Raw genomic sequence first — 61,563 nt, 5'->3', positions numbered from 1 at the left:
CCCTGAGAGCAGCGCGTAATACACTAAAATAAAAGGGATTTGAATCTATTGAGTACTCCTGCCCTGAGAGCAGCGCAAAATACACTAAAATAACAGTGATTTGAATCTATTGAGTACTCCTGCCCTGAGAGCAGCGCGTAATACACTAAAATAACTGTGATTTGAATCTATTCAGAACTCCTGCCCTGAGAGCAGCGCGTAATACACTAAAATAACAGTGATTTGAATCTATTGAGTACTCCTGCCCTGAGAGCAGCGCGTAATACACTAAAAATAACAGTGATTTGAATCTATTGAGTACTCCTGCCCTGAGAGCAGCGCGTAATACACTAAAATAACTGTGATTTGAATCTATTGAGTACTCCTGCCCTGAGAGCAGCGCGTAATACACTAAAATAAAAGTGATTTGAATCTATTGAGTACTCCTGCCCTGAGAGCAGCGCAAAATACACTAAAATAACAGTGATTTGAATCTATTGAGTACTCCTGCCCTGAGAGCAGCGCGTAATACACTAAAATAACTGTGATTTGAATCTATTGAGTACTCCTGCCCTGAGAGCAGCGCGTAATACACTAAAATAAAAGTGATTCGAATCTATTGAGTAGTCCTGCCCTGAGAGCAGCGTGTAATACACTAAAAATAACAGTGATTTGAATCTATTGAGTACTCCTGCCCTGAGAGCAGCGCGTAATACACTAAAAATAAAAGTGATTTGAATCTATTGAGTACTCCTGCCCTGAGAGCAGCGCGTAATACACTAAAATAAAAGTGATTTGAATCTATTGAGTACTCCTGCCCTGAGAGCAGCGCGTAATACACTAAAAATAACAGTGATTTGAATCTATTGAGTACTCCTGCCCTGAGAGCAGCGCGTAATACACTAAAATAAAAGTGATTTGAATCTATTGAGTACTCCTGCCCTGAGAGCAGCGCGTAATAGACTAAAATAACTGTGATTTGAATCTATTGAGTACTCCTGCCCTGAGAGCAGCGCGTAATACACTAAAATAAAAGTGATTTGAATCTATTGAGTAGTCCTGCCCTGAGAGCAGCGCAAAATACACTAAAATAAAAGTGATTTGAATCTATTGAGTACTCCTGCCCTGAGAGCAGCGCAAAATACACTAAAATAAAAGTGATTTGAATCTATTGAGTAGTCCTGCCCTGAGAGCAGCGCGTAATACACTAAAAATAACAGTGATTTGAATCTATTGAGTACTCCTGCCCTGAGAGCAGCGCGTAATACACTAAAAATAAAAGTGATTTGAATCTATTGAGTACTCCTGCCCTGAGAGCAGCGCGTAATACACTAAAATAACAGTGATTTGAATCTATTGAGTACTCCTGCCCTGAGAGCAGCGCGTAATACACTAAAATAAAAGTGATTTGAATCTATTGAGTAGTCCTGCCCTGAGAGCAGTGCGTAATACACTAAAATAAAAGTGATTTGAATCTATTGAGTAGTCCTGCCCTGAGAGCAGCGCAAAATACACTAAAATAAAAGTGATTTGAATCTATTGAGTACTCCTGCCCTGAGAGCAGCGCGTAATACACTAAAATAACAACGATTTGAATCTATTGAGTAGTCCTGCCCTGAGAGCAGCGCGTAATACACTAAAATAACAGTGATTTGAATCTATTGAGTACTCCTGCCCTGTGAGCAGCGCGTAATACACTAAAAATAACAACGATTTGAATCTATTGAGTACTCCTGCCCTGAGAGCAGCGCAAAATACACTAAAATAACAGTGATTTGAATCTATTGAGTACTCCTGCCCTGAGAGCAGCGCGTAATACACTAAAATAACTGTGATTTGAATCTATTGAGTACTCCTGCCCTGAGAGCAGCGCGTAATACACTAAAATAAAAGTGATTTGAATCTATTGAGTAGTCCTGCCCTGAGAGCAGCGTGTAATACACTAAAAATAACAGTGATTTGAATCTATTGAGTACTCCTGCCCTGAGAGCAGCGCGTAATACACTAAAAATAAAAGTGATTTGAATCTATTGAGTACTCCTGCCCTGAGAGCAGCGCGTAATACACTAAAATAAAAGTGATTTGAATCTATTGAGTACTCCTGCCCTGAGAGCAGCGCGTAATACACTAAAAATAACAGTGATTTGAATCTATTGAGTACTCCTGCCCTGAGAGCAGCGCGTAATACACTAAAATAAAAGTGATTTGAATCTATTGAGTACTCCTGCCCTGAGAGCAGCGCGTAATAGACTAAAATAACTGTGATTTGAATCTATTGAGTACTCCTGCCCTGAGAGCAGCGCGTAATACACTAAAATAAAAGTGATTTGAATCTATTGAGTAGTCCTGCCCTGAGAGCAGCGCAAAATACACTAAAATAAAAGTGATTTGAATCTATTGAGTACTCCTGCCCTGAGAGCAGCGCAAAATACACTAAAATAAAAGTGATTTGAATCTATTGAGTAGTCCTGCCCTGAGAGCAGCGCGTAATACACTAAAAATAACAGTGATTTGAATCTATTGAGTACTCCTGCCCTGAGAGCAGCGCGTAATACACTAAAAATAAAAGTGATTTGAATCTATTGAGTACTCCTGCCCTGAGAGCAGCGCGTAATACACTAAAATAACAGTGATTTGAATCTATTGAGTAGTCCTGCCCTGAGAGCAGCGCGTAATACACTAAAATAAAAGTGATTTGAATCTATTGAGTAGTCCTGCCCTGAGAGCAGCGCAAAATACACTAAAATAAAAGTGATTTGAATCTATTGAGTACTCCTGCCCTGAGAGCAGCGCGTAATACACTAAAATAACAACGATTTGAATCTATTGAGTACTCCTGCCCTGAGAGCAGCGCGTAATACACTAAAAATAAAAGTGATTTGAATCTATTGAGTACTCCTGCCCTGTGAGCAGCGCGTAATACACTAAAAATAACAACGATTTGAATCTATTGAGTACTCCTGCCCTGAGAGCAGCGCGTAATACACTAAAAATAACAACGATTTGAATCTATTGAGTACTCCTGCCCTGAGAGCAGCGCGTAATACACTAAAAATAAAAGTGATTTGAATCTATTGAGTACTCCTGCCCTGAGAGCAGCGCGTAATACACTAAAATAACAGTGATTTGAATCTATTGAGTACTCCTGCCCTGAGAGCAGCGCGTAATACACTAAAATAAAAGTGATTTGAATCTATTGAGTAGTCCTGCCCTGAGAGCAGTGCGTAATACACTAAAATAAAAGTGATTTGAATCTATTGAGTAGTCCTGCCCTGAGAGCAGCGCAAAATACACTAAAATAAAAGTGATTTGAATCTATTGAGTACTCCTGCCCTGAGAGCAGCGCGTAATACACTAAAATAACAACGATTTGAATCTATTGAGTAGTCCTGCCCTGAGAGCAGCGCGTAATACACTAAAATAACAGTGATTTGAATCTATTGAGTACTCCTGCCCTGTGAGCAGCGCGTAATACACTAAAAATAACAACGATTTGAATCTATTGAGTACTCCTGCCCTGAGAGCAGCGCAAAATACACTAAAATAACAGTGATTTGAATCTATTGAGTACTCCTGCCCTGAGAGCAGCGCGTAATACACTAAAATAACTGTGATTTGAATCTATTGAGTACTCCTGCCCTGAGAGCAGCGCGTAATACACTAAAATAAAAGTGATTTGAATCTATTGAGTAGTCCTGCCCTGAGAGCAGCGTGTAATACACTAAAAATAACAGTGATTTGAATCTATTGAGTACTCCTGCCCTGAGAGCAGCGCGTAATACACTAAAAATAAAAGTGATTTGAATCTATTGAGTACTCCTGCCCTGAGAGCAGCGCGTAATACACTAAAATAAAAGTGATTTGAATCTATTGAGTACTCCTGCCCTGAGAGCAGCGCGTAATACACTAAAAATAACAGTGATTTGAATCTATTGAGTACTCCTGCCCTGAGAGCAGCGCGTAATACACTAAAATAAAAGTGATTTGAATCTATTGAGTACTCCTGCCCTGAGAGCAGCGCGTAATAGACTAAAATAACTGTGATTTGAATCTATTGAGTACTCCTGCCCTGAGAGCAGCGCGTAATACACTAAAATAAAAGTGATTTGAATCTATTGAGTAGTCCTGCCCTGAGAGCAGCGCAAAATACACTAAAATAAAAGTGATTTGAATCTATTGAGTAGTCCTGCCCTGAGAGCAGCGCGTAATACACTAAAAATAACAGTGATTTGAATCTATTGAGTACTCCTGCCCTGAGAGCAGCGCGTAATACACTAAAAATAAAAGTGATTTGAATCTATTGAGTACTCCTGCCCTGAGAGCAGCGCGTAATACACTAAAATAACAGTGATTTGAATCTATTGAGTAGTCCTGCCCTGAGAGCAGCGCGTAATACACTAAAATAAAAGTGATTTGAATCTATTGAGTAGTCCTGCCCTGAGAGCAGCGCAAAATACACTAAAATAAAAGTGATTTGAATCTATTGAGTACTCCTGCCCTGAGAGCAGCGCGTAATACACTAAAATAACAACGATTTGAATCTATTGAGTACTCCTGCCCTGAGAGCAGCGCGTAATACACTAAAAATAAAAGTGATTTGAATCTATTGAGTACTCCTGCCCTGAGAGCAGCGCGTAATACACTAAAATAAAAGTGATTTGAATCTATTGAGTAGTCCTGCCCTGAGAGCAGCGCGTAATACACTAAAATAAAAGTGATTTGAATCTATTGAGTAGTCCTGCCCTGAGAGCAGCGCAAAATACACTAAAATAAAAGTGATTTGAATCTATTGAGTACTCCTGCCCTGAGAGCAGCGCGTAATACACTAAAATAACAACGATTTGAATCTATTGAGTAGTCCTGCCCTGAGAGCAGCGCGTAATACACTAAAATAACAGTGATTTGAATCTATTGAGTACTCCTGCCCTGTGAGCAGCGCGTAATACACTAAAAATAACAACGATTTGAATCTATTGAGTACTCCTGCCCTGAGAGCAGCGCAAAATACACTAAAATAAAAGTGATTTGAATCTATTGAGTAGTCCTGCCCTGAGAGCAGCGCGTAATACACTAAAAATAACAGTGATTTGAATCTATTGAGTACTCCTGCCCTGAGAGCAGCGCGTAATACACTAAAAATAAAAGTGATTTGAATCTATTGAGTACTCCTGCCCTGAGAGCAGCTCGTAATACACTAAAAATAACAACGATTTGAATCTATTGAGTTCTCCTGCCCTGAGAGCAGCGCGTAATACACTAAAAATAACAGTGATTTGAATCTATTGAGTACTCCTGCCCTGAGAGCAGCGCGTAATACACTAAAATAAAAGTGATTTGAATCTATTGAGTACTCCTGCCCTGAGAGCAGCGTGTAATACACTAAAATAAAAGTGATTTGAATCTATTGAGTACTCCTGCCCTGAGAGCAGCGCGTAATACACTAAAAATAACAGTGATTTGAATCTATTGAGTAGTCCTGCCCTGAGAGCTGCGCAAAATACACTAAAATAAAAGTGATTTGAATCTATTGAGTAGTCCTGCCCTGAGAGCAGCGCGTAATACACTAAAAATAACAGTGATTTGAATCTATTGAGTACTCCTGCCCTGAGAGCAGCGCGTAATACACTAAAAATAAAAGTGATTTGAATCTATTGAGTACTCCTGCCCTGAGAGCAGCGCGTAATACACTAAAATAACAGTGATTTGAATCTATTGAGTAGTCCTGCCCTGAGAGCAGCGCGTAATACACTAAAATAAAAGTGATTTGAATCTATTGAGTAGTCCTGCCCTGAGAGCAGCGCAAAATACACTAAAATAAAAGTGATTTGAATCTATTGAGTACTCCTGCCCTGAGAGCAGCGCGTAATACACTAAAATAACAACGATTTGAATCTATTGAGTACTCCTGCCCTGAGAGCAGCGCGTAATACACTAAAAATAAAAGTGATTTGAATCTATTGAGTACTCCTGCCCTGAGAGCAGCGCGTAATACACTAAAATAAAAGTGATTTGAATCTATTGAGTAGTCCTGCCCTGAGAGCAGCGCGTAATACACTAAAATAAAAGTGATTTGAATCTATTGAGTAGTCCTGCCCTGAGAGCAGCGCAAAATACACTAAAATAAAAGTGATTTGAATCTATTGAGTACTCCTGCCCTGAGAGCAGCGCGTAATACACTAAAATAACAACGATTTGAATCTATTGAGTAGTCCTGCCCTGAGAGCAGCGCGTAATACACTAAAATAACAGTGATTTGAATCTATTGAGTACTCCTGCCCTGTGAGCAGCGCGTAATACACTAAAAATAACAACGATTTGAATCTATTGAGTACTCCTGCCCTGAGAGCAGCGCAAAATACACTAAAATAAAAGTGATTTGAATCTATTGAGTAGTCCTGCCCTGAGAGCAGCGCGTAATACACTAAAAATAACAGTGATTTGAATCTATTGAGTACTCCTGCCCTGAGAGCAGCGCGTAATACACTAAAAATAAAAGTGATTTGAATCTATTGAGTACTCCTGCCCTGAGAGCAGCTCGTAATACACTAAAAATAACAACGATTTGAATCTATTGAGTTCTCCTGCCCTGAGAGCAGCGCGTAATACACTAAAAATAACAGTGATTTGAATCTATTGAGTACTCCTGCCCTGAGAGCAGCGCGTAATACACTAAAATAAAAGTGATTTGAATCTATTGAGTACTCCTGCCCTGAGAGCAGCGTGTAATACACTAAAATAAAAGTGATTTGAATCTATTGAGTACTCCTGCCCTGAGAGCAGCGCGTAATACACTAAAAATAACAGTGATTTGAATCTATTGAGTAGTCCTGCCCTGAGAGCTGCGCAAAATACACTAAAATAAAAGTGATTTGAATCTATTGAGTAGTCCTGCCCTGAGAGCAGCGCGTAATACACTAAAAATAACAGTGATTTGAATCTATTGAGTACTCCTGCCCTGAGAGCAGCGTGTAATACACTAAAAATAAAAGTGATTTGAATCTATTGAGTACTCCTGCCCTGAGAGCAGCGCGTAATACACTAAAAATAACAGTGATTTGAATCTATTGAGTAGTCCTGCCCTGAGAGCAGCGCGTAATACACTAAAATAACAGTGATTTGAATCTATTGAGTACTCCTGCCCTGAGAGCAGCGCGTAATACACTAAAAATAACAACGATTTGAATCTATTGTGTACTCCTGCCCTGAGAGCAGCGCGTAATACACTAAAATAACTGTGATTTGAATCTATTGAGTACTCCTGCCCTGAGAGCAGCGTGTAATACACTAAAATAAAAGTGATTTGAATCTATTGAGTACTCCTGCCCTGAGAGCAGCGCGTAATACACTAAAATAAAAGTGATTTGAATCTATTGAGTAGTCCTGCCCTGAGAGCAGCGCGTAATACACTAAAAATAAAAGTGATTTGAATCTATTGAGTACTCCTGCCCTGAGAGCAGCTCATAATACACTAAAAATAACAACGATTTGAATCTATTGAGTACTCCTGCCCTGAGAGCAGCGCGTAATACACTAAAAATAACAGTGATTTGAATCTATTGAGTACTCCTGCCCTGAGAGCAGCGCGTAATACACTAAAATAAAAGTGATTTGAATCTATTGAGTACTCCTGCCCTGAGAGCAGCGCGTAATACACTAAAATAAAAGGGATTTGAATCTATTGAGTACTCCTGCCCTGAGAGCAGCGCGTAATACACTAAAAATAACAGTGATTTGAATCTATTGAGTACTCCTGCCCTGAGAGCAGCGCGTAATACACTAAAATAAAAGTGATTTGAATCTATTGAGTACTCCTGCCCTGAGAGCAGCGCGTAATACACTAAAATAAAAGGGATTTGAATCTATTGAGTACTCCTGCCCTGAGAGCAGCGCGTAATACACTAAAAATAACAACGATTTGAATCTATTGAGTACTCCTGCCCTGAGAGCAGCGCGTAATACACTAAAAATAACAGTGATTTGAATCTATTGAGTACTCCTGCCCTGAGAGCAGCGCGTAATACACTAAAATAAAAGTGATTTGAATCTATTGAGTAATCCTGCCCTGAGAGCAGCGCGTAATACACTAAAATAAAAGGGATTTGAATCTATTGAGTACTCCTGCCCTGAGAGCAGCGCGTAATACAGTAAAAATAACAGCGATTTGAATCTATTGAGTACTCCTGCCCTGAGAGCAGCGAGTAATACACTAAAATAACAGCAATTTGAAACTATTGAGTACTCCTGCCCTGAGAGCAGCGCGTAATACACTAAAATAAAAGTGATTTGAATCTATACTCCTGCCCTGAGAGCTCGTAATACACTAAAAATAACAGCAATTTGAATCTATCGAGTACTCCTGCCCTGAGAGCATCGCGATCGCGGGAGATGTATCATTTTGACCGTTGAAATATCGCGGAAAATTTGAACGAGTTCTGTTCTTGCCTATCAATTTAACAGACAGCGAGGTAGCATTGGAAAAGCATGTTTTACACCAGTTACCCCATAAGCTTGGTCGACTGATGAAACAGTCAAATCAAAATGCATACAATACGATATTTAGACGATGACTAGTTCTGTGCATTTTTAAATGTTCGCTTATTATCTTAGTAAACGTTAGAGGATGTTGAATTGTAACACAATATAGTTGTAAATTCACTTACCTTGCAATAAATGCGTTCTCCCACGAACATGTCTTTTATTCCGACTATTCCTCTTTCCTCAAGAAATCCCTCCGCAGCGCATCTCAAATTCAAACGTCTAAACCCCGCCCTTGCTTCAGTTTCATTGGTTGAAGCTGTAAACCAATCATTTTCCTTTCTGCCCTCAGAACATGTTTGAGTAAGTAAAACTCCCATCTGCCCTGAAATACGGGATGAATGAGCTCCAGACGATGGCCCTGGCTGCTCCATGTCATCTTCAAAAACACTTGTACTGAATGATCTTAGACCAAAAGAAAATACAAAACATTTAACTTACAAATAACACTGATGCAGTTGTAAAGAATTTAATGTTTATGTTGTTGTGCTATACACAATCCTACTCCATCCATCTCACAAGCATTTAGAACTATGGGTCATAGAAGCCTTCATAACAACTGAATTCATGCCTTTTATTGTTTGTAATGTCAAGTATAGCCTAACATAGTATACATATTGACCTGGGGCCTGTACCATGATGCTAGTAGAACAAACTACCGAACAGCCAATCGCATGCTGAGAAAGAGTGAAACTGCGATTCATTTCTCGCAAGAGAAGCAGTGCGATTCACACATTAAATAAAATAATTAAAATATTAAGAATTTAAACACATTTACACAGCAAGAAGAAAACAGCTGTCTATAAGAGGATGACTAAAAGTAAAAGTCTCGCTACTGTATATCAGTGCAAGTAAAATTTGTGAAGTTAATTTATACAGTTGATAAAGGTATAGAGCAGGGGTTCTCAAACTTTTTGAGTGTGTGGACCACTATTTGTAATCAAGAATTTTCGCGGACCACCTCATAATACACATAATAAAATATGTCTACACACAGTCTTACCTGAATTAATCTGCACCTCTAAATAGGCTTACTAGCACTAAAACTATAACTGGTCATCACATCACAGGCTTGTTAAAGGAAAGTTTACAGCACACGACGGCTGCCACATATTTAATTTATTTATTTAGGCTACTCAAGCGCCCAGGGCATAATCAGGTTCATTTGAACAACAGGCTTATTTCCATAGCAATGTAGTATGAAATCTATACAGTAATAAGAACACTGGAATATAGTCAACATTTCAAAACCTTTGGCGATTTTAGGGGATTATTATTATTAATCTTCAGAGTTTTACAAGTCCTCAAAAAGTTTGTCCACTTAACAGCACATCTGCAAAACATTTCAGAAACGCGAGATCAAGAAACTAACTGGAAATTAAATAATAACAGGCCTTATTCATTCCATTTATAAACATTTCGTTTCATATAAACTGCCTATGCCTAACTGTGCGTTCACACACCGGACGCGAATAGCGCGTCAAATTCAAAAAGGGATTATGTGAAATTCGCGCCTGCCGCGTCTAGTGATACGCTTGACCACTTTGTATCAATTCGAGCTAAATTGACGCGCGTAAAAACAAAAGTTTGAAGCGAAATTTCGTCCGTTGTGAACGCACCATTAAAGGCTATGCGTGTGATGTGATAATGAGAACATATTTGCCTCTGCCCTTTTCTCTTCAGAGAACCTGTTGCTATCCACCGAACCAATGTTGTGGTTCTAACGGCACTGAACTTGAATGTCACGGCCGAACCCCACTAGGCTATTTTAGTAATCACACAATAACTTGACAATTTAATTAAAATGTTATATCAATATAGGCCTACATATTCTTTTTACTTTTCTTTTTTTATGGGAATTTCCTGGTAAAATGAAGGTAAAAAAAATATTATTTTATTTAGCCTTTCCACGGACCACCTGCAGTACCCTCACGGACCACTAGTGGTCCGCGGACCACAGTTTGAGAATGGCTGGTATAGAGAGAACTGACCATGTAGTCATTTTATAGCTTCATCTATTGATTCTAAAGCGTATTTATATGACCTTTATATATGTATTAATTTAAACTCTGCATAATAATAATATATGAACTAAAATTGTACCTGATTGATTAACGGTATAATAATTACTTAAATAATATTTAAACGATACAAATGTATTATTCTAAATTTGCATTACTATAAGCCACAGGATTTTGTCTTTAAAAATCAATTGCTGTGTAGTGACCTTTAGTTTGGAGCAGAAACAGGTGGAGTGACTTTATCGCATCAGATGTGTCACTTTGCCCACAGCTGATTGGTCAAACTTCTGTCTGAGACCTCAAATCCAGAACATAACCTGCCCCGGAGCAGGTTAGCCATGCAGCGTAAGATACCATGGCGACAAACTCCGATTAAAGCCAAGCTACTTTCATATTACCTAAAACCCAGGGTTGGTGGAAACTAAACTGAAACACAGCTGGCTAGCCACCTAAACCGGCTTCATGGTATAGGCCCCTGGTTTCACAGACAGAACTTAGATTAAGCCAGGATTAGGCCTTAGTTCAATTAGGACATTTAAGTAGCTTTTATAAAAATGCCTTAGAAAAAAACACATTACTTGACATATTTAAAGTATGGCACTGACATATTTTAAATGGATAGTTCACTTTAAAATTACAATTCTGTCATCATTTACTCACCCTCAAGTTTTTTCTTACTATGGAAGTCAATGGCTCCAGTTAACTGTTTGTTTACCGAGATTCTTCAAAATATCTTCCTTTGTGTTCAGCAGAAGAAAGAAATTCATACAGGTTTGAAACAACATGACGATGAGTAAATAATGACAGAATTTTCATTTTAAAGTGAACTATCCCTTTAAGATATGCTTTTAGTTAAAACAGTTGTCTTTAAGTCTGGGACCACCTAAAGCCTTGTCTGTGAAACCACGGGCTTGACTGCATAAATCCTTATAATAAGATTTTAGTGCCAAGCAAATATCAAAGTTAATTTTAAAAACACAACTTATACCTCTCAGCACATAAACTGCCATGATAAGGTAATACATACAATGGCAACTCCTTTTGGCATATAGGGCACATCTGTAGTGACAAGAAAATGTATACAAATAGTAAAAGTTAGCAGGAAAGTAAGTCTTGTTTTAAATGCAATCAAATTTGAGAAATAAGCATTACCGCAAGGCTGTCTTCGGAAACATCTCTGGCACCTGCAGCAATATTTGTGACCTCCTCCTCTAAGTTGTTACCATCCTCCACAATGACAAGATCAATCTTCTCCTGTCATTTCAAAATTATATTAACCTCTGTTACATTAGTTACATTTAGTTAAAGTTATTAGTTAAAGTTATTGTCATTGGTGTGAACATGTTTCACAATATGTACACATACAGTCATTGTGGATCGAATATATTTATTTAAATAAAAACCAAATTGTGTGTAACGTAAATAAAAAACGTATTTTGCTGCTGTGACAATATGGCTATACAAAACTCACAATTGGTGCAGATGTGTAAAAAACTCACATTGGAATTTAGTTTGCACTCCTCGGCATGCAAAGCCAACATTTGCAGTGGCATGGTGGTGTTGCAGGTGACACAGGGCACCTTTGGCATCTTTGCAAATTCTGCTGAATTGTAGGGAAGAGGCTGAGTGTCCATCTCCTCCTGAAGGGGCACCAAAAAAAAGGAAAGTTTTTCCACAGTTCGAGACAGACCGAATTTGCCGACCAGAGTAACCCTCTGTGTCCATGGAGATGAGAGTCATTCTTCTCTGGCCACTTCCTCCTGCAACAGAATTTGTATGTAATGAATGGATCCAAATTGATAGATGATCATTAGTTAACTGAGCTCTTCAAACTTCTAAATCCCCATATTTACCAGTTGCTTTATAAAACATCCACCGTCCCTGTAGTGGTTGAAGTTTGGGGAACTCTTCCTCCATAATTGTTACTATCTATAAATAGATAATTCATGAAAAGTTAAACATAAGATTTCAAATTTACACCAGGTAATAGAACAAATGTCAACATTGCATATAGCTTTTTGAATACTAAAAGCATTCAAATATACCAAATAATCAGACATATAACCACTTACATCCATATGTTTGCAGTCCTCTGCAATTGTCACTACCCTTTTCCCCAACCCTGCCTGTGCCAGTTCCAGCTCTACTGTAGGCTTCGGGGTTAGGGTTGTTGGCGATGGCAGAACACAGACTGTGAGGTCTGTGCACTTGATAGGCACCGTCTTTGGAATGCGACCTTTGCCTCTCTTTGCGTCGGTTTTTGCACTAAACATATTTGGAAACTGTCTAAGAAAATGCAAGTTAATAACAGCATTCAAAAGTATGAAGTTGCATTCAGTTCAGAGAATGAGTAATATTACATTATAATTAAAATATGATATAAAACTTTGTCAAAAATGTACAAAACAAACCATTAAATAATGTGTTAATATAATAATTCTACCTCTTTAAAGCCTGGTTGACTCTGGCAGATGCATCAGTGCTGGTAGAGAGAGTAATAGAGGGGGTAATAGAGGGAGTAAAGGTGTTGCTAGAGGCACGTTGAGGAGGCCTGACAGGTGCAGAAACATTGTTTTGAGTGTGGCCCGCTGACAACTCCCTGGAGATGGCTGTGACAAGGGCCTGAGCCATACTCTCTACAGTGTTCTATATAAAAAATATAATTAACAAGTTAACACAAAAATATGCCACGATGCACTTCAGTAAACAATTAACCTGAGTCAAGTTTAAAAACATGTTAAGGTCCAAAATTGTTATGTTAGTTATTGTCAAATCACTTTTCTTCTCCTGCTCTTTGTCACATGCCTGTCCTGTCTCGTGTAGCACATGTGGTGTTTGTGTTCATGTCACTGTTTGACCCCACCCTCCTTGTTATCTCATTATTGGTTTCATTTGCCCCACCTGTTGTTCCTCATCACCTGCCTGATTTGTCCCTTTTATAAGTTCCTTTGTGTTTGCTGTCTGTGTCGGATTGTTGTCTTGTACACGTCTCCTGTTCTCCCGTGACCCCTTTTGGTATGTTCGTTTTTGAAGTTGTTGTTTTGTATTTAGTTATGTTTTCCGTCTCGTGGGTTTTGTTTAGTGTTTCTTTTGTAATAAATATCTTTTTCCCTTTGCATTTGAGTTCTCCCTTTGTTTTCTGTAATTAACGTGACACTCTTACTACACACAGGCCTATTTTCTTTCATCGAATGTGTCGAAAAATTTGCCTTATAAAATTCTTCATAAATTTAAATTAGGCTGCAGTTCTCTACTACTATGTTAGTAGCTACTGCTACCATCAATGAAAAAAAGAAAAGAAAAAACACTGAACGTTATTAAAATACTTACAGCAGTTGAAGTCGCTGGCACAGGTTGTCCCGCCATGACGTTAAGTCAGTGTGTCCTACAATCTATAATCGATTTAAAAAATGGCTCTGTCAAAAACTAGATTCGACCATAGACAGTATTAGAAGGGGATTCGACCCCGATCGGGGGTGGGGGATTGGTGATTGCGTAAGCCACGTGACTACACTTATATTTAACGTGTAAATAAAGCAATCGATAAAGACAAACGATAATTCAGTACACAATTAGCTTGATGCAAATTAAAACTTATTTTAATATAAACGTTATTATTATCATTATTTTTTAACTAGATAAATTTGAAGACTACAAGATCGGTAATTCTGCGACTGCCATCTAGTGGTAGCTGCTTGCCTTGCCTTTCAGTTGCGTGTGGATCTTCAGTGCTGAAAACTGCGGAAAGCAAGTCTCAAAATCCAAATGAACCGAACAGGATCGACTCGAACAAGGAATCAATAAATGCAGGCGTGTCGCCTGGTCCAGAAATCCACGGATTCCTTTTTGCACGCGGAAATGGTCACACGTTAATACAAAGTAGAACATTTATACTCACAAACATGACTTTATTTGTACAAATTGATGCCCATGTATGCAATTCTTAATTCTACATACACCTGTTGAAAAGCATTTGTTTCATTGTATAGTGACACGCATTTACGAATCGTGTTCACGTTAATGAATAGCACTGCATGTTCGTTAGTTGTGTGTGTGTGGGTGGGTGGGTGGGTGGAATGCTGTAAACTGCGAAAAGGAAGTCTCAAAATCCAAATGAACCGAACACGATCGATTCGAACAAGATGTCAATTAATGCACGCGGGTCTTCTGATCCACAAATGCACAGATTCATTTTTGAATGAGCGATTTTTGATTTATTAATGGATAACAGAACATGTTTATTCGCAAACGTGGCTGTATTTGTACTAATTGCTGCACACTCATTCAATCCCGAATTCCACAGATTCAAATTAAATGGCATTTGTTTGTGGTTAGTAAAATACATTCACAAAATGTATCTAGTACATGGATAATTGTGTGTGCATGTATTAATCATAATGAGACTATAATCATCCCATATCTTTCCACCACTGGATTTTAACCATTCATGACAATTGATATGACCAGAGGTGTGTGCTTCTGTGATTATCCCTCTGCGTCCCATAAGGACGCCGACCGCTGATCTTGAACTTTAGTCACAACAATTGTGAAATATGAAAATAACTTTGATTCAGAGATAAACATCCACTGAACCCAGAACATCCCTTTGATTGTAATTAACAATTAACTTGAACTACTTGTTTTTCTGAAGCAATATAGATAAAGTACAAAAGACAGTAAATCAGGCACTATAAAAGCAACATGAGAGACTGTGAGGATGACAGAGCAAGAGCTGGAAACAAACATCAGTGAAGAATGAAGGGTTTAGTATGTTTACTGCTGCTGTTGGAAACCTTTGTGTGTGTCGTACAGCATCAGGTAGATGGAGGACTCAATGAGAATGAGATCAGTCAACAGCTCAGATCTGAGGACGGAAGACAGAATCCACCTCAAACAGACACTTTGAGAGATGAAGCTTCAACTGACAGCCAACAAAACTACCATCTGTTCTTCACTGACATCCATGCAGCGCTGAGAGAACTGACCGCCACCGTTACAGAGCAGAAAGCAAACATCAGAGCTTTAGAGACGCAACTGAGGGAAGAGATGAACAAGAAAAATGATGGTACCTCACCAAAACATTCACTCTTTTATCAATGATCCTCAAAGTAAAACACCAATGAAATACATTGCATAGTGTAAATGTTAGTGTAAAATTGAGTATATACTGTGCAAATTGTGTTATCTATCAAATGTCATTTACCAGAATCATTATTTCTTCACAGAAATCTCAAATCTTACTCTGGGTCAAGTGGAGTTGAGAAAGGAAAATAGAGGTGAAAGTGTGCTTGAATGATGTTAAATTCAGTGTATACATTCTCAGTGTAATAGAGTAATATATCACAATATTGCTTATGTTTTTCAATAACAGACAGAGAGATTGCTTTTTCTGCCGGACTGATGAAATCTGCCAGTGGATATATTGGTCCTTTTACCACTCAAATCACACTAACCTACAGGAACGTCATCACAAACATAGGGAACGCCTACAACCCAATTACAGGTAATGATCAATGAAATGAGTCATAAAACTCAGTTTATAGTAAAGAAAACCCTTCTGCTCCATTCAGACCTCTCTGCAGTTGTGTAATGTGTATTAGAGAATTAAATGATCTGCCATCTTTCAAAAATATTACACAGTGTGTTTGGTAATAAAGCAATCATACAGGAAACATCTGATTCTGTATCTCTTGTTATTTGATTTAGGTATTTTCACAGCCCCACTGAAAGGAGCGTACATGTTCAGAGTCTCTGTATTTGGTCAGGGCCCAACTGTAGCAACTGCAGACATTTATAAGAATGGAGAGCGTATGGTTATAGCACATGCTTATCTGCCCCAGAATGACTTAAACTCCTCGAATGGAGTTGTGTTGATCCTGGAGGTTGGAGATGTTGTCTATGTGAGACTTTTGTCTGGCTCGAGGATATTTGAGGACCAGAGTAACCGCAACTCTTTCAGTGGTTTCTTACTGTTTCCCTTAAGATAACAGGAGCTTTGCAGAATGTGATTCCAATAATTCTGAACCTTCAGCGTATGATTTAAGATGAAAATCATGAAGAATCATTAACATGATTAAGCAATATTAATGAGGACTAATGTGTGTTTGAAATTTGCAATAGATTACTGTATAAAAGTCTGTCTATACAATACATGTAAGTTTGTATAAAGAGTTTCAGCACTGAGACAGACAGGACCCATGAATATCACATGTGACTCAAAAGTGTTTTGTTAAAGCAGTAAATCTAATAATGGTAAATAATATATTTTTAAGTATAGTTTGTTGCTGATCCTTGATCTGTATCTCTTCACCCTACATACATAAATAAATAAGACAATAAAGAGACATTGTGGCATTTTCTTTTCCTCATATCTTCATGAATATTTCCCCAGCAATGCTTGCTATTATCATGATATCATGCTTATCGATCAAAATAACTGATTTTGTGTTGGCAATTTCCAGACATTTTTAAGAGTTTTATTTATCATTTACCGGATTATGTATTATGTTAGATGCACAATAGTTATACAGCACGATAATCGAGGACATAACTGGAAAAAGGATCAGGGAAGGCAAACGATAAGGTCACAGGCAGGGAACAAGAAACAATAGTCAGTAATACAAATAAGGTTCATACACAAGAAGACAGTCACTGGAATAGAACGCGTTTAGAATGACAGCCGGGTCAAACTATAGTTCACGAGGAGGTGTGTGTGTGCCTGGCTTAAATAGTCGGAAGGAAGAAGAACGCCACCGCTCTCCCACGGCCCTTGGCCTTGTCCTGCTCGCCACAAATACATAATAATTCATTAATAATTCATTACATTTATATAGCGCTTTTCTCGGCACTCAAAGCGCTTTACATAGAAGGGGCAATCTCCTCAGCCACCACCAATGTGCAGCATCCACTTGGATGATGCGACGGCAGCCATATTGCGCCAGAACGCCCACCACACACCAGCTTACTGGTGGAGAGGAGACAGAGTGATGAAGCCAACCAGTATATATATAAACAGAATAACGAAAAGTAAAGAAAGAAAGAAAGAAAGATCACAGAATGGCAAATATATCACAAACAGTTAACCTTTGAGAGCCAGCAAAGAATCAAATCACCTTAAAGCAGGGGCAAACAATCTTAAACGCATCTAAATATCAACAGAAATAATACTTGCATGGATCTTTGGTGATGATCCTCGCTGTGTCCGTGAGTTTTAAGCGTTCTTTCAGTTCTTTTACTCCAAAGGATGGCAAATATAGTATAATACATTTTATCATAACCTACTAGCTAAGGCAAACCAAGAGGTTTAATTCAGTACCAAGATAGATATAGCTGGAAGATACAAAAGTAGAGATACATTCTTACACTTGAATACAAACACTTAGGCCCGGTTTCACAGACAGGGCTTAGACTAAGCCAGGATTAGACCATAGATCAATTAGGACATTTAAGTAACTTTTATAAACATGCTTAGAAAAAAACATTACCGATGTGCATCTTAAAACTAAAAAGGCACTGATATATTTTTAAGATCAGTCAGTGCAAGTTTATTTCAGTGGAAACAGCTCAGACTTACATTTTAGTCTAGGACTAGTCTTAAGCCCTGTCTGTGAAACCAGGGGTTAGAGTTCAAATAACTTAACTAACACTAACTAGACAGTCATAACTAGGCTAATATGAGGTGGGAAACATACATACACACAGGAATATATCATATACATTTTTGAATAACTTATAATTTGAGTTAAATGGAAAGAATGTTTGTGTATGTATATTGGTGCGACTCTCAGATGTCCATCTATACCGGGCCTTCTTGCCTGCCGTGGGAGGGGAGTTGAACTGATTAAGATCTTTTTGAACCTCACGAAGGAGTCTGGAGGTGTTTCTGTTTAGCCTCTGCCATGCCACTAAAGTGACAATGGGGTAATTTGATCCAGACTCATCGGCGCTAGGCCTGTGATTTACATGAATGAGTCCAATAGGTTAAAACTTTCTGAAGTCATCGTGATTTCGTCCAGATGCTACAACCTTATAGAAAATGGGTATCAAGTACCATTGATTCATGATGGTAATGGTCCCCCATCCTGTGATATAACTAGGCCACAACTAGAACTTCTTGTGGGGTCTGGATTTACCTTAAGGCAAATTGCTGAAATCCTTGATGTGTCACGATCCACTGTGAGATGGCGACGAAGGCCAGGTTCAGCAGTGTCTAACACATATTACATATTTGTGCATGCCATCAAATTACTGTAAATGTTTATGTGAGCACAGGGGTTAAAACAGAACTCATGACTTCTTACCGATAATTTCCAAATTAACACATTCACAAGTTCACCCTTACATCAATTAAACGGAATAAAGATTATGCGTATTTGGCGTGCTGTCCGGGGGAGGGCTCCGAGCTCGGAAATTTTGCCCGAACCCAAAGTACTCCCCCGTTGTTGTAAGAGTATTTAGGACTAGAAGTGAGGAGATGGGGTGGAGGGATGCTGTTAAACTGTCAACGAACGGAGGTAAATTTGCAGTATATATATACACCTCTTACCTCGTTGATTGGGTTGATTAACAGAGTGTGTGGTCCACTCGTGTCTAATTAGGTTTGTCTGAATGTGGTTCACATGTGTTTAATTAGGTTTAATTATCTGAACGTGCTCCTCCCGAACTTAGTTAATAAAACATAATTTAGTGTGAATAGGTGAAGTCCAATTGTCTCATGTTTTAATCACAACCAGTGTTGTCAGGAAACTATGGACACATGGGCATCTGTGCCGGATACAGGGTATATGCAGGAATCATAGAGATGAATTTACTACCTTTTACTACCTTTTTTACCACCTCCACAATATTTTTTACTACCAACACGACATCAAGCAGCAGCCCTTTTTTTGGGGGTGTGGGAGGGGTATGCAAAGCACCACTTACTACTTACTATAAGGTATAAGTGTGACACCCATCATACATATGCCGCCTTCTGCCGACATTCCTGCTGCGCTATCCGGTGCACTATATCCTTTTCTGCTGTGTGTTTTCGCCCCGTGAATCACACACCTTTTCTCTCTAAAAGAGCTGAGCGTCTTTTTTAAGATGTCTCGCACTCTCTGTGGCTTGTGCAGAGCCCCTCTCAGCGACGGGGACCGCCATGTTGTCTGCGTTTCCTGCCTGGGAGAAGATCATGCAGCTCTCGCGCTCGCCGACGGCGGATGCCCTCATTGCGAGCTTATGTCAATGGCGACTCTGCGGACTCGCATGGCACACTTCCACGAGCCTGCACCCCTGCCCGCCGCGCTGCCGCGCCGTAAGAAGCGCCGCGCTCAGCGAGGCCCTGAACCTCCTCCCACCGAGGCAAGCTCGCCGGTTCGCCCGCCAGCTTCCCCGCCCGCTTCACTCGAGTCAATCACCCCCGGACAACGATTGCTGTCTGCCGCCGTTTCCGTCGCGGATGAATCTGATGATGTGGAAATAGCGGAGGAGGACAGCTGCTCTATCCTAGCGTCTGGCAGTGAGGATTATCCGAGCTCTGTTGATCTCGCACCCCCTGCTCGCGAAACGTCTGGGAAACGGGCCAGCATTGAGTCAGAGCTGACGCGTCTGCTCTCTCAGGCCGTTGAGAGCCTCGGCCTCGAGTGGTCAGTGCCCGTAGAGTCAGCACGCAACCGACTGGATGGCTGCTTTCTTAAAGGGGACCGTGTTGCTACACCGTCTAGACCCGCGCCTTTTCTTCCTGAGCTTCACGAAGAATTCGCGAAATCCTGGTCTGCACCCTTTTCAGCCCGTGTAAAAACTTCTGTTTCTGCTGCATTCTCCGTTGTTGATGATGCTAAAAACAGAGGATACCAGTCCTTTCCGGTTGTAGAGGAAGCTGTTGCGGATCATCTTTGCCCGCCCTCCGCTGGACGGCGCGCTAAGACTGCACTTCCCTCTAAAGCCTGCCGCACCACCTCAGCACTGCACGGCCGCGCTTACACCGCCGCTGGACAGGCTGCAGCTGCGTTGCATACAATGGCCACGCTACAAGTTTTCCAAGCCAACCTTCTCTGCAAACTTGACGAGGAAGGACTGGAAGCTGTGAGCGTCACGGATTTAAGGAGCGCCACAGACCTCGCTCTTCGCGCTACAAAATCCGCTGCACAGGCCGTGGGGCGAATTATGGCCTCTCTCACCGTTGCTGAGAGACACTTGTGGCTAACACTGTCTGAGATGCCGGACTCGGAGCGCGCTGCGTTCCTCGACGCTCCCATCTCATCTGCTGGGCTCTTTGGATCGTCCGTCAAGGATTTTGCGGACAGATTCGCTGAGGTGCAGAAGACATCGCAGGCCATGAAACATTTCCTGCCTAAGCGCGCTAGCTCCGCGACAGGTCGCTCTAAACAGCCGTCTGCTCGAAGCTCACAGCCGCAGTTATAACGTGCTCATTCCTACACACAAACACAGCTCTTCACACAGAGCTCGCGCTCATAAAATCGACTCAGGTCGATTGCGCGTTAAATGTAGTGAATGTGCCCACAGCCCAGTGCCCACATACACTACACACTGCATGTCTCCCGGTTTCTGTAAAAACGAAACCAAAACACACACGGTCACAGACCCAGGTTGTGTTCAGTGCTTCCCATGTGCCCGCTGTAGCGCGCCCGCATGCACTCACAGACATGTCAAACCCCGAAGGGTCTCGCCCACTCGCCTCCTCTCAGCTACTCGCTGTAATAGAGTTGAGCGCGGGCAGGCTGCCCGCTGTCATCAGCGCGCCCCCCGCCTCGTCTGCCGCAAACACGGCGTCTATGTTTCAGCACATAGAAGCTCTTCAGCCGCCACACTGTCACGGCCAGAGCGCAGACTTCATTCAACCCCTAGCTTTTCATGCGAATGCATGGGCACAGCTTCCCGGGGTGTCAGAATGGGTGCTGAACATTATAAAAAGAGGCTATTCGCTACAGTTTGCTCGACGCCCTCGCCGCTGCGAGGCGCGAGTCGAAACTACGGTGAAAACAGAAGTAGCTCATCTACTTCGAGCCGAAATAGCGAAACTACTGAGCAAAGGGGCCATAGAACCCCTATCTCTAGCTCAGAGCGAAGGGGGCCTGTACAGCAGATATTTCCTGGTGCCAAAGAAAGACGGGGGTCTCAGACCCATCTTAGATCTAAGACGGCTGAACAAAGCGCTTTCAAAGTTCAGAATGATCACGACCAGACAAATCCTCTCGCAAATTCGCCAGGGGGACTGGTTTGCGTCGATAGATCTGAAAGACGTGTATTTCCAGATACAAATAGCGTCTCGTCACAGGCGATTTTTGAGATTCGCCTTCGAGGGCCAGGCATATCAGTATACAGTCCTACCGTTCGGCCTGTCTTTAGCACCCTGTACGTTCACGAAGTGCATGGACGCGGCCCTCGCTCCCCTGAAAATTCGGGGAATGCGAATTTTGAACTACTTGGACGATTGGCTAGTTCTGGCTCAGTCTCGTACAGAGCTTATAGAACACACGACCATTTTGCTCGAGCACCTCGAGAAATTAGGTCTCACAGTCAATTGGGCGAAGAGCTCTCTGTCTCCCAGTCAGGAAATATCCTTTCTGGGCACAGATCTGAACTCGCTGTCAATGACAGCTCAGTTATCGCCACAACGCACACTGGCCGTTCAGCGCATGACGGAAAGCTTCCGCCGCGGCGCTATGGTCCCGCTCAAGCAGTTTCAAAGGATGCTGGGTCTCATGGCCGCAGCATCACCAGTACTTCAGCTGGGGCTCCTTCGGATGCGCCCACTTCAGTTCTGGCTACAAGCGCGTGTGCCACGCAGAGCGTGGACTTCCGGTCTTTTTCGCCTCAAGGTCGATCAGAAATGCATTTCAGCTCTGAAACCTTGGAGGGCGACCGACTGGTACCGGTCAGGAGTAAGCCTGGGGACTTCCTCGAGTGTGAAGGTGGTGTCGACGGACGCCTCCACCTCGGGATGGGGAGCGCTGCTCGAGGGCAGACCGTTCTTTGGCCTATGGTCAGAACGAGAAAAGCTCCTACACATCAACTGCTTGGAAATGATGGCAGTCGACAATGCGCTCAGGCGCTTCTATCCCCAGATAGCAGGACACCACGTTCTAGTCCGTTCGGACAACATGGCGGTGGTGGCCTTTATAAATCACCAGGGAGGCCTCAGATCCCGAATCCTTCACAGGCTGACGGAACACCTCCTGGTTTGGGCCCAGCACAATTTGCGTTCACTGAGAGCAGTTCATGTGCCCAGCCACTTGAATTGGGACCAGACAGACTGTCCAGGAACAACGTTCCGGCAGGAGAATGGTCCCTACACCCACAGACAGTCCAATTGCTGTGGAAGAAGTTCGGCAAAGCGAAAGTAGACCTGTTTGCGTCTCAAGAAAACGCTCACTGCCCGATATACTTCTCCAAGAGCAGGAACGCGCTGGCCCACGTATGGCCCCGCTGCCCGCTCTATGCCTTTCCCCCCATTACGCTCATACCTCAGGTAATAGAGCGGATCAGGGAAAGTGGATGCTCTGTGCTACTAGTAGCTCCGTTCTGGAAAAACCAGGTCTGGTTCCCAGTTCTGATGCAACTAGCGAGCTCTGCCCCATGGCCGATACCTCTGAGGAGAGACCTCCTCACCCAGGCCAAGGGCTCGATTTGGCATCCTCGCCCGGAGCTTTGGGCCCTACACGTATGGGCCATCAATGGGTACCCGCTCACCTCCCTTCGGGAGTACTAAACACGATCACGCAGGCTAGAGCTCCCTCTACGAGACGGCTCTATTCCTCAAAATGGTCTGTGTTTTCTAGCTGGTGCACAGCCCATGGCGTGTCACCCCAGGACTGTGGGGTGACGAACGTTCTTTCCTTCCTACAAGAGCTTCTGGAAAAGGGCAGAACCCCTTCCATGCTCAAGGTCTATGTGGCGGCTATAGCAGCGTTTGTTAAACCAACGCTAAGCCAGTCACTCGGGAAGAACAATCTGGTCATTCGCTTCCTAAGAGGAGCAAAGAGGTTAAACCCTCCCAGACCCCCTTCAGTTCCCATATGGGACCTTTCCACGGTCTTGGAGGCCATGAAAGGTGCCCCATTTGAGCCAATCCAATCTGTGGATATCAAACACTTGTCCTTCAAGACAGCGTTTCTTTTGGCTCTCGCTTCAGTTAAGCGTGTGGGGGACTTACAAGCGCTTTCAGTAAGCGCGACATGTATGGAGTTTGGGCCAAATGACTGAATTGTCAGGCTCAAACCGAGACACGGGTATGTTCCTAAATCCCTCAACACACCGTTCAGGTCCCAGGTCATTTCCCTGTCGGCCTTACCGGTCCCTGAGGAGGAGAAGGACGCCGCTTTGCTCTGCCCTGTCAGGGCATTAAGAGCTTATGTGTCTCGCTCGTCTGCCTTCAGACAGACAGAGCAGCTATTCGTTTCGTTCTACGGACGCTCTAAGGGGCTAGCTGTAACGAAACAGACCCTATCCAGATGGATAGTGGATGCCATAGCGCTGGCATACATCTCTAAGGGCCTACAGTGCCCATTAGGTGTCAGAGCGCACTCCACAAGAGGCATGGCCTCTTCGTGGGCTTGGTCCAGTGGGATTTCTCTACACGATATCTGTATGGCGGCAGGCTGGGCCTCCCCGTCTACATTTATCAGGTTTTATAACCTGGAAGTTCCCGCTTTGCAAGCTAAGCTGTTGTCGGTCTAATAAGCCAGTACTATCTGCCCCCGAGGTCGGCTCAGATGCTGGGAACTGTTCGAGCAATGCTCACGGATCGATCATACAGCCCTGAGGGCAACTGTAAGACCCATATTTTTCATCAGATCAGGCCAATAACTTTGCCCTGACTGCGTGGAACACTATTATTATAATGCTCCCTGGTGGGATGCTACCTATTTAGGAATGATGCTTTGGCCTCTCTTCCTGGACTCTCTGTGAGTCCCTGATGATCATGTACCATATGGGCCCCGGGCACATGCCCTTGGGACTTTGGTATTGGATCTCAAGCACGCACGGCGTTTTACATTGTGTTCCCCAAGCGTAAGTTCTTACGCAGTACGAGAGAACTTCTCGTAAGAGAACGTACTCGGTTACTAACGTAACCTCGGTTCTCTCTAGAGAGGGAACGAGTACTGCGTATCCTTGCCGTGCCTGCAGTTCGCTCTGGTTCGCTCCGGCGATGAAAACCAGTGAACCAGCCTCTCGACGCTATATTTATAGCCCTAGGCCATGCCTAATTCGGCGGGACGCTATGCAAATGGACGCGAAGCACCCCCATTGGTCAGGCGTCAACAGGGCCTCTCTCGATAGGCTGCTGCAGTTGCCGCAGAGCAGCCAATAGGCGCGCAAAGGTGCCTCGCCTATGTCTGTATGCTGCTGCAACGCGTTTTGCATTATATAAAAATTAAAGGATAATTTTTGGCTTCAATATCTCATGGAAAGAGACTTTCCCCCGAGCGTAAGTTCTTACGCAGTACTCGTTCCCTCTCTAGAGAGAACCGAGGTTACGTTAGTAACCGAGTACGTTTTCCTTGTCGCATCAACAACAATCGCAGCAGTAGAGTAATAATGTTGGTAACCAAACAGGTGACGGTTTCCATTGACCTCTTTTTTCCCCCACTCAAACTGTTTGGTCCCCAATATCTTCTTTTGTAATCAACAGAAAAAAGAAACTCATACAGGTTTGGAACAACGAGTACATTTTCATTGAACTCCTTTGAAAAACTTGTTTTCAACAATTTTCACATGTGGTACAAGTTAATATATTCAACTCGAGATCTTCAATGTTTTTAGCAACACCAAAATGTAAATCACTGTGATGCATGCATATTCTACATCATGAAATATCAGGTTATTTCAGAGGGAACAACACAGAAGTTGCTCGATACATGTTGGAGAGAATGTCTACAGAGACCGCATTCATGTGTTCAGGGGACAGGTCAGGCAGCTAGCAGATAGTGAGGAGATGTTTGCTGTATGTGACAAAAAAATGTTTGGCCTAAAAACGTGTGACATCGCTTAGAGCACCTTTAAATGGCAATGAAAATTACCTATTGTCATTTAAGTGAAATTACTTACCTTAAATATACAAGCTTTCGAAAAATTATCATTCTAGAAGAAAATTTCAGATGGCACTATTATTATATTTATTGAGTTGTACAGGTGTAATATATATGCGCATGAGCCATTTATATTGTAGCATTCTAAGACGGCTATTTATAGACATGGTATGAGTTTTAACACAAGCCCTTTCCCACTCCTGCTCTCCAAGCGATAATGACAGATCCACATTCCATGACGTAAGTTTATCCCTCGAATTCTCAGCTACAGTGGAGAACAACAGATTATAAAAAATAATGGGTAACACTTTAGAATACTGTTCCTTAATTAATGAATAACTACACAGGAACAAATGAGTAATGCACTATTAACATTGTAGTAACTACTATTAACTAACAAGAAACTCTGAATAACAAATTAGTAAGTCATAGCGTTCAGTTGAATGTGGTAGTTCACTATTAGCTAATCAGTAACTACTATTTTTCATACCTCACTGAAGACTACTAAGAACTACTATATACAGGTTCATAATTAATATTAATAATGCATAATATATAATAAGGTAATGGTAACTCATTAGTAATTAATCAAGTGTTACTACATCCTTCTAAAGGAACTACTAATAATTTGGATCAGTATTCTAAAGTGAAAAACATGATAACTACCTAATATTGACTGAAGTCATTGTAAGTTTTAAGGTTTTTGTAAGGTTTTGGATAGTAATGACTCAAGTGTTACTACATCTTTCTAAAGGAACTACTAATTATTTGGATCAGTATTCTAAAGTGAAGATCATGGGAACACACTAGTAATGACTAAAGTGTTACCAAATCCATTGGAAGGAATTCAAAATCTTACAAAAATCTCAAAAGCTTACAATGACTTCAGTCAATATTAGGTAGTTATCATGTTTTTCACTTTAGAATACTGATCCAAATAATTAGTAGTTCCTTTAGAATGATGTAGTAATACTTGAGTCATTACTAGTGGGTTACCATTACCTTTTATTATAAATTATGCATTATTCATGTTAATTATGAACCTGTAGATAGTAGTTATCTGGGAGGTATGAAAAAAATAGTAGTTACTGATTAGCTAATAATGAACTACTACATTCATCTGAGCACTATTACTTACTAATTTGTTAATCAGAGTTTCTCACCTTTCTCACCTTTCGCCGCTTCTATCCTTTCGGGTAGCGGGTTTCTGCCTGATCTTCGTCTCAACCAGACACCTCCATCTGTCGCGATCGTCTGTATCTTCCTTCTCTAAGCCACACCACTCCATGTCTGTCTTTATGGTGTCTTTCCAACGGTGCTTCGGCCTTCCCCTCTTTCTCTTTCCTCCTACTTGCATCTCCATGGCTCTCCTTATGTCCGCCTCTTCATCTTTCCGACACACGTGTCCAAACCACTGTAGCCTTCTTTTCCTCATGAGATCTTGTATTGGCATTACTTGTGCTTGCTTTCTTATCTCTTCATTAGTTTGGTGTTCCTCTAGACTTATTCCAAGACAGTACCTCAGCATCCGCATCTCACAGGATCCAATCTTGTCTGCCAAGTTTCCTGTTATGGGCCATGTCTCACTTCCGTATAATAGTGTCGGTCTTATAGCTGTCCTATAGATGAGTGTTTTTAACTTTGTTGGTATTTTCTTATCGCACAGAACTCCTGTCAGCTCCCTCCATCTATTCCATACTTTGCTTATTCTCGACTCTACCTCTTTCCCGCAGCCTCCATCTTGGTGGATGGTAGTTCCCAGGTATTTGAAGGCTGTTTGTAGGGGAAGATTTGCGTGCTCTGTGCTGCCGTACTCTCTCAGTCTTATTCGCTCTTTTTTTCCCGTAGGTGGCAGGTGTTCGGTCTTGCTTCTGCTCAACTTCAGTCCAGCTCCTTCTAGTTTTTCCCTCCAAATCTCCAGTCTCTTCTCCAACTCCTCTCTATCCTCGTCACTTATAACAATGTCATCCGCAAACAGCATTGCCCATGGTGTCTCCTCTCGTATATCTTCCGAGATCACATCCATGATTATTATAAATAGTAGTGGGCTCAATGCTGAGCCTTGATGTAGTCCAACCTCAATCTCCATCTCCTCTGTCTCTCCAACATTGGTAATAACCTGTGTCGTACAGTCCTTGTACATATCTTTGATTATGTCAATGTATATCTCTGGGACCTGTCTTAACCTTAGGCAGTGCCAAATCAGCTCTCTTGGTATAGTGTCATATGCTTTTTCCAGATCTATGAACACCATGTGTAGCTCCTTGCTAAATTCTCTATATTTCTCCTGCAACATCCTCAGGCAGAACATGGGCTCGGTGGTCGATTTTCCTTTCTGGAATCCATATTGGTTGTCGCTGATCTGGACTACACATCTTATTCTTGCTTCTATCACCCTCTCCCATAGCTTGAGAGAGTGGCTAAGAAGCTTAATTCCTCTGTAGTTTCCACAGTTTAGGGGGTCTCCTTTCTCCTTGTATATGGGTGTGATCTTGCTTTTCCTCCATTCAGATGGTATGCCTGCCTTTCCAAATTCCCTCAAACAGGATGTCATCCATTTAATCCCTGTTTCTTTCAGCATTTTTACTAGCTCTATCGGGAGTTCATCTGGTCCTCGTGCCTTGTTAGTTGCCATCTTTTCTAGTTGTAACCTAATCTCTGCGTCTGTGATGTTCTCGATCGGTCCTTGAACAGGATCTGTCTGTGACAGTTCTTTTCTGTTGTTCTTTGTATTCAGTAAGGTGTTGAAATACTCTCTCCACCTCTCCTTGATCTTGACATCTTCACAAATGATTTTTTCCCTCCTTATCCTTAACCCTCTGAGGTCGACAAACGCGCCCACGCGTTTTGCTGGATTTTTTTCAGTTCAGTTCAAAAGAAATTAATTTTGCTCTGTTGACTTTGATATTACAAGCAAGTTTCATACATCAATCGATTCTGTTAAATGTGTATTATTTTTGTGTATACTCACAATAAAAACAAAGTGTTGTGCTTTTTGCCAAATAAAGAAAAATAAACGTGATGCGAGTTCTGCCTTCTCTCTGTCAGTGAAGACCATTCTGAAACGCGTCCGAAAATGAACAATAACTCAACGAATACTGAGTCAAACAGGCATACAGTCACACAGGCATGAAGCTTGAATTCTCTTCTTTAAAATGAGGTAATTTATATAAAAAAAAAATATTCTCATCTTGTGAAATCTGTGTTAAAAGAGAGCGATTCCAGTCGAGCTCATTAGAGCTCATTCAAAGGTAATGTGACTCCGCCCACGGAGAGCGCGCGCTATTCAAACGCAAATTACTGAGGCAAACCTGTGAACGCCCCCATATCAGCTCGAGAAAACACAAGTTTAATCATATCATTGTAGCCTACGTGTTTACACCATCTGGCAGCGCTGTGAGGAATAATAATAACGGAAAATCTACCTCAGAGTGCGGGTATTGCAGGAGAGAGGATCCGAATATGTAGTAAGTTTTTTTTCCTTCTCAAGTTAATCGCGTTTCTGTGAATGAATGAACGGCAGCCGCAGAGATGCGCGCTGTTTATCACAGCTCACAAAAAGACAGTTTAAATTTAAATTGCGTCTCTGTGTGAATGAATGATGATGTTTTAGCAAACTGTATTGCTATACTGAGATGAGTAAACTGAAAATTAACATTTATATGCCCTAATATTTCATAAAAACAACGTTACAGTCAGGCGTTTCTGTTTGTGAATGAATGTTTCGGTTTTAGCAAACTGTATTGCTATACTGAGTAAAAATCGACTGAAATGTTGAAATAAAATGTATTTGTATAAGCAACGTATTAAACTGCAAATTAACATTTATATTTCTTATAATAAAAACGAAAGACCTATGTTACAGACATATGAAAGACAACATTTCGTTGATTAGTTTTGGATAGATTATACATTTTTACTGTAAAATATCTGCCAACTCAAATAAGCCAATATTTGTTTGCCAATATTTGCTCATGTTAAATATAGTATGTTTTGTCAAAAATAAAGTAATCAAATAATCAATCAAATCCTTAACTTTGAAATATGTATGATAAAATGTATACTTTAGTTTTTACAAAGAAAGATTACACTTGAATTGTTGTTGTAATTGTAACCTTTTTAATAAAAAAATATATTTACAAGGTAGATGTAAACAAACTATTAAAAGGTAATAAGGTAATAAGCCTTTTCTTTAAATAATTTTTATTGTGTTTTATTAGTGACAAATTTGGGGAGAGGATAAATATTCCAAAACTGAAAATACAGTATGAGAATTAACTGCACAATTACTAGACATGTTTTCCTTGGATATTATAGGCCAAATTGCAAGCACACTATGTGGAAAAAAATAAATAATTGAGATGCTTCCAACTGTTGCTCTTGCATTCTTGTGGCTCAGTGACTCACCTGAATGAAAGGGTCATTAAGTATGCAGGCCCCATTGTCTCCTAAGGTGTGAACCACTAAATATGCATGATCGTTGACGCCCACTCCGCATATTGCCTTTCCAAACAGAAAGTGCTTTGCAAAATTCAAATCAATGTATTGTGTTATGTGAATGATAAGGGCAGGATGATTTTCACATCATTTTGAAGAAAAAACACTAGGCAATGACATCTATTAGACAAAAGTCTTATTGGCACATATTTAGTATGTGTTTTATGGCCTTATTTCAGAAACTTTAGTTTTTAGTTTTTTCAATAACCACGCATAAACATTATTCTCTCAAAAATGCAGACATGTACATTCTTGTTGCTCACATATTATGGTAGCCCTGTTTGTGCTAAATAGTGTGTAATTTTTTTTGCCATTAATATGTTTATAAGCAACTGAAAAAAGCACAAATGTCAGGGCATGTCAGAACATCTCAAGGACCCCAAAAACCCCTCAGACCTCAGAGGGTTAACTAAGTTTAGCCGATCAATATCCTTTGCCCTCCTCTGTTTAATTTATACAAATTTGAATCTATGATATACGAAATTATGTTTGTCTAAGTTACTTGCACAGATCACTCTTTGTATTAGGCCTAACATTAACAATATAGCCTAACTAGCCAACCATGAAACCACTCACTGTCTTAAATACATAAACTAAACTATTTGATAGAATGGTATATAACTGTCTTATATAGGCCTATACTGTCTTACTATGACTTACATGTTGAAACCACTGTATGGTTTACCGTACCTGTTTTTTATTAATTTTTTGGGTGAAAACATTTTTATTAGCAAAATACGTCTCGTGAAACGTTTTGTAATAAATAAATAAATAAATAAATAAACACTGGTAAAGTCATTTAAAAAAAGCAGTTGTTTTCCACGGAAGGTGCATTACACTATTTTACTGTAATTGTAGTTGACTAATAGGGGCACAAACACATTCATACATATTTCGTCAAATAAACATTAGAAATTACTGCTCTGAAACAATTTGTGCTGAGAAGACCACTATATAATGACTTGATGATGATGATGCTGCAGTTTCACAATACATGAATTACACGTACAGTACAAAACAACAGTAAATGTTGCAAACCTTTTTTTTTGGTTGAAATGCAATTTACACCTTTACAGTGCTTTTCTTGTGCATGCTGTTTATTACAGTTGTATCTCCCTTGTTCTCTGTAATATTTCACAGAATCACTTGATGGAAGATTTGAATAAGCCAGCAAGTGGTGTTTGGATCAGTCAGTGCTTGGTTCTGTTCAGCTGCTCTGTATGAAGGACCAAGATGTTTCTGAAGTCATGGACAGATTAGAGAAGGCTGAGTTTTCAGAGGACAGAATCAATGCTCTTGAAACCTTCATCATAAATTGAATGACATGCATGCATGTTCCTTGCACATGTAGTTAATGTCATGAATCTATAAGTATTCTGTCAAACTGAAGCAGAAGAAAGTACATAATGTGCCAATGTGACTGCATATTCTTTGTTTTTAAATATGGAAGTGTTATAAAGGTTTATACAGTAGGTAGTCAACCAGAATGCCTATTAAAGCGGGGCTCAGTAGTTTCGGGATTTCTTCGCTGTATTCTCGCTTTTTGCTCGCAGGTTTCTCTCTAGAGCTCCCCCCACAGCTTTGGTATAGATATTTGACAACACTGTTGTAAAAACGCGTTGGCTATTTTCAGACACCCGAGGCTAGCAGATCAACGACATCAAAGCAGACGGGACATTCTTTAAAACGTCTTCTTCATTCGGGTTCGAACAGCGTGAGGGAGCGCAATAATGACAGCATTTTAGCAGATTTCTTTTGGCCGTAAAGCAATTGTTTACATTGCGATACCTGATATCACACGAGACTTCCTGACGCGGTGGCCGGCGACTCGTGCGGATTTTCCGCTCACGGGCACCAGGGGGATGCGAAACGACCACCATTCAACCCGAAATAAGTAATATAACCATTCCAATGACTTTTTTAAGGTAAAAAAGTTACTTAGTTCACCTTTAAACTGCCATTTTATCTTTTAACATACCATACCAACATGAAGAATGTATTTATGATTATTAATTTCCTGGATTAAAAACTTTAATTTAATCTATAAACAGTACTAATATATATATATATATATATATTTATATATATCTTTTTTTTTTTTTTTTTAGAGTGAACAGTAATCTATTGCAAATTTCAAACACACACATTAAACCTCATTTAGGGCCTATTCACATATCGCGTCTTTTGCGCGCGCAAGTTCGTTATTTCAAATGTAGGCGCGCGGTATGCGCGCTCATAATGGAAGCGACGCGGTCGCGGTGCGACACGCTCGTTTTTTCCAAGCGCGTCCGCGCCGCATCGAGATAAAAACATCTCAACTTTTCAGAATGCCGCAAGCGCACCGCAGGTCACGTGACAAGAACCAAGCTTAGCAACGACAGACGCCTCCGGAGCGCAACCACCCGAGCGCTTTGGAAAAAGGAGAACGTGGCGCGCCTAGCGTTTTCTATGCGTTTTTAGGCGCGATATGTGAACGCCGCCTAATACAGGTTCATATGTTACTGACTCTTCATGATTTTAATCTTAAATATGCTGAAGGTTCTGAATTATTGGATTCACATTCTGCAAAGCTCCTGTTCTCTTAAGGGAAACAGTAGGAAACCACTGAAAGAGTTGGGGTTATACTGGCCATAATATATCCTCTTGCCAGACCAAAGTCTCACATAGACAACATCTCCAACCTCCAGGATCAACACAACTCCATTCGAGGAGTTTAAGTCATTCTGAGGCTGATAAGCATAGGCTACAACCATGCGCTCTCCATTCTTAAAAATGAATGCAGCCGCTATAGTTGGGCCATGACTATAAACAGAGATTCTGAACATGTACGCTCCTTTCAGCGGGGCTGTGAAAACACCTAAATCAAATAACAAGAGGTACAGAATCAGCTGTTTTCCGTATGATTGTTTAATTATCAAGCACACTATGTAATAGTTTCAAAAGATGGCAGATTATTTCAGGCTGTTTACATGACAACAATGTCCTAAATATGGACAAGTTTTTTCTTTGCATTTTTCACGGACAGACGTTGTCAAAACAATCCCCATTAACACGGATTCGTGGAAACTACTTTAAACGCTGTATTCTGCTGCCTAGCCAGTAGGTGGCAACGTCACTTTGTAAAGAAGCACCTTTAGACTGATCAAGTAAACAGTTTTCACAAATTCACGTTTTTGTTGTTTACACGGAGACGATAACGGTATTGTTTAAAAAAACTTGCACTTTGAAGCCCAATTTCAAACGTTGAAAGTCCCCCAATGAACGCCCAAAGCGCATAAACCTGAATCACATACAATTTTTTACGTGTTTAATTGAAACTGGTGTCGTGTAAACAGCCCCTAATTCTCTAATACACATTACACAACTGCAGAGAGGTCTGAATGGAGCAGAAGGGTTTTCATTATTATAAACTGAGTTTTATGACTCATTTCATTGATCATTACCTGTAATTGGGTTGTAGGCGTTCCCTATGTTTGTGAAGACGTTCCTGTAGGTTAGTGTGAATTCAGTGGTGAAAGGACCGATATAATTTCCACTGTCAGATTTCATCAGTGCAGCTGAAAAAGCTATTTCTCTGTCTGTTGTTGAAAATGGATTAGTTGGGGGGGTTTGCTTTTCAATTTGGCAGCTGGCCTCCAGATACCTCTGCTCTTGGCTAAATTGTTTTCTTTAAATTGAGTTTGTTATTTACTGTGTGTATGAGTAGATTCTTATTGATGGTGTTCATTTATTATAATGCCAATGTGAGTTTTTAACTTTGAAGTTTCTAGCTATTTATTATTCAACATTGATGAACAAAATAAACTTTTCTACTTCTATGAACCTGTGTGCCCTTAGGGCTATTAGCTCCCCTGGTTTTCCAGGGTGGCGTAGTCGACCATATTGCCATATATATTGCCATTTCTGTCAAAAGTGTGGTAAACCTTTCTCTATCCTCTTACACTCGCACTGCAATGCTACACAAACATCCACAGCCTTGAGGGGAGTTGACTGTTCCAGAGCTTCCCCATTCACCACCACAAAAAACTGTCCAGCAACTCCAAGCTCCAAGACAAAGGGGAAGGGTTTCGCCTGACAATATCAGACAGATAATTCTTGCAAAAAAGTGCATTGATAATAAAAGTATTACGAATGTAGTGCACTCGACAGGTACGGCTGCACGATATAACTGCATGAATAGTTAAATCCACGATTCTCGATTATTTTGCTCCAAATGTTTTTTTAAAAACACACATGACTTTGTATTGTGACAGAGGTGGTGTAAGTTAATATATTCTGCAACCACAATCTCAAGCAATACAGTCGACATTCATGTTTGGACTCATTTCAGTTCATCAACTAAGAAGGTTTAATCGCAGATTTAGTAACTGGCTGCTGTGTAAATGAACAGTTGCTTTGTATGACACTTTTCAAATCTCTTTGAATTAATAATGTAACGTTTTGCTTTCGTTAAATGTAACCAATTCTGTTGCAGCCTAATTAAGCCTATTTAAAAAAGCTGTATTATCTTTTGTTTCTAAAAGTTTGTTCTATTCATTACGTTTTTTTTTTTTACATATTCAATCAGTCTCATTCCTGTTGAAATAATATTTTTTCACAAGACCTTGTGCTGTTTTTTTTTTGTTTTTGTTTTTTTAAATAAAACAGATATATAATAGTTCACTGTTTGTACAAATAAAAGTCTATAAGTATACTATATCCTGCATATGATTGTTTGTTTAAACAACATTAAACAAATTTTCTTGGTTTGTTTAATAATAGAATTATCACTTTATAACATGCAGTTTCAACTCCACCAAATCTTTGTTTGTTTCATTATTGTACAGCAAATGTCAATAGCTCTTGTTTGTATTTTTCATGTTTGTTGTAGGCTTATTTGGAAATTATCATAGTTGTAGTATTTCATCCTTACTGTTAATTGACATTTAGCCTCACTTACATTTTAAAATGTCCCTTTGCGGCACCTGGTGGTCATTTTGCGAACGGCTTTGAAATGCGACAAAAAAAGCGATTTTTTGCCACGGCGGCTAATGTCGAGGTAATAGGCATTCTGGTTGACTACCTACTGTATACACCTTTATAACACTTCCATATTTAAAAACAAAGAATATGCAAAGTCACATTAGGCGCATTTCCATTAAAGATTTGCGCAAAACTTTTTCTTTTTTTTTTCTTTTTTTTTCTTCTAAATATCGACAAAAAACTATTGCGAAATGACGGCGTTTCCATTAACCGATGTTATGCGACTAAAACAACTTTTTTTTTTTTTTTTTTGCGATAAGTCATTCCAAAAATCATGACAACGGATGTTGGTAAGTTATCACAGCCATGTACCGCACTAGACGTTATTATTAATAAAAGGAAACGTAGGCGTGTTATCCAAGCATTAATGGCAAGGAAAGACCCTTTCCCGGCACATATGAGGTGTTTCTGGGTTTTTCTCACTCATTTCGAGATAGGTTTCACTGCAGAACCATACATCATAGCAGTGTGAGGACGACAGCGCCTAACAGTCTGAGGCCGGAACCGCATACCATACATCCACCTTACATATACCATACCTAAACCTACCCATCTCCACCCCCTGACCCCTAAACCCACCCCTAAACCTACCCATCTCCACCCCTGATCCCTAAACCCACCCCTAAACCTACCCATCTCCACCCCTTAGATGCTTTTACCCCGCCCACTTCCGGCATCAGACTGTTAGGCTGGCGCTGTCATCCTCACACTGCTATGACGTATGGTTCTGCGGTTCTGCAGTTAGTTAATATTGCTAATTTCTGCTCTGAGGTCTTGAGATCCAGTATTTCTGTCATTCTTTCTTCTCAAGAACTCTGTCTCGTATTCTGTCCAAACACACCGCGCCTTCTAAGTCAGGTGACTGTAAATGCGCAAAAACTGTTTCCATTGCAGTTTTGTGAAATATTCCTTTTTCGAATTGCCTGAAAAACCTCCTCATGCGAGCGCAAAAACTTTTTTGCGATAAATGGGAGTTTTTTGCGAAATTGACGTGTTTCCATTGAGCGTATTTTCAATTCGCAATTTCAATTTGAGCAATTTGAAGGGTAATGGAAATGCGGCTATTGGCACATAATGTACTTCTGGTTCAGTTTGACCAGAGGTGGGTAGAGTATCCAAAAACTGTACTCAAGTAAAAGTACAAGTACTTATAGAAATATTTACTCAAAGTAAAAGTAATAATCTTAATAGTTACTTGAGTAGAGTAAAAAAGTATCCAATGAAAAAACTACTCAAGTAGCGAGTTACTAGTTACTTCGGATCATATAGGCCTATATATATACAGTGAGGAAAATAAGTATTTGAACACCCTGCTATTTTGCAAGTTCTCCCACTTAGAAATCATGGAGGGGTCTGAAATTGTCATCGTAGGTGCATGTCCACTGTGAGAGACATAATCTAAAAAAAAATTCCAGAAATCACAATGTATGATTTTTTAACTATTTATTTGTATGATACAGCTGCAAATAAGTATTTGAACACCTGAGAAAATCAATGTTAATATTTGGTACAGTAGCCTTTGTTTGCAATTACAGAGGTCAAACGTTTCCTGTAGTTTTTCACCAGGTTTGCACACACTGCAGGAGGGATTTTGGCCCACTCCTCCACACAGATCTTCTCTAGATCAGTCAGGTTTCTGGGCTGTCGCTGAGAAACACGGAGTTTGAGCTCCCTCCAAAGATTCTCTATTGGGTTTAGGTCTGGAGACTGGCTAGGCCACGCCAGAACCTTGATATGCTTCTTACAGAGCCACTCCTTGGTTATCCTGGCTGTGTGCTTCGGGTCATTGTCATGTTGGAAGACCCAGCCTCGACCCATCTTCAATACGCTGATTTCACGCAGCCGTTATTTTGAAATCGAAAGCGAGGCTCCGGTGGGAAGAAAACCGGAAGTGTCGCCTTTAATCACAGGAGAGTCGTGAATGCGATGGCGTATTGTTGTGTTTAATGATGTTGTGTCAATTCTAAAAATGTACAAACATTTCTTTCATACTTTAGACTATATACAGTGAAATTCATTTATAAATAAAATATTTTTTTTATATATAATTCAGAATGTAAAAAACGAAGCAGGAATGAACAATATACATATCCTATATTGGATATTACCATCCAATAGTGTAAATCGCGGCAGCAGCTTCAGGTTGGTAATCCAAGGCATTGTTGTTTATCTTTACTTCCGGGGTTCTTCCCACCGGAGCCTCACTTTCGATTTCAAAATGGCGGCTGCGTGAAATCAGCGTATGCTCTAACTGAGGGAAGGAGGTTGTTCCCCAAAATCTCGCAATACATGGCCCCGGTCATCCTCTCCTTAATACAGTGCAGTCGCCCTGTCCCATGTGCAGAAAAACACCCCCAAAGCATGATGCTACCACCCCCATGCTTCACAGTAGGGATGGTGTTCTTGGGATGGTACTCATCATTCTTCTTCCTCCAAACACGTTTAGTGGAATTATGACCAAAAAGTTCTATTTTGGTCTCATCTGACCACATGACTTTCTCCCATGACTCCTCTGGATCATCCAAATGGTCATTGGCAAACTTAAGGCGGGTCTTGACGTGTGCTGGTTTAAGCAGGGGAACCTTCCGTGCCATGCATGATTTCAAACCATGACGTCTTAGTGTATTACCAACAGTAACCTTGGAAACGGTGGTCCCAGCTCTTTTCAGGTCATTGACCAGCTCCTCCCGTGTAGTTCTGGGCTGATTTCTCATCTTTCTTAGGATCATTGAGACCCCACGAGGTGAGATCTTGCATGGAGCCCCAGTCCGAGGGAGATTGACAGTCATTTTTAGCTTCTTCCATTTTCTAATGATTGCTCCAACAGTGGACCTTTTTTCACCAAGCTGCTTGGCAATTTCCCCGTAGCCCTTTCCAGCCTTGTGGAGGTGTACAATTTTGTCTCTAGTGTCTTTGGACTAAAATTGTGCTTGTTTCATTTTCAAAATAACCTGTGGATGACGTAAGCAAGTACAGTCGTTAAGTATTCACATACAAATGTGAAGTAATGAGGTTTTTTTTTTCTCTCTCACAGGACAGTAACACTACAAAACCATGGTATTTTACAATATGATGCATTGTTGTATAGTAAACTACTCAACAGTATATTACTTTAAATATATCAACCTTCAACATATTCAGAATTAAAATGCAATATACACATAGCCAAGCAGTAATATGAATGCAACAACATATCTAAAAACCGTGACAAGGAGGTTTTTTATGCAGAATACATAACTGTACTTTTACTCTTCATATCTTAAGTAAATTAAATACAAGTGTGCAAGATAACACTTGTACATAAGTAAGGTTTTAAATATAACAAAAATTTCCCCAATGTGCCACTAATACTTACTAAAAGTAGTTTAAGTATCACTATATCTTACAACAATTACTTTGTCACAATTCTAAACAATTTCTCTTTTGTTTGTTTCCCTAAATCAGACCTGAGCCCTGTACTGCAGGATAAACCTGAGAGTGCCAGTGCTGGACAGGTTTTTTAATGACATGGACACTCTACCTGCTTTTCGGCTGAGCAGGGAGGCCCTGACAGTGCTGCTGGACCTGTTGAGAAGTGACCGGCAACACAGATGGGGTTCCACAATAGAGACACTGGTATTTCTTTTCTGGCTGGCGTGTGGTACATCATACAGGGTCGTCTCCAGAGCATTTGATATACCTCGTTCCACTGTCCACCGCATTGTCCACCGGGTCGCTGAGGAGGTGGTGGCCATCCGCCACCAGGTCATTCGGTTCCCCAACACCCCAGAAGACATGGAGGCAGTTTGCCGTGGGTTTGCAGGGCTGGCCAGACACAGAGCTTTCTTGAAAGCTGCAGGAGCAATCGACGGCTGCCATCTCCGCATCAAGCCTCCAAGCGGCCCTGATGGTCAATGCTACAGGAACAGGAAACTGTTCCCGTCCATCATCCTGCAGGCTGTTTGTGACCATCAGGGCCGTTTCATTGACACCTATGTGGGCTGGCCCGGGTCAGTGTATGACGCACGGGTGCTCCGGTACAGCCCACTGTACAGGAGGTCAGTGTACCCTCCTCCAGGGCACTTCATCCTCGCAGACGGAGGGTACCCATGTCTCCAACACCCACTCCCCCTCATCACTCCCTACAAGAGGCCAGTACGAGGTGTGGGAGCCCAGCGCTTTAATCTTCATCATTCCAGGGCACAGTCCATGATAGAGCGTGCTTTTGGGATGATGAAGACCAGGTTCAGGGCCATCTTCCTGAAAGCGCTGGAGGTGCACCACACCTTTGTACCTCAAGTAAGTTAAATGAAAAATACATTTGCAAAAAACATAATTAACTTCTTTCTTCCAGACCAAAAAAATCATTTTTTGTTTAGTTTTTTCATTTCAGGTCATCACAGCCTGTGCCATCCTCCACAACATCTGCCTTGGGGTTGGTGACATCATGGCCCTGGAGGATGAGCATGAGGAGGATGATGCAGAGGATCAGGGGGAGCATGTTTTGGAGACGGTCAGTGGGGCTCCCTGGTGTGACCAGCTGTCTGCCCTGGAGGAGGTTCCCATTGACCATGATTATTTGTAACACGCAAGTCAGAGAACTTTAAAGCTATAATGGCCAAAACCAAAAATTAATGTCCATAGAATGGGTTTACATGTTGACATTTTTTATGCTTTGATTTGAGGATGCGAGTGAATTTATTTTATTCTTCCCTCTTTTTGAAATGATCTCAGTGAGATGGCAGCCGTCGATTGAGTCAGCCCTGCAAACCTGTTGTTAGACAATGCAGTGGACAGTGGAAATTATGCAGTCAAACACTCTGGAGACCATCCTAGATGATGTCCCACCAGCAGAGAGGCCTTACCAGGGTCTCTATTGTGGAGCCCACCCGGATCCAGCGGCACCACCAGGGTCTCCCTGCTCAGCTGAAATCTTAATTTATGTACTGTTCATTTAAATTATGTTGTCAGATGATATTTAAGTTATGTTGTAAATGGTTATTTCTAAAACGTTATTCATCTATATAATTATTATAATTTTTTTTGTTTGTTTGTTTTTCAAATTGCCTGTCAAACCTGTCATTAAAAAAAATAAGCAATGTCGAGAACTATTCCTTTTTATTTCATATCCCAACACATCAAGTTATTTAAATAATAAACAATGCACAGAAATGGAACAAAAATAATGTTTATTATTCATTTTAAATAAACTGTACACAAGTTTGAAAAAAGAAATACCTAATTTAATATAACTTAGATTACAAAAATAAACTGTACAAAACTTAAGTTTCCTCTTTTAAATATATATATGTTACCTCATTTAATGTAAATAAAAAAATAAACTGTACAGAACAAAGGTTTCCTCTTTTATATATACATAAAAAAAAGGTTCTCCACCATACGCTCAAGAAGAACAAACAGCCTGTCCATCCTCTCCCTGCTCTCTCGAGCTCTCCTCTGCCTCCCTTTGCAGAGCCATGTCCTCTCTAATGAGGTTCAGCATCTCCTCCTCATAGTCCCGCTTTCTCCGTGGTGGTGTGGGTGCTGCTGGTGCGGGTGCTGCTGGTGCTGCTGGCTCCTCCTCACTGTGGCCACCCACTGCTGAACTTGACCCTGGTCTGTCCTCAGGGATTGAGGCGATGAGGACAGGAGGATTGGTAGAATGCCTCTGTCCCAACACCTCATCCATGAGGACAAACCAGGGCCACGTTTCAGCAGTGGGTTTCCCACTCACTCCCTCTCCTGTCCCAGGACACTTGCAATCCTAAGGCAGAGCAAATTAACCATGGCTTGTTAACAACAACAGCACAATACATTTCAGCAAAGATGTGTGTTTTAACTTTCTTACTTTATATTGTTTGTAAGTTGTCCCATTTTTTCTTTGCCTGCATTGGGGTTACCTTCCCCTGCAGACGCATTTTCTCCAGAATTGCTCTAAAAAAGCAGAAAAGGGTACTTATGAAAAATTATAACACAGGGGTGCAAATGAAATATTAACATTAGTGCATTGTTAACACTTAAAAATGACACATCAGGACATGCATTCAAAATAGTTTAGAAATCATATTTCTGGATACTCAAATGTGGTTAAAACCTTTGTAGACATAACTTGCATTGACAACACTACAAAAACACATAAAAGTGAAACCCATTGCATCATCTACTGCTTTTCTTATTGTTGTGGGTTTTCTAGGGTGAGTGATATTTATTATAATACACAAGTGAGACAGACTACTGCAAATTTTACAAGTAGGTGTTGTCTTACCTCCAAGCCACGCTGGCGGAGTTTTTTACCCCGGTAAAGAAATGGTCATTTTCAGAGTGCGCTCTAACTCCCAACGGGCACTGGAGGCCCTTGGCAGTATAAGCCAGCGCTATGGCGTCAACTATCCATCTGGATAAGCTTTGTTTCGAAACAGCCACTCCCTTGGAACGTCCACTGAACGAGACAAAGAGCTGCTCAGTCTGTCTGAAGACAGCAGAGCGGGACACGTAAGCTCTTAAAGCCCTAATGGGGCAAAGAAAACTTGAGTCCCCTTCCTCACTTGATCCCGGCAGGGCAGACAGGGAGATAACCTGAGCCCGAAACGGCGTGTTGAGGGACTTTGGCACATAGCCATGCTTAGGTTTGAGTATGACTTTAGAGTCATTAGGTCCAAACTCTAAGCACGCTGGGCTCACGGAGAGCGCGTGCAGGTCGCCTATGCGCTTCACCGAAGCGAGAGCCATCAAAAACACTGTTTTGAAAGACAAATGTTTGAGGCTAATAGATTGGATAGGCTCGAAAGGGGCATCTGCTGTATAGCCCCCCTTCGCTTTGAGCTTGGGGTACTTACTTTATCGCCCCTTTGCTTATCAGTTTTGATATTTCGGCGCGAAGTAGGTGTGCTACTTCTAAAATCACGGTAGTTTCGACGCGCGCTGTGAAGCGGGGAGGGCGTCGACAAAACTGTAGCGAGAAGCCTCTCTTTATAATGCCTAGCACCCAGTCCGAAACCCCTGGAAGCGCTGCCCATGCTTCTGCATGGCTGGCTAAGGGCTGGATGCGAAGCGCGCTCTGTTCGCCGTGCGACAGAGGTGCTTCGGGGCGCAATAACATAGGCGTTATGCCTGTGGCATTCGAGGCGGGGGGCGCGCTTATTACAGCGGGCAGAGTGCTCGTCCTCGACCTTACTACAGTGCTTAACTGAGTGAGGGAGGGCTGAGAGAGTCTCGCGGGACTCATGTCTGCGAGTAAATGTGGGCGGGAAGCGGGCACATTCACTGCTTTGGACGTGCTGCCTGCCTGAGCAGAGCGAGCGCGCACAGGTCCCGTTTTTACAGAGAGCCTGTGGTCTGTGAGACATAGTGTTTGTGGGCACTGGGAAGTGGGCACTTTCACTATATTGGAAGCGCAATCGACCTGAGTCGATTTTATGTGCGCGAGCCCTAAGTGTAGGGCTGTGCTTGTGTGTAGGGATGGGCACTGAGGAGTGGGCATCGACACTACATTTATAGCACCATCGGCCGTGGCCGGGACACCAGAAAATACACTCTTTTCGGGATATATCTGGGTAGCCGTGAAAACGGCTTTTGTGTGCAGGCAAGCGGGCAACTGTGCGGGCTTGCGTCTTGCAGAAAACGCTGGAACAGTCGCAAGTCTTGGGACTGAAACAGCGGCGCGCTTGGGTGAGAGACCAGCCGCAACGGGACTCACACACCTGCGCTTTCCTAGGCGTGCTAGGACTTCTTCGGGGCTTCCGGCTTTACCACAATCTTCGGCCGCGGCCCGCGCTGAGCGGGACCTCGAGCTGCGCTGCTGTCGCTGCTGTGAAGATGCGGCCGAAGGCGGGGGCTGAGGCTGAGAGCTCCGCGGAGTCTGTTTTTCACGACTCGCTGCAGAACCGGAGCGCTTCGGGAGGAAGTGCTTGAAGGCTTGAGACGCTTTCTGGGCTTCGGTAAATCTCTCCACGAACTCGGAGAGAGAAGATCCAAAAAGGCCAGCGGAAGACAGCGGGGCGTCGAGAAACGCGGTGCGCTCGGAATCAGCCATCTCCGTGAGCGTCAGCCATAGATGCCTCTCAGCAACAGTGGCGGAAGCCATACACCTTCCCATGGCTTGTGCAGCATACTTGGTAGCGCGGAGTGTTAGATCTGAAGCGCTCCTCAAATCCGCGATGCAGATAGCGTCAGGTCCCATCTCGTCCAACTTACGGAGGAGATCACCCTGGAATATCTGCAGCGTAGCCATGGTGTGTAGTGCTGACGCGGCCTGCCCAGCGGCGGAGAAAATTCGCGCGAGCAGCGTCGACGTCATGCGGCAGGCTTTTGAAGGCAACACCGGTTTAGTCCGCCGTCCAGCAGAGGGCGGGCAAAGGTGGGTCGCTATCGCCTGTTCCACCGGCGGAAGTGAAAGGTAGCCTCGGTCTTTCGCATTATCCAGGGAGGAAAATGCTGGCGACACAGACGAGCGCGTTCGCGCAGAGTAGGGCGCATTCCAAGCCTTCGCAACTTCTTCATGAAGCTCAGGAAGAAAAGGAGCGGGCTTTGATTCCGGAGAAGTGCGCTCACCAGGGAGGAAGCTACCATCCAGCCGGGTGCGAGAGGGGAGTTCCGGTGCAGACCACTCGAGGCCGAGGCCTACCAGAGGTCAGGATAATCACCGGCATGTGACAATAGCTGATGTATTTAATTTAAATGAAGTCACTCAAACTTTCATATGAAATGTACATTTTGAGGTAATCATTCCTCACAGTCACAGCCTTTTTTATTTTGTATGGTGCTAATAAATACTATTAAAGTGTGAGATTTTAACCATTCAACGACCGGAGGTGTGTGTTTCTGTGATTATCCCTCCACTGATCTTGTAACAAAAATAAAATAATAATTATATATATATATATATATATATATATACACTCACCTAAAGGATTATTAGGAACACCATACTAATACTGTGTTTGACCCCCTTTCGCCTTCAGAACTGCCTTAATTCTACGTGGCATTGATTCAACAAGGTGCTGAAAGCATTCTTTAGAAATGTTGGCCCATATTGATAGGATAGCATCTTGCAGTTGATGGAGATTTGTGGGATGCACATCCAGGGCACGAAGCTTCCGTTCCACCACATCCCAAAGATGCTCTATTGGGTTGAGATCTGGTGACTGTGGGGGCCATTTTAGTACAGTGAACTCATTGTCATGTTCAAGAAACCAATTTGAAATGATTCAAGCTTTGTGACATGGTGCATTATCCTGCTGGAAGTAGCCATCAGAGGATGGGTACATGGTGGTCATAAAGGGATGGACATGGTCAGAAACAATGCTCAGGTAGGCCGTGGCATTTAAACGATGCCCAATTGGCACTAAGGGGCCTAAAGTGTGCCAAGAAAACATCCCCCACACCATTACACCACCACCACCAGCCTGCACAGTGGTAACAAGGCATGATGGATCCATGTTCTCATTCTGTTTACGCCAAATTCTGACTCTACCATCTGAATGTCTCAACAGAAATCGAGACTCATCAGACCAGGCAACATTTTTCCAGTCTTCAACTGACCAATTTTGGTGAGCTCGTGCAAATTGTAGCCTCTTTTTCCTATTTGTAGTGGAGATGAGTGGTACCCGGTGGGGTCTTCTGCTGTTGTAGCCCATCCGCCTCAAGGTTGTGCGTGTTGTGGCTTCACAAATGCTTTGCTGCATACCTCGGTTGTAACGAGTGGTTATTTCAGTCAAAGTTGCTCTTCTATCAGCTTGAATCAGTCGGCCCATTCTCCTCTGACCTCATAGCATCAACAAGGCATTTTCGCCCACAGGACTGCCGCATACTGGATGTTTTTCCCTTTTCACACCATTCTTTGTAAACCCTAGAAATGGTTGTGCGTGAAAATCCCAGTAACTGAGCAGATTGTGAAATACTCAGACCGGCCCGTCTGGCACCAACAACCATGCCACGTTCAAAATTGCTTAAATCACCTTTCTTTCCCATTCTGACATTCAGTTTGGAGTTCAGGAGATTGTCTTGACCAGGACCACACCCCTAAATGCATTGAAGCAACTGCCATGTGATTGGTTGATTAGATAATTGCATTAGTGCGAAATTGAACAGGTGTTCCTAATAATCCTTTAGGTGAGTGTATATATATATATATATATATATATATATATATATACATATATATAAGTTATATAGTCAAAGTTATTTTCTGTTGAGATCAACAAATGTTGTAAATAGAGATAAACATCTACTGAACCCGGAACATCCCTTTGATTATGATTAACAATTAACTTGAACTACTTTTTAATCTGAAGCAATGTAAATCATTTACAAAAGACAGTAAATCAGGACACTATAAAAGCAACATGAGAGGCTGTGAGCATGACAGAGCAAGAGCTGGAAACAAACATCAGTGAAGAATGAAGGGTTTAGTATGTTTACTGCTGCTGTTGGAAACCTTTGTGTGTGTCGTACAGCATCAGGTAGATGGAGGACTCAATGAGAATGAGATCAGTCAACAGCTCAGATCTGAGGACGGAAGACAGAATCCACCTCAAACAGACACTTTGAGAGATGAAGCTTCAACTGACAGCCAACAAAACTACCATCTGTTCTTCACTGACATCCATGCAGCGCTGAGAGAACTGACCGTCACCGTTACAGAGCAGAAAGTGAACATCAGAGAACTGACCGCCACCGTTACAGAGCAGAAAGTGAACATCAGAGAACTGACCGCCACAGTTACAGAACAGAAAACAAACATCAGAGCTTTAGAGACGCAACTGAGGGATGAGATGAACAAGAAAAATGATGTTATCCTGGACGAGCTGAACAAGAAAAATGATGGTACCTCACCAAAACATTCATTATTTTATCAATGATCCTCAAAGTAAAACACCAATGCAATACGATGTATGGTGTAAATGTTAGTGTAAAATTAAGTGTATACTGTGTAAATTGTGTTATCTATTACAATAATCAGTGTAAATGTCATTTAACAGAATCATTATTCCTTCACAGAAATATCAAATCTTACTCTGGGTCAAGTGGAGTTGAGAAAGGAAAATAGAGGTGAAAGTGTGCTTGAATGATGTTAAATTCAGTCTATACAGGTGAAACTCGAAAAAATTTGAATATCGTGCAATATTTTAATTACAAAAAGTACAAAAAGTTATCATTTTGATGATAATGGCTTACAGCTTATGAAAACCCCAAATTCAAAATCTCAGAAAATTAGAATATTGTATAAAAAAAAAAAAAAAAAGGATTTTAAATACAGAAATGTCAGCCATCTGAAAAGTATAATCATGCATATGTATATAGTTTTACTAAATATATTAGTTTCACCTTTTAATTTGAATTACTGAAATACACAAACTTTTGCACGATATTCAAATTTTTCGAGTTTCACCTGTACATTATCAGTGTAATAGAGTAATATATCACAATATTGCTTATGTTTTTCAATAACAGACAGAGAAATAGCTTTTTCAGCTTCACTGATGCAATCTGGCGAAGGATATATTGGTCCTTTTACCACTGAAATCACACTGACCTACAGGAACGTCTTCACAAACATAGGGAACGCCTACAACCCAATTACAGGTAATGATCAATGACATGAGTCATAAAACTCAGTTTATAATAATGAAAACTCTTCTGCTCCATTCAGACCTCTCTGCAGTTGTGTAATGTGTATTAGAGAATTAGGGGCTGTTTACACGACACCGGTTTCAATTAAACACGTAAAGATTTGTATGTGATTCAGGTTTATGCGCTTTGGCCGTTCATTCACACGTTCATTCATTGGGGGACAGAAAACACAAACGTTTGAAATTGGGCTTCAAAGTGCAAGTTTTTGGAAACAATACCATTATCATCTCCGTGCAAACAACAAAAACATGAATTTGTGAAAACTGTCATGTGTAATACGTGATAGTCTATAGGTGCGTGGTGTTTCTTTACAAAGTGATATTGCCACCTACTGGCCAGGCAGCAGAATACAGTGTTTTAAGTAGTTTCCACAAATCCGTGTTAATGGGGATTGTTTTGACAACGTCTGTCCGTGAAAAATGCAAAGAAAAAACGTGTCCATATTTAGTACATTGTTGTCATGTAAACAGCCTGAAATAATCTGCCATCTTTTGAAACTATTACACAGTGTGCTTGATAATTAAACAATCATACGGGAAACATCTGATTCTGTATCTCTTGTTATTTCATTTAGGTGTTTTCACAGCCCCGCTGAAAGGAGCGTACATGTTCAGAATCTCTGTATTGGGTCATGGCCCAACTATAGCAGCTGCATACATTTATAAGAATGGAGAGCGTATGGTTTTGGCATATGCTCATCAAGCTCAGAATGTGTTAAACTCCTCTAATGGAGTTGTGTTGATCCTGGAGGTTGGAGATGTTGTCTATGTGAGACTTCGGCCTAACACGAGGATATATGATAACGTGAATAACTACAACACTTTCAGTGGTTTCCTGCTGTTTCCCTTAAGAGAACAAGAGGTTTGCAGAATGTGATTACAATAATTCTGAACCTTCAGTGTATGATTTAAGATGAAAATCATGAAGAATCATTAACATATGAACCTGTATTAATGAGGTATAATGTGTGTGTTTGAAATTTGCAATAGATTACTGTACACTCAAAAAAATGCTGGGTTATATATATACACTTCCACAAATCTTACCCTGCACATGCAAATCTTTTTGGCATCATCATCAACTTTTACGTCATTATATAGTGGTCTTCTCAGCACAAATTAATAATCTTCAGGTTTTGTCGCCTGTGTAGCACAACAGAGCCTCTACTGGAATGTAGAAAATTGATATTGTTCAGTACTGTCCCATTATTAATTAAACAAAATGCTTGACTTTAATAATCTGTTACCAGCAGGGTGCGATTTGCCTGGGGGGATGCGTAGGATTTCCCCCTTTCTGGTCAATGTATCCCTGCCTCTGCTTAATTATTTTTATCCCCGGTAGGGATAAATTTATCCCCCCCTCAAAGTGATCAGTGCTACTACACTAGTGGCGAGGCGGATCACAAAGCTTATCACGGATCCGTGGTTTGATTAAAGTACAATTTTATTTTAAAATGCGCTACTTTGGCTTGCTCAATGTCCCGCCCACGGCGCTATCTGATTGGTTACACCTCACGAGTAAAAGCCTATCAACACTTGCGAGACGGTTGCGGGTCCGCTGGGCAGTGGAGCTGTGTGTCGAAAGGAAGGCAGCATATTCAGCGGGAATAAACATCACAATATGATTATCTGTTTCTATGATGACAAGCAGAGTAAGTGTCCCAGTCACACCACTGAGAATGGCCGAAGTTACACATACGGTGTTTCACTCAATTGAGGCTTAAGCAAAGGTTTTTTGATTACCCTACTCACTCACTCACTCTTGAGCGTCTGGCACAAGTGATTTCAATGTTAAGTCAATGTAAAGACGCGTTTACGCGAGTCTAGAGGTCCTGCGGCACGAAGGCGTTTAGCGCGGCAGACGCAAATTAGCCTCATTTGAACGTCCAGTTCGTGCACGTTGTGTCCGAGCCCGGCCTGGCCCGACACATTAACTGTAATATGAGCCCAAGCCCGATTTAAACCCGGCCATTTTTTTTATACGTGGGCCGTTATACCAGGGGTGGCGCCAGGGAAGTTAAGATGAAGCAAAGATGAAGTTGACGATTGTATTGTCTTGATTATATTGTCTGCTATATTTGCTTCTTATTTATTAAATACAGGCAATTCGCTGATGAAAAAATTATTAAAATTAAGATACAATTTATACAAAATGAAATTCACTTTAAAGGAAGGTTTTCTATAAAACAAAACTTAATGAAGTGGTCAAAATCATGTCTGACCCACTCCAAGTCTCTTGATATATTGCACATCCTATCTTACTCGTGCTGTTCACTTTTCATATTCAACATAGATGGAAAAAAATAACATTATAAAATTTTACCAATTATGAAACTAAATGAGCTTATTTAATTGCTACAGCACATATAGTAGGCCTACAGAGTCTCTATTTGTACAAATTGCACATTCATTTACTACTTCTGAAGTTTGCACACATAAGTTAAAAGGCATTTGTTTGTGCGTGCATTTATTAATTACTATCTTAATGAATAATGCAACAAGGACAATTCATGTAAACTGCCTTGTTTGTTTATTCAGAATTGAATGGATCCGAATGAAGAAACGTAAAAAAAAAAAAAAAGTGAACAATGATGCACACAGAAAATGAACAAGAATGAACTTTGGATGTGGCCTAGGAGGAGTAGGCCTAGGCTACAACTCTAATTTAATTTAACAAGGTTTTAGAATATAGAATATTTTTTAAACAAAATAAATATTTTTAAAGCCTATTATCCCGGGCCCGGTGTGATGCGTGCGAGTGGAGGAGACGCTGTGCATGACACGTGACGTGTTGCATTTTGTAACACAAGTGCTTGATCAAGGGCCCGGCCCGACCCGGCCCGACCCGGCCCGAGGATAGTGCCGGGAAATATCGGCCCGACCCGGCTTTTCAGAATGTCACCAAGTACAAATATTTATGTAATTTTTCAGCGCGAAAACTCTACCTAGCTAGCTGGGAACAATGAAAAGGGTCCATTGCAGAAAATGAAGTGAATGAAGTTCATGTTCTCATGATTTATTTTTATGAATAAAAATGTTTCAAAATATCCCCCCTCTGTATGTAAAACATAAACGTTGTCGGCCAACACCGGTTAACAGCATGGCTTAAATGTAATCGTCTAAACGCCTATTAATAAAAATGACAGACAATGAATAACAAAACTCCGAAAAGTGTTTCGAATCAATAAATGAACATTTAGGAATGTTTTATTTTTTACAAAAAGCCTTTTTACAAACAAAATTATGTGGATAGTAGAGCTGAGATTCAAACTCATGTTAAAGCGTTGAGCACACAGCTATTGTCTGAACTCTACGGAGCCCGGGAAGTCACCTGTGGGAGAAAAAAAACTAATCGTGCCGTGCCCATGGATTAATAAACCGTACCCACGAGTTTCTAATCCACGCTCTCAGATTTGTAAACCGTGCCTTCAGTTTTTGCAATCTGTACCCACAAATTCATAAACCGTGCCCACGCTTTCGCGATCGTTTCACACGGATTTGTGGTTAAACCAAGGGAACAGTTTGAGAATTCGTGAGTACAGTTTATAAACTGAGCGGACGGATTGCAAAACCATCGCCACGGATTGTTTTTTTTTCTCCCACAGGTGACTTCCCGGGCTCCGTAGAACTCGGTTTAATGAGCTTGAGCCTAACCTCTTATGTTTACGCAAAGCCTCATTGATGTGACATTTTTCTATTGCAATGTTTTATGTTGAAATGTTTTCATTATTTATTAAATAAAATTATGCTAACCATAACAACCTCTACACCTATTTAATTATTAATGCTTAAACACAAATGCTGCCGACTAATCGGTTAGCAAGTCCTGGCAATGTTTTAGTTTTACGATCATTTAGTTTAATTTATTTCACTGTTATGTTTCAGTTCATAAATCTAGGCCTACTAACAAATTAAAATAACACGAAGTATTTAGTATAACCTTGACATAGCCTTTCTATATTAGTCTATAGAAAAACTGGGCACACAATGTTAATGTTTAGCCTACTTTGCTTAAATATGATGCAAAAATAGAAGCCTACATTTGTTTCAGTTCTAAATTTGTACTGTAATTTCAGTATTGGGGATTATGAATTCGTTTAACTACAATGTTTTACTTGAAATTATCTGCTGGCAGTTCTCAACGAGCCATGGCAGATTACGCAATAGAGAGAACAAACTGACACTTTTCAAAGTCTGCGATTGTAGCGCCTCTTAGTGGTAAAAGGCAGCAAATACGCACCCGCAATTTTACCGCCGCGGGAACAGTGGTAGTAAAAGTATTATTCTGGTTGAGTGCCAACTGTATTGTAACCGCACTGGGTAGTACATTAACATTAGCTCAAATGTTATATAGGGAATTTTAATAATTAATCAGGAATATGATTAATATATATCGCATATTAAAGTTACATTACATTATTGAAACTGAAAATTAGATCAATTGTATACATCAGTAACCCATCATAATGAATTATGATTTAATCACTAATATATCAACAGTCCATTCCTCAGATCAATTATACAGAATAATTTTTAATGGAAATTAATGGAGCTATCAAACTGTTTGTCCAGCAAACGGCCGTAAGATTAACCCAACAATTTCTCAACAAAAATTATCTCTTTCTTATAATTCAAAGAAAACTGTTTTCTGGCCATGAAAACAACTCTCCTGTTCTTATAAAGTTTAGGTTACTGAAAAGTAACAAATCGTAAAGCTTCGTAGCTAGGGTCAACAAATCATTGACTTTGTAATATGAGCATTTTAGACAGAGGCAATCAAGAATATACTGGTTTTAATAATTGAACTAATAATACATCGAACTACAATTCACACAGAGTAAATACATGTATTTACAACAGAAACAAACAGACGAAAATATTACCAAACGAACACGAATTAAAAGAGGATGAGAGAATTACAGAGATCAGACGATGAGAGAGGTGAGAGAGAATGAGAGAGAGGGAGAGAGGATGAGCGAGTGAAAGTGAAAGCAAAATGTGCGATCAGAGAGAGATCACAGTATGGCAAAAATCACAGACCAGGGAACCTTTGAGAGAGAAGCCTCCGAAGTTGGTGTTTCCTGAAGTTTTACCAAAAGGAGAAAATAAAGAAAAGACTTAAAGAACAAGAAAAGAGAAACGGAGAGCGCTCCCTAAAAGGGAGCCATGGATCTTCTCACCGACGAAGTGGGTTCGTAAAAGTGCTCACTTAAGAACTCTAGGTCGGTCTTCTTATGGAAAGACTTAACGTACGCCTACTTTGCGTACGCGGACCAATCATCTTAGAGCATCTCGGGCGGGAAGATTTTCCTTTGTCCTGTTAGACACGCCCACTTGAATGAGTCATGAGTGAGATGGGATTGAGCCGTTCGGCTCCAGAAATATGAAATGTGTAAAACAATGTACATTACTGCATTCTGCTATCGGAATTCGACTCCGTTAGATTGAGAGAATTACAGAGATATAAAACACGTCATATGAAGATTATAGGAATACAAAGTTACATAAGATATGCATATTATAAGCATTTAAAGTTTGATTACACACGATAAAATTGCAGATACTCCAATTTGATATGGGACGACATCTAAGGACAAAAAGGAAAAACAGCTAATACACTTAAAAGGTACTTTTCTCTTTCCTTACAAGAATTCCAGCGAGCTGGGCTTTCCTGTTTCTCCCAGTTGGGGTCATAAAGTTTTATGACCTGGTCAGAGGTAGGGTTACAAAACCATGATTCTATTTGAGAACATTAATTAGGAGAAACATTTCCAAGTTACAAATCAGAAAATCATGACCATCGCATAACAGGGCTAACCAGTTATGCAACGCACAAACCTATCAAATACATCTTAGTAATGACTTACATGATGAGTGTAAAGAAACGTGTGTGTGTGTGTGATTGTCATTCAGAGTTCAGGCTGCATTGTGACCTCTTGCCCTCCCCCCCCCCCCTCTTTGATTCCCGATACCGCTGTCGAGTTGAATGACAGGACGCTACACAGACAGGACAGATCCAGAGACACCGGTACGAAAAGAGGAGGGGGGCTGTGTGTATATGTGAATGACAACTGGTGCGAGCAGAGTCGCGTTATAGACAGTCATTGTTCCCGTGATCTGGAGTCTCTGTCAGTGTTATGCAGACCCTTCTACCTACCGAGAGAGCTAACTGTAGTAACTGTGACAGACGTCTATATTCCACCAGATGCAAATGTTAGCTCGTCTTTGGCTCATCTTTACCAAACCATTAGTAATCTGCAGAAATCTTACCCGGACGGAGTCCATGTGGTTGCGGGTGATTTTAACCCCCTGGGGTCGGCGGTATCGCCGGCGATACCAGCTCGCTTTTTTTCTTATCAGTTCAAAATAAAATTAATTTTGCTCTGTTGACTTTGATATTACAAACAAGTTTCATACATCAATCGATTCTGTTAAATGTGTATTATTTTTGTGTATACTCACAATAAAAACAAAGTGTTGTGCTTTTTGCCAAATAAAGAAAAATAAACGTGATGCGAGGTCTGCCTTCTCTCTGTCAGTGAAGTCCATTCTGAAACGCGTCCGAAAATGAACTGTAACTCAGCGAATACTCAGTCAAACAGGCATACAGACGCACAGGCATGAAGCTTGAATTCTCTTCTTTTAAATGAAGTGATTTATATAAAAAACAAATATTCTCATCTTGTGAAATCTGTATTAAAAGAGAGCGATTCCAGTCGAACTCATTAGAGCTCATTCAAATGTAATGTGACCCCGCCCCGGAGAGCGCGCGCTATTCAAACGCAAATTCTGAGAACCATTTCAGACCTGTGAAACGCCCACATCAGCTGTAAACACATCGCGCCGCGAGTGAGGCATAATATAGCCTACCTAATAATCCTGGAGAAAAGTTTCCTCAGAACAGTGCTGATATGAGGAGCAATAGATCCCGCTGAGGAGTGAGGTAGGCTAAGTTATCTTTTCTCAAGTGTTAATGTGGAATAACGTTATGGAATAACGTTAGTGTAGGCCTATGTAAACTGCAAAAAGTTGAATCGCGTTTCTATAATATGAATCGCGTTTCTGTGAGATGAATGAAGGGTACATATTTGTAAAGACTGTTTAGCCTAAATATGAATCGCGTGTCTGTGTGTGAAAGAATAAACCGCTTTAATCAACTAAAATGCTTTTCTATACTGAGATGAGTAAAAATCGACTGAAATATGTTGAAATAAAATGTCTTTGTATAAGCAACGTATTAAACTGCAAATTAACATTTATATGCCCTAATATTTCATAAAAACAACGTTACAGTCAGGCGAAATATGAAAGACAACATTTTGTTGACTAGACTTGGGTACAGTTTTTACTGTAGAATATACTGCCACATCAAATAAGCTTTTGTTTAGCAATTTCTGCTCATATGTTCTATATACATATATATATATATATATATATATATATATATATATATATATATATATATATATATATAATACTATTTTTGTCAAAAATAAAGTCATAAACTAAGATGTTAGATGTTCCAATGTTGGCTATATTCAAACTAATGAATACATATGATAAAATGTAGGCCTATAATAATTTTTTTACAAAGAAAGAGTACACTTGAAATATTGTTGAAATTGTAATTATTGTTGTAATTGTAACCTTTTTAATAAAATAGCAAAACATATTTACAAGATAGAAGTAAGCAAAATCTTAAATGGTCAATATAAGTCTTCTTCTAAAAATATCTTTTGTCCTTGCATTCATTCTTGGCTCAGTCAGTGTCACACCTGAATGAATGGCTCATTATACAGAGTCATTACGCATAATGGGTGGGGCATTGTATTCTCAGGTGTAAACTACTCCTCCTTCACGCCCCCCTCGCATATTAGGCTTGTTCGACTTGAACCGGCGCTGCACAGATCGGTGAATGATATCAAAGTACCGCGAGAGCGAATAGAAAGTAGACGGCTCCTTATGCTTTTGAATTGCTCTCGCGGTACTTTGATGTCATAAACCGATCGGTCTGTGCAGCGCCGGTTCAAGTCGAACAAGCCTATTGGCTTTCCAAGCAAAACCTGTTTTACACAATTTAAATCAATGTATTGTTTTATGAGAACGATTAGGCAGGATGATTTTCACATAATTTTGAAGAAAAAACTCTAGGCAACAACATCCATTAGTCAAAAGTCTTGTGGACACATATTTACTATATGTTTTAAAGGGTCTTATTTCAGCAACTTTCATTTTTATTTTTTCAAATAACCACGCATAAACATTATTATCTCAAAAACACAAAGATTTACGAGCATGTTGATCAGATATTATGGTAGCCCTGTTTGTGCTTTATAGAGTGAATTTACACCTTTGCCATTAACATGTTTATAAATAACTGAAAAAAACTAAACAAATGTCAGAGCATGTCAGAACAGCTCCAGGGCCCAGAAAACCCCTCAGACCCCAGAGGGTTAATGACTCACCCTCATGTCGTTCCAAGGCCGTAAGACCTCCGTTCATCTTCGGAACACAGTTTAAGATATTTTAGATTTAGTCCGAGAGCTTTCGGTCCCTCCATTGAAAATGTATGTACGGTATACTGTCCATGTCCAGAAAGGTAGCAGTGACGCTGCTGACGTGTTATCTGGTGCGCCCGAGCTTCGTTTACAGTCTGAGGCAGCGTCACTGCGGAGTCGTGAACGCGGATTGACAACAGACCCGGAAGAGAATACAATGCTGAATAAAGTCGTAGTTTTTGTTATTTTTGGACCAAAATGTATTTTCAATGCTTAAAAAAATTCTAACTAACCCACTGATGTCACATGGATTACTTTGATGATGTCTTTATTACCTTTCTGGACATGGACAGTATACCGTACATACATTTTCAATGGAGGGACAGAAAGCTCTCGGACTAAATCTAAAATATCTTAAACTGTGTTCCGAAGATGAACGGAGGTCTTACGGGCTTGGAACGACATGAGGGTGAGTCATTAATGACATAATTTTCATTTTTGGGTGAACTAACCCTTTAACATACTTGGTAGCATTAAGATCAGAGGAACATTAAGCATTTGTGTTTACTTTAGGGAGGTGATAAAACTAGGGATGGTAAGATTAACCGATTCGCATCGGTGCATCGGCATAAAAGCTAACGATGCGATGCATCGATTTAAATAAGTCTGCATCGGATAATTTGGCTTTTGCATCGCGATGCATCGTTTCTAACATATTTGCATCGGTAAAAAAACGATTTATTCATTTATATTTATTAGAAGATGCGCTATACTTATACTATTAAGAAAGTGATCAATCATTTGTGACCAATATTTTATTAATACTGCTGCGTCCACAACGAACGCGAATAGAGCGTCTGGTGGTCTTGCGGCGCAATAGACACGTTTAGCACGGCGCGATGGACGCGATTTCCCCTCATTCGCGTCTCATCACCATCACTCAACTGTTGCTCAAGCGCGTTCTCTCATCACCATTGCTGCAGCTGCTACGTGAATATGACGCATCACAACACTACGGAGTGCGAGGCGTGTCATGAGAGTCACCTACAACCTTAAAGTAGGATATATATTTGCATTAAAACAGCATCTTCTTTCAGCTGAAAAAAATAAATATATTTTTTGTGAAAACCAAATCTTGTTTGTGAAAGAGCCATTAAAAGTCAGGCACTTAAGCTACTTTATGATTTGCTGTATGTCTGATATTTATTTTAAAATAAATAAAAGTTAACTATCTATAATTGAAAGGCATCATATTACATTGAATCGCATCGCGCTGAATCGCATCGAAATCGTAGTGAATCGTATCGCATCGGTAGCTGCATATATGTATCTTTAATGTATCGTATCGTTGGCTATGCATCGAGATGCGTATCGTATCGCCTTAGTTATGGAGATGCCCATCCCTAGATAAAACACATCAGACTTTGCGATTATTTAATTTACTTTTACAGAATGCATAGGAAAAAAGCTACATTCAATAAAAATTACAGAAACTGTATTTAAATGAAAAATTTATATAAACATTAATCAACTCATTTAAAAAATGGAACAAGTAATAACAACAACTACAACCAAAAAAACAAACTCAAATTAATTAAAACATTTCCTCCATAACTTCCTCCAACTGCTCAATACACTGGACGATGTGATTGGTGTGTGTCAGTCTCAGTTTGACGGATCTTCAGCACTGATGTCCGTGGCTCCTCCATCTTCTTCTGAAACGTCTGTGATGGTGACCAGTCATATAATAAATAATAACATAAACAGTCTCAGTCAAGGCATCATTGTGTACCTCCACAGAAGATTAACTGGATAAATTGAATTTGGTCAGTCTGTTGGGCCTGAGAATCATATTGAGGAAGGAAATCTCAACTTGAACTTCCAAACTGAGCCTCATCTCTCCAGAGGGACACCTAAAGACCGCGTGTCCAACACCAACATAGAGACGAGTCAGTGACGAGGAACTCTCCATCAGTGAATCCTGTCATCCTGAGTACCTGCAACTACTAAAGTTCACAATGGTACCATTGTTACTAATGCAAATGAATAAAATGTTCATTTTGGGGGGAAACTCCCCAACTCCACTCTATTCAATTTGTCCTTTCAGGGAGAGATCCCCTTATGAACAGGTCTTCCTCTTCCTCTGTCAACTCAGGACAGTTCGTGAGCTTAGAATTATAAGGTTCTATCTCCACTTTTGGTCGAAATTGAGTTTTTGACATAATCTGATCCATTAGGTCTTTATTAATGCCTGTGTGGTGTTATTTTTGTAAAAAAAATAAAAAAATTTGTAGTTATTAATAATTAATCAAATAAAAAGGTTCTATCTCACAAAAACATAAACCGAGTTGGGATTATAAGGTTCTATCTCCAGTAGATTCAATATCCAATCAAAATCAAAAATCCAATCAAGCTGTGTGTTTGTATTATAAATATATAAATTGATTAAAATCAATGGTTATATACATTTATTCTTTGAAATGTGGGGTTTTATTTGTAAAAGTGGAGATAGAACCTTATAATTCCAAACAGAATCAGAGCTCTCAGAATTATAAGGTTCTATCTCCATTTGGGCCATCTTAAAAAATCCCATTTCCAAATGTGCCAGGATTTTGATATTCTATCCTCAAAGTACCTGTAGGGTGATGGTCTTGTTGAGCTATAATAGTAGATTATACTACATAACAGTTTTGCCAGCTGGGATGTAAAAACTTTGATGCTCAATATCTCAGAACTACCCTAAACGGAGATAGAACCTTATAATTCTAAGCTCACGAGTTGGAGGATTTAGGAGGTATTTTGCTTTTTTTCCCCTCTTTGGTCTCTCCGGCAACTCAAAGGGAGCTGTTTTAAATTTCTTGGAACCAGGACCAAGAAAAATGCAGTCCCATCAATATTTCATGGACATATGCAATTTTTATAATATAAGCCACACCCATTTCAAACAGTGGGTTGTCGTTGTCCACTGGAGCCATAAATTCTCTCTCATCATTACTGATGGTGGTCATTTCGAAAGACCCAATCTTGATATTATCTAAGGACACCTTGTAGATTTTTTGCGTGGCGGTTTGAGTGGTTATCCACACAGATGATCCGGGCGCAGGTCACCTGTTTGGTTCTGGAGGGTAAGAGAAAAACACATTGACACATTAAAAATTATTAATGTAATTTGAAATAAGCTAAAAAATTGCTTCAGAAAACACACTTTCCTATCAGAAACAATCCTCTCAGACCAAATCCAGCCAGAATATATTTCATTATATTGTCAATTCTTCATCTTTTTAAAAATGTTATTTGATATAAAACTAAAACTTCAGAAAACACATATCATGACTGGGTTTGATCTGAGGAGTGTTTCTGACAGAAAAGTGTGTTTTATTAAGTTATTTATTTTTTCCCTCTTTTTTTTTTTTTTTCAAAGGATATAAATAATTGTGAAAAACTTTTGAAGAGACAATATAATAAAATATATTCTGACAGGATTTGGTCTGAGAGGAGTGTTTCTAACAAGAAAGTGTTTCTTGTCACTGTTATGGTGCCGATATGGCGCTGAAATCTTGGGACTTGAGTCTGCGCAGTAGTCGATCTCGGGACTAGACCTGCGCAGTAGTGAGCAGGAAGTAAAGTCCCCCCCCCGAATCAATAACCCCCCCACTCTCGGAGAATGCACTCTCCCTGCAGTTTTTTAAGTGGCCTATGCCTGCTCCATTCTGCTCCAATTTTGATGTCTGTTGATTGCAGTACGACAAGAGGCTTGTTCAAATAAAGTAAACACAATCTCCTCAGTCCTCCGAAGATCCCAAAAAAAAGTCCGTTGGTACTCCAGTGACTACTTCACTCAGAGAACCTGTCAGTCACAGCTGTCAATCAAGACATTAAAGCACCGTTTTTATAGAATCACGTAACTAACTAAAAACAAACTTATTTAAAAAAAAACTTTAACTTACATCAGCGAGATAAAAACGACAGCAAATGACAGAAACCACCTTTGGAAAAAAGATATTTGAAGTGCAATTTAATTGTTTAGTTGGTCTCACGTCCCGTTGAATAACATGGGGAGGCGGGGTTTATGACTTATACTAGGACCAGTCACCAGGGGGTGATCGAGGCGCTTTGGCTTCACTTTTCAGGGCTTGGGCGGCACGCTTGTATAGGCCTCATAACTTTCTTGTCTCTGTCATATAGGCTTCCTAACTTTCATTTTACTGGAAGAATTGATTTTTAGGAATTAAATTTTAAAATTTTAATATTTTTATTGAAATCGATGTTCTTGTTCTATGACGCAGCTCCTGAAAATAGTCCACAGCTCGGTATACTATAGGCTTGACTATTTTCAGGAGCTGCGTCATATCATTACGCCTGCTGGACCCATGGTACGGCAGCAAAGTTTCTTGATTATTACGCAGGAATGAGAGTATAGTTCCTAGCCATATCAGCCTAGAAAAACTTTTCATTTTCCATCGGTCTTAGTACACGATGTAACTACAGAAGAGTCAAGTTTTAAATACACAGCGTATCCTTGCTCGATGAAGAACGAGACAACACAATGAGCCCAACGGGCGGTTGAAATTTAAAAGACTGATTTTCGGCCTTCAGGGCAGTGACGAGTACACGTAGTCCAGTGGTTGTCAAGACACCGTTGGCACAATCTTAAGATTGGATTGGGCCAACATCTCTTGAGCTGATTTCAGCACGCTGACAGCTTCCTCCACTATGGGGAATGATTTGAGGCCATCATCCACATAAAAGTGTCTTTCTACAAACTTTCTCACCTCTTTTCCAAACTCTCTTTCCCCCTCCATGGCTGTCCTTTTCAGACCATAAATGGCCACAGCAGGTGAGGGGCAGTTGCCAAACACATGAACTCTCATGCGATACTCCATGATCTCACCGTCAAGTTGGTGGTTATGGAACCACAAGAAACGGAGGTAGTTGCGATGATCCTCCTTCACAAGGAAACTATGAAACATCTGCTTGATGTCTGTCATCACCGCAACTGGCTCAGTTCTGAAGCGCATGAGGACTCCAAGCAAGCTATTATTAAGGTCTGGACCTCGAAGGAGAACGTCATTCAACGACACACCATTGAACCGTGCACTTGAATCGAACACGATTCTAATTTGCCCAGGTTTTTGAGGGTGGTAGACTCCAAAACTTGGTAAGTACCAACATTCCTTATCTCTGTCAATGGGAGGTGCTACTTCAGCATGATTGTTTTCAAAAATCTTTTCCATAAAATCTATAAAATGATCCTTCATCTCGGTGTTCTTCTTCAGAGTGTGACAGGAGTCGAGTCAAAGCATGCTGTCTGTTGTTGGGTAAGCGTTGTCTTGGTGTGCGAAATGGCAGAGGAGCTACCCAACTGTTTGCACCATCCTTGCAGAATTCCTGATTCATGATCTCTAAGAAGAGTTCATCCTCAAATGAAGCAGCAAGCTTATAGTTGGTGCGTGTTGATCTGACAGGAGACTTGTTTTGTTCACCTGACAACCGTACTTTCATGTAGATGCTGTTCTCACATGGTGTCAGGTAACTGGGACGTCCGTTCCAGAGGAGGTTAGTTTTATAAGAACAAACAGTGGGTCTATGAACACCATTAAGACAAACATTACCAATTATAACCCATCCTAAGTCCAAACGTTGAGCAAAGGGTTCATTGTGATGACCATTGCACTGACCTCGTACCTTTTGCACACGAATGATATCTCTGCCAAGCAACAAGAGAATCTCTGCATCATGGTCAAGGGGCGAAATCTTGTCAGCTACAGCTTTAAGATGGGTATAACTGCGTGCAGCTTCTGGAGTTGGGATTTCATCCCTGTTGTTAGGAATTAAGTCACATTCGGTAAAAGTTGGTAGTAATAAGCGGACTTCTCCATCTGCAGACTCCACAATGAAACCACTTGCTCTCCTCCCTGCAGCATCTGCCGTTCCAGAGCAAGTCTTAAGTGTATATGGACAAGCACCGCCTTGGATTTTAAAAACATCGAAGAAAGCTGATCTAGCCAGCGACACATTACTCTGATCATCCAATAGCACATACATTCTTACTTTCTTTTCAGGATGACCCTTTGGATAGACATTTACAAGACAGATTTTAGAGCAGGATTTACCACTGAGTCCTCCTCCACACACTTCAGTACACATGGAGGTAGTGGCAACTGCTGCACTTTCACTTTGCTCCCCACCATGATCATCCACTGGTATAGAAGAATCTTCCATAATCCAAGGTGCTGGTCCTGCATGAAGAGCTGAGATGTGTCGATCACTATTACATTCCTCACAATGCACTACAGCTCTACAGTCCTTTGCTTGATGGGCTCTTGAAGAACAACATCTAAAGCATATAAAATGCTGTGACAAAAAATGC

General features: G+C 40.7%; 2 protein-coding genes and 2 long non-coding RNA genes across 4 annotated transcripts; 2 read left to right on the top strand and 2 right to left on the bottom strand.

Moving 5' to 3' along the window:
• Positions 1-11,754: 11,754 nt before the first annotated feature.
• On the bottom strand, positions 11,755-13,057 carry LOC309496200. Its single transcript, XR_014205056.1, has 5 exons — positions 12,979-13,057; positions 12,608-12,821; positions 12,389-12,464; positions 12,035-12,295; positions 11,755-11,789 (listed from the first exon to the last, which is right to left on the bottom strand). It is a non-coding gene; the product is annotated as an uncharacterized lncRNA (long non-coding RNA).
• A 2,187-nt stretch (positions 13,058-15,244) lies between these two features.
• LOC309496395 (uncharacterized protein) lies at positions 15,245-47,572 on the top strand (the record flags this gene model as incomplete). Its single annotated transcript, XM_082166389.1, has 4 exons — positions 15,245-15,600; positions 46,064-46,114; positions 46,517-46,648; positions 47,271-47,572. The coding sequence occupies exons 1-4, from the start codon at positions 15,291-15,293 to the stop codon at positions 47,570-47,572; spliced, it is 795 nt and encodes a 264-aa protein (XP_082022515.1). The 5' UTR covers positions 15,245-15,290.
• Positions 38,594-39,650, top strand: LOC309496396 (putative nuclease HARBI1; the record flags this gene model as incomplete). The annotated part of the gene is made up of 2 exons (XM_082166390.1): positions 38,594-39,364; positions 39,459-39,650. 2 exons carry the CDS (start codon positions 38,594-38,596, stop codon positions 39,648-39,650), a joined length of 963 nt encoding a protein of 320 aa, XP_082022516.1.
• LOC309497843 lies at positions 45,502-45,843 on the bottom strand. Its single transcript, XR_014205733.1, has 2 exons — positions 45,763-45,843; positions 45,502-45,678 (listed from the first exon to the last, which is right to left on the bottom strand). It is a non-coding gene; the product is annotated as an uncharacterized lncRNA (long non-coding RNA).
• Positions 47,573-61,563: the final 13,991 nt, after the last annotated feature.

This window comes from Leuciscus leuciscus (genome assembly GCF_965113295.1).
Source record: "Leuciscus leuciscus genome assembly, chromosome: 4".
NCBI classification, from domain to species: Eukaryota; Metazoa; Chordata; class Actinopteri; order Cypriniformes; family Leuciscidae; genus Leuciscus; species Leuciscus leuciscus.
This window is presented reverse-complemented; position numbering and strand designations above follow the sequence as displayed.